Source organism: Helianthus annuus, chromosome 1 (assembly GCF_002127325.2).
Source record: "Helianthus annuus cultivar XRQ/B chromosome 1, HanXRQr2.0-SUNRISE, whole genome shotgun sequence".
Lineage (NCBI taxonomy): Eukaryota > Viridiplantae > Streptophyta > Magnoliopsida > Asterales > Asteraceae > Helianthus > Helianthus annuus.
In genome coordinates, this window is record NC_035433.2 from 48,919,369 (window position 1) to 48,991,457 (window position 72,089).

The window sequence follows — 72,089 nt, forward strand, 5'->3', positions numbered from 1 at the left end:
ACTCAGATTAAGCGTGGTACCAAGAGCTGCTTGAAACGTTTCCCACAACCGCGATGTAAACCGAGCGTCACGGTCGGAGATGATGTCACGAGGCGTCCCATGATTACAAATGATCTCGTCGGTGTAGATTCGGGCTACTCGTTCTACCTTGTAGTCTTCCCGTATTGGCAAAAAGTGGGCTGATTTGGTTAAGCGATCGATGACAACCCATATGCTGTCGTGGCCTGACGACGTGTGTGGAAGCTTTGTTATGAAGTCCATAGCTATACGCTCCCACTTCCACATAGGGATTGGGGGTTGTTCGAGTAAGCCAGAGGGCCTTTGGTGTTCAGCCTTGACCCTTGCACAAGTCAGGCATTTCCCAACGTAGAGAGCAATATCCCTCTTCATGCCCGGCCACCAGTACTTATAGCGAAGATCTTGATACATTTTGTTGGCACCAGGATGAATAGAATATCGGGATTTGTGGGCTTCGTCCATCAAAATGTTTCGCAATTCGGTCCGCTTAGGGATCCAAATTCGGTCCAGAAAATAGAAAATCCCATTCGACTTGTTTACCAATTGAGCTTCATCGTAATAGATTCGTTCCTTCTTTAGAGTGTGTTCATTAAAACAAGCATGTTGGGCTTCGTGGATGAGGGCTTCGAGATCGTATTGGGCTTGGGTATCGCGGATGCTGAGCAAATAACTCCGTCTACTTAGAGCGTCGGCAACGACATTTGCCTTGCCTGGGTGATAACGAATCTCACAGTCGTAATCATTGAGAAGTTCTACCCATCGGCGTTGACGCATGTTAAGTTCCTTCTGGTTAAAGATATGTTGGAGGCTCCTATGATCGGTGAAGATCGTACACTTGGTACCATACACATAGTGTCGCCAAATCTTTAATGCAAAAACAATCGCGCCTAGCTCAAGATCATGGGTTGTATAGTTCTTCTTGTGGATTTTGAGATGACGAGACGTGTAAGCTAAAACCTTGTCCCGTTGCATGAGAACACAACCAAGACCAAGGTTGGAAGCATCACAATAGACAATGAAACCGTCATTTCCGTCAGCCAATGTGAGAACAAGAGCATTGTAGAGCATGTGCTTGAGGGTTTGGAAAGCAGACTCTTGTTCAGTTCCCCAAACAAAAGATCTGTCTTTATGCGTGAGAGCGGTAAGCGGCACAGCGATCTTGGAGAATCCTTCGATAAATCAGCGATAATAACCCGCTAGTCCGAGAAAAGAACGAACTTCGGACGGGTTCTTAGGTGTAATCCAGCTCTTAACTGCTTCAATCTTCGCAGGGTCGACATGAATACCTTGACTATTGACAATATGACCCAGAAACTGAACCTCCCCCAGCCAAAATTCACACTTGTAGAACTTAGCATAGAGTTGATTCCCCTGGAGTAGTTCGAGAACAAAATGTAGATGTTGCGCGTGTTCGGCTCTTGACTTAGAATAGATCAAGACATCGTTGATGAACACGATAACGAAACGGTCGAGATAGGGTTTACACACGCGATTCATCAGATCCATGAAGACCGCGGGTGCATTGATTAAACCAAAAGGCATAACAACGAACTCATAATGGCCGTAGCGAGTGCGAAAAGCGGTTTTGGGTATATCCTCCTCTTGTATGCGTAGCTGGTGATAGCCTGAGCGGAGATCGATTTTTGAAAAAACACGTAGCACCTTGTAGCTGATCAAACAAATCGTCAATGCGAGTTAGGGGATAGCGGTTCTTGATGGTTAGCTTATTAAATTCCCGATAATCAATGCACATCCGGAACGACCCATCCTTCTTTTTAACGAAGTGGACTGGCGCGCCCCAAGGAGAGGTGCTCGGGCAAATGAAGCCTTTCTCAAGTAGTTCCTGGAGTTGGTTTGAGAGTTCACGCATTTCGGATGGTGCAAGTCGGTAGGGAGCTTTGGCAACATGGTTGGCTCTAGGAATGAGGTCGATACGGAAGTCGATATCACGACTAGGCGGAAGTCCAGGAAGATCATCAGGGAACACCTGAGGAAATTCACGGACCACTGGGACGTCTTTCACTTCTGTCTTCCTTTTCTTTTCCTTCTCCGCTACTACAATGTTGGCCAAGAAGGCACTGTATTCCTTGCGGAGATACTTGCTAGCCTGAATGCATGACATGAGTTTGAGACCTTTCGAAGCGGTTTCGCCGTAGACACACAGTAAATCACCATTCGCGAGCAAGAATCGAATCATTTTGTCGAAGCACACAATTTCAGCATGGTTTTCGCGAAGAAATTCCATGCCTATTATGACGTCGAAACTTCCGAGTTGCATCGGAAAAAGGTCGATTGGGAAGATGTGATTGTTGAGCTCAAGAGTACAATCACGAAGAACAGAATTTACGGCGACAGTTTTCCCGGTAGCGACTTCAACATCGATTTTCGAGGAGAGATAAGAGCGCTTACGACTAAGGAGCTTTTCAAATTCGAATGACACAAAGCAATTATCGGCTCCAGTATCAAACAAACATGATGCATAAATACCATTCACAAGGAACGTACCATTGACCACGTTGTTGTCGGTCTGGGCTTGGCGCACGTTGATGTTGAAAGTTCTGGCGCGTGCGGCTTGTTGTTGCTGCTGAGGCTGCTGCTGCTGGTGAGGCTGCTGCTGCTGGGGCTCTTGTTTCACCACCCTGTTCGGGTACATGTTCGCAAAGTGGTTGGGATCACCACATGCGAAGCAGACTCTGGCGTTGATCGCGGGTGTCGGAGCCGCATGCTAGCCTTGCGGGGCAGGGAGCAGAGCTTGATGAGCAGTGGTAGAAGCTGCCGTGTTGCGAGGACCAGTACGGCAGTTAACAGTGAAGTGGCCGTACATGTTGCAGTGAGCACAGAAACAACAGGCAATACCCACCGGATGATGATACGAGCATGTTGGGCAAACCGGGTGGGGTCCTGTGTATGCACGCTTTGCTGGTGGTGCATAAGTAGTTGGAGCTGGACGGTGATGGGGCTGCTGCTGGGCCGGTATGGCATGGAGAGGAGCAACAGTGGTAGTGGCAGTGAAGTTCTTGTTGCTGGAGCTGCTATGGTTGTTCTTCTTCTTTCGGCGTGAGGACTTCGACAGTTGAGCAGCAGCGGTTTCGGCAGTTGGAGCGGCGGTAGCTTGATGCAGGTGCTTCGAGGTCTTATCCCAGAAACCAGCCTTGACCCGTTTGTCGTTGATTTCAGCGGCCAGTAGGTAAGTCTCCTCGTTCGTCTTAGTCTTAGCCGCTTGCACGAAATCTGCGACACAGTCAGGCAGGGCTCGAATATACGTTTTGATTTCCATGTCAGAAGTCTTCACCTGATCAGGGCAGATAATGCTGAGCTACTTGAATCGAACAGTTAAAGCAGCGTTTTCACCATCCTTCTGCTTAATGTGCCAAAATTCATCTTCCAACTTCTGGCGTTCATGAGGAGGACAGAATTCTTCCAGCATGACTTCCTTGAGTTCGTCCCACGACAGGCCATAGGCTGCAACGTTTCCTCTTTTATTTCTCTCGGCCGTCCACCAGTCTAGTGCGCGGGACTAGAAGACGCCGTTAGCGTTGAGAACATGGAGATCGTCGGGGCAACCGCTCTGTCGCAGAGTGACCTCAATGGAATCAAACCATTGGAACAACGCTGTGGGACCTTCCTCGCCAATGAATTCCTTTGGTCCACATGCCTTAAACTGATTGAAACTGAAGGCAGTTTTGGGGGCAGCTTTAAGAGCTTCGGTTCTCGACTCCTCAGATGATTTGCTGGCGTTCTCATAGACATTACTGACAACTTTTGCTACTTGTTTGGCGATGATAGCAGCAAGACGTTTGTCTCTCTTTTCTTGGCGAGAAAGTGATGGGCGACGGGATCCTGATGACGGTCCAGTTGACATTGTCTTCAATAGACATTGTCGTAGGTCTCAGACACGTCATAGTCGAATCTCACCTCACACGTCTAATACTTACTAAAGCTTAGGAACACAGTCGCATAATTGCATAAACACGTAGGCACGAAAATCACAGATTCACAGAGGAACACATAAGCACATAAGTACATAAGCATGTAAGCACGTAGGGCACAAAAGCACAGAACACAGAAGCACGTACGCATTTAGTCATAGAGGCAGTCAGAATACAGAAACCTATCATTCAAAGCCTGCGAACGTTCGATATCGCGATTGCGTCTAGTGTAGCGATTAGTATAGTGTAAGCATATAGTATGGCGAGCATCATAGCTTACAGCTTCCCTCATAGTAGTAACGATTTGTTAACGTTTTGAGATAGGAGAGCAATGCGGGTCGTGTGTGTCAATCGAAATGTGAGCAAAATCGAATAAGTTTCCAATTTTTTTTAAACACATAAGCAGTTAAACGCATATAAAAATCAATGAGTCATCAGAGTCACCAGTTGCGGGCTCAGAATCGAAACACATAAAAATCGAGAGATGTCTGCGGCTACTAGACATTGACTACCCAAAGCGATTCGACTATTCTCAAGGACCTGTCGTACACATTTTGACTTTCAAGATAGGGCCTCTGCCTCGATTCTTAGGCATCCAGCGCACATCCCTCTAGCCATATCGTGAGTTCAGGTCGTTGGAGTCCGTCGAGACTTTGTGAGAGTTTTGGTAAAACCATGGACAAGCCGTCAAGGTTAGGGTTTCACCCCTGGCTTGACAACCTCCCCTTGATTTTAGTAAAACAGAGGAGATTATTCATCAAAATATGGATTTCACTCCTGGTTTGGTATAATTCTCCCCGTTTAAACAAGCGTTCGTTATTGAAAAAGAATTTGATTTGTTTGCTTGTATGAAAGGTAAAACTGTTCTACAAATAATTGAAAGATTCTGTCATCTTAAACTTGAAATGGAGAGAGTTGGTGTGTCAAAAATAATGAAGAGATCATTGATAAGTTGATAGAATCTGTTCCAAGTGAAGACGACTGGTCATACAATGTCATGATTCTCAAAAACAGCAATGATATGAGCAAAGTGAATAGTGAAAATACGGGTTGATCAAGCAATTTAGTTGAGAATTTGCGGCTTTCACACCTAGTCTTGACTTAATTGCTTGTCTTTACTTGAAAATTCGAGTGCAGTGATAGTGTAGCGTAGGCGAGAATAGCGAAGAATAGTAATAAGCTCATACATAGTCCCTAATGGACATGCACGAGTTGGTCTATTGGGTCCTAACTATAGACTAGGTTTCTAAGACATCGACCCGGACTAGGTCGAGTTTGCCTAATTCCCTATAGTTATGTCTCTGATACCAATCTGTCACACCCCAACCGATGGCGGAATCATCGGGGTGCGGCACAGAGCGAAACAGATTGTCCAGAAGTTTCCATAACAATTACCATTACCAATTAATTTAAATTAACATGTCCCATACCATGCCTCAAAAGGTAAACAAATTATTACAGACAAAATCCAGTCAAATAGTTCTATTCCGACAACTCAGATTTTACAAAACTGCCCAATTGTTTATCTGCTTCTAGAGACTCCTGTTTTCAGATCTACAAACAACTATTTGTTGGGCTCTAGAAGCTTATTATAGCCTCGCCTTCCTAGCAGATAAGCATCCTAATTACCTGTCACATACGTTAAAATAAAAGTCAATACACATAGTGTAAAGGTGAGCACACAAGTTTGATAATAGCATATAGAGTTCGAAATAGTTTACCATAACCAGCACGTACACAGAGGAAAACGAAGCATGTTAATTATCGACATGGATCTATCGATACCAATGACTGCGGGTTGACTGCCCAAGGCAGTTCGCAATACATGACCACCACTGTAGTCCATGCAAGTAATTGTCCTTAATAACCCCTGCATGAGCGGGTGCTGAGTCCAAACTATAGTACTCTCGTCGTTAAGGCAGGTAGACAGCATTCCATGTGTAAACATAACAAACAAGCATTATTAAGTCACGTAATACATGCGGTAACGGTTAACGTTGAAAATGTTGCGTAGTTTGTTTGATGTGAATTCGTATAAGTAACGTATGTAACACCCAAAAGTGCTTAAAGCAAAGAGGGATCGAGTATACTCACAGCGGTTGATGGATTGAAGGGAGCGCTTGAGAGTAATGTTATCCTGAATAGTTCGATAGAATAACGATAAGTGTTTCGCAAAAACGAGAGCAAGTGTTGATGGGTCGAATGGCAGTTCGGTCGGATGATAATCCGATCGGATGGCCAATTCGTGCGAATTACAATCCGTTCGGGCGGTCATCCGGTCGGGCGGTAGTCCAGTCGGATGACTATTCGAGTGGATTGTTTCTTCCTATGAGAAGGATGTGTTTGTGTATGATGGTTTGACTTTTGAAGTTTTTGTTGTAGAATTTGAAAACATCGAAGTATCCTTACCTTTCAGGTCGTTCGATCGGCCGGTCATCCGATTGGTTGACACTTTAGTGAGAACAAGTTCATAGCAGTTTGTCACTCGATCGGAGAGCCGTCCGGTTGGGTGGCATCTCTATTGAACATGTTTGAAAAATCGATTAAGTGTTAAAGTCAAGTATCTCATGATCCGAAGAGTAATCCGGTCGGATGGTAGTCCGATCGGACAACAGTTCGTTCGATACTCAAACTCCAAAAAGTGATTAAGTGTGGGACCCATAGTGCAAGCCGTTCGGGTGGCTGTCCGTTCGGACAGCAGTCCGATCGGACGGCACTCCGTCCTGGTCGTTCCATTCGTCTTACACTTGGTTGTTTCTGATGGTTTGTCGTTTTATCGAGTTATATTGATAACGAGTCAAACATCGGGAACTTGTCAATACTTGGTTCTCCGGATCGGACAGGAATCACCCAAACCCGATTAGTGAACTGTTCATGACGGAGTTCTTGTTTAACCTGAAACCGATGAACCTCGTGGATAGGGTCAGATCTGGAGCTAACGTAACCACTGATCGGGTAATAAGTTGGCACAAGTCCCGACTCTATCGGTTTTGAGAGTTTTGAGTGTAAAAGAGTTGAAAGAAGGTAAGAAAATCGTCTTTTAATCCGTTTCTTAGTGAAAATGTTTAGATCTATGGTAGATATTTGTTTATTTATGTGGAAATCAGTTAGATTCGAGTTGTTCTTGAAGGATTGAGGCCAAAACATGAAGTTCATGAAGAACACCATGATGACGTCATCATAGAATACTCGAATCTTGATGATTTCACGGTTAAAAGTTAAAATCCAAAAGATGGAAAGGTGTAGGAGTGCGTGTAGATCAAGAAAGTACAAGATTTAGGACGAGATCTTACCTGGTTTGAGAGAAATCGAAGAAAAGGTGAAGAACACATGCTGCTTGGACAGAGGATTTCCAAAAGTAGAAAGTTTGAAAGTGACATGGGTATTTATAGGATTCCAAAAGAGGAAAGTGTGGGTCGGTCAGGTGACACCACTCCCGGATGTCGGGTTGGTCGGATGGCACACCGACCGGATGGCAGCCCGGTTGGATGGCAATCCGGCCGGATGGCATCTGGTTCGGGTGCGCGGCGCCACGATTTTTGATATTTCGATTCGATTGCGAGCGATGCGAGTGTGATAGAGTTCTCTATTCAAATTACTTTTAATCCCGACTACTATATCAATATACAAGTATCCTTATTTTCGTATTCGGTTTGCGATTTGCGATTCGATTGCGATTCGGTTGATTACCACACATAACATAAATAAACATGCACAAGTAACACATAAGGCACACACACACGTATAATAATCACCAAAATGCATAGTTCGAGTTGCGAGCGCGATGTTAATTAGATTAGATTGATTAGCGTTTAATTAACTTTATCGCATTGTTACTTCCTATCATTCACAGCCGTAAAGCGGTTCGTAGCGATAAACAATTCGATTACTTCGATTTTTAATGATTACTCCACATAATACAACTAACGTAAATCACAAAATAGACTAACTATTGTCAAAGAAGTCAAAACAGGGATTGACCAGGGAGAGATAGATTGCAATTAGAAATCTTTTCTCCCTTTGGCTTCAATCTTAACTTTGACTTTGGCTTTCGAAACACGGGGTGTTACAGCTCCCCGCCTTATGAACGCACAACTCACACAACCATCGCAATCTAAAACAAAAGCCGAATATTCGCAACAAAACTAAAAGCTAACGGCTCGCTCGCCCCCCTCATTATCGCGTCCTCGCGTTATCTACATAACTATATATGTATAAGTATACACTACACATATATATATTTATGCAAACAAATCGCTTATGTGAATACGTGAGAACTTAGAGATCTTGCGTCTCCTATGTGGCTCCTATGTGAATACGCATTACTATACTACCTGCAACAAGTTTTAAAACGCGCTCAAATCGCATCACTAACTCAAAATCATTATGATCGAATCTCACTCCCAAATCTCTCTCTGTCTAGATATCTTCAAACGATTCTACCTCGAGACGAACAACTAGGAGAAGAGCCCAACGAAGCGCCGATAGGAGGATCGCATCACTCGTGGCCAGGGAAGTGGCCAGGGTGATTCCTCAAATCATCACCCAGGTTCAATCCCTCAGCAACTCTCGAACCGCGGAAGACTCTAAGACCGAAGCACCGCAATCTGCTTTCCTCTATAAGCACTTCAGAACCTGTGACCCGATGGTCTTCACAGGTGAAGGAGGTGTGCCTCAGTTACTCCAATGGTTTGATGCCATCGAGGTAACTCTTCGTCAGAGTGGGTGCCCAGAGCATTTTCGTACCACATGCGCTACCGGAGTTTTTCAATCGCGAGCACTCGACTGGTGGACAGCCGAACGTAACAAACGTGGGATCCACGCAGTTTACGCCCTCTCTTGGGATGAGCTGAAGGAGCTCATGAAGAAATAGTACTGCCCTCCCCATGAGGTCTAGAAACTGGAAGACGAATTTTGGGAAATCAAGCAAGTCGAAGGTGACAATGCTGGCCTTACAGCAAGGTTCACTCTGCTTAGCATCATCTGCCCAAGTCAAGTCGACCCTCCAGAAAAAGGCTATCAAGAAATACATTCGCGCCTTGCCTAAGTGTGTGGGCGATTTTGTCGAAGCTGCAAGACCTGCTACCATCGAAGAAACCTACCGCTTAGCCGCAGAAATCAACGACAAACGAGTCATGGAAGGATTCTTCTCCAAGAATTATGTCAAACAGGCTCATCAAGCAATCGTCATCGATTCTTCCGACGATTCTACTGATGATTCTTCCGGTGATTCCTCTGACGATTCTTCCAACGAATCCTCAGACGAATCCTCCGACGACACCGCACCGCCACAAGACGCTCAGCCCAGCCGCAAACGAAAGACCTCGAGCCCAAACTCTTCAATAACTGAGCTGTCGCAACCAGAACCTCTCCAAGCATTTCCAGTTCACTCGAAGAGCGCCTACACCGGAACTCATCCCCTGTATTTCAAATGTACCTATCACCACCAGGCGGAAGCCGATTGTCGCTATTGCGCAAACTGCAACTGTCTTGGTCACCATACCCAACACTGCCGCACAGGGCTACGAACTTGAAGCCCGCTAGTACTCTCCGCACCGCCAACGCAGTCTACACCACCAGCAATAACCGCGATCTCAGCAGGAGTCTACAACAACGACCGCCAATCAGGCATAGCATAATGTTGTACTGAAGTTATATTCCGATGAAAACTTTTGTGTACTTATTCTATTTTGTTCGTAGCAACGTTGACTCTCTCTCTCTCCCTCACTTTTTCACTGGGTCTAAAGATCGCACCACATGATGACACTGACACTATATACTATATCACGATATAATGTGTTTTACCCCCACGATGCGTCCTTGGAATAAGTTACGATAAACGTGCAAGGAGCAGCTTAATCACGGGCGCACACGGGATTATTTTGGTCAGTGCACAAGGATCATAGTAAGTTCCAATGATGCCATAACGCTCAAGGCATGGTTAAGCGTGGTGGATACGCCGCTGGTACTTTCTATATATAAGCGTCTTAACCATGTTGACAAAGCGCGACATCTATTCATGGGGTAGATGCGCGTGGTTGAGGCATGGGGGATACGCCGCTGGTACTTCCTATATATAAGTGCTTCGCATGTTCCAAGGTCTTGTGAAGAAAATGTCGTGCAGAGTTGAACGTTATTAGACCTTTTTATACTATTGTGATTATCTCGACACACTAAAATCAATCGCAAGGCGTAACATCCCATCGCATCTCTAACGCGTCGCCGATAGACTTTACGTAAGTCTACGCGCACGCAATCGCACACTCGCTATCGCATCGCAAACGGTATCTATTGGTGTTTCAACGCTTAACGCTATCGCTTATCACTTTTCCCTGATCGTTTTTTCGCTTATCATGTATCGCTATTTGTGTATCGCCTATCACTCACCACTATTCGTGTATCGCTGTACGTGTATCACTTATCGCTTATCACGTATCGCTGTTAGTGTATCACTGTTCGCTTTTCGCTTACCGTGTACCGCGTATCGCTCTTCGCTTATCATGGATCGCTTTTCACTTTCCGCTCTTTGCATGTCACTCGCTGCCTATAACCTAACGCTCGTCGCTTATCGCTTGGTGTTTATCGCTTATAGTTTATCGTTTCTTGCTTTTCGCTTACCGCCCTCAAACTTCGCACTCAACACTCGCGCTACCTCGACATTCGCGATCGCTGAAACTTGGTCCAACCATTCGTCGTTTGGACCAAGGGATCGAAAATCTATCTGTACCATGTCAACACACATGACACCGCTTCACGGGACGGAGGCAATATGACTAAGCCATGGTGGATACGCCGCTGGTACTTCCTATATATAAGTGTTTTAGTCATATTGTTTGAACTTTCGTGAAAAAGTGCCATGTGGGGCTTGACGCTATCTTACCGTATTATTAAAATTTATTTGTAAAAGCAAAATTTTTATAAACTGATTTAAAATTTAAAACCTTTTCTGGACAAACATACTTTCTTACAATGTTGGTTTAACGATCGACTCTAGTTAACACCACTTCATAAGAAAATTTTCAAAATTCAAGTTTCCGACACCTTTTTACAACCTAACAAAACTCTCTTACGATGCTGGCGTGAACATCAACACAGTTTAACGTTATACCTTGAGGAAATTTTCATAAATCAACCTTTCCTTAAAATCTTTTGCAACAAAACTTTTCGAGAACTTAAAACGCTTTTGGATCAACTTTTCACAAGTTGCCATCCTTTGTTATACGAATCGCTTACGCGCCGCTTTCGCCTAGTCTTCGCAACGCTCCCACTCGTCAATTTTCAATCGACCGCCCGCTTATCATGACGCTTTTATCACTCCCTCACCCGCATCAACCCTCGCGACCCTCCTTGTGGATTAATTTCGGGACGAAATTTCCTAAAGCAGGGCAGACTGTAACAACCCGCACGTTTGTGCGTTGCCACTACTCGTTACTCTCGTTACGCCTAGCACCAGAGATTTAGATCATAATGTAACTATATCGCTTACAACACTATTTTCGCATATAACGCATACTTTCGCTACGCTAAATCGCGCATCACAACGCAACACAGACTCGAACGCGCACTCGGAATCACGAGCAACTCGATTATCGATTCGCAAACTTGGAAATGTGGATACTTATATATGACCTTTTGATGACTAATTATAATAAATATATATATATATGTATGGATATGTGTGAACAAACTATCGCAATGCTCAATGCGCGAAACGAAAAGTCGGAAACCAACTTGCCAAAGCCCTTTGATCGAATGACCATTCGATCTAATGGTCATCCAAACGGATAACCATCCGATCGGATGGCCATCCGATCGAAAGGCCATCCGGCCCATCTTGCACCGCCTTTCTCCCTTTTCACCTATAAATATCTCACTTCTCACATCAACAACATTTGATGTGACAACCTCATTCGACCCGCATGCTCTCAAGCTGTTTTCTCTCGATTTCTCGCAATTCTTGTAAGTTTTCATCTCAAATCCTGTACTTTCTTGATCTACACACACTTTCTCATCGATTTCACTATCAAAACTTAACTTTTCACCATGAAATCTGTGGATTTGGGCTGTTTTAGGATGATGTCATCATGGGTTCTCATGAACACCAAAGTGTGACCTCATTCCACCAAGAATAACTCAGATCTAAGGGATTTCTACAATGTTTTAACACTGATTTCACCTAAATCTTAACATTTTCACCTAGATTCAGCCTTTCTTCAAACTTTCTTAACTTTTTACTCAAAACCAATAGAATCGTAGCTCGTTCAGGCCTTCTACTCATTCCTTAGTCAAACGGCCATCCGACCGGATGAACATCCAATCGAATGACCATTCGACCAAGTGACCAATTATTTTCAAACTATTAAGTTTTCAATCGAATAGCCATCCGATCGAATGACCTAGTCTATACTACAACGAAAACTTCAAAAGCTCAACATTTCAACAGCACACTCGAATGACCATCCGACCGAAGGGTCATCCTCCGGATGACCATCCGTACGGATGAGTCATCCGATCGAAGCACCCTTCGACTCACCATCACACTTAACGCACTATTTCAGCTGTCCAATGCTTACGCTATCGTTCCATGATCAGGGTACTCAGACGCGCTCTCAATCAATCCAACTAAGTTATGTTTACTTGTTGAGCACCTACTGTGAGTATACTCGAACCCTTTTTTATCGCACTTTTGGGTGTAACATACGTCATATCAAATCGCACTTTTCAAAACGAATTGCATGATCAAACTATCAATCACTTGTGAATAACTGTTGTACATATTTATACGTGATGCTTGATACATGTGTGATAGGACTTTTACTCGTGACGTCCCATCTTAACTAGTGTAGTACTATTGAACAAGACGGGGTCTAGTTAGGATGAATATCAATCACAATCACAGCTCAAGTGACTTAGCTGGTAGTATCTGTCTTGTATATATGTTGTCGTATCCCGTTTATGTATGTGGTATTTGGCAGCGCTTTTTATCTACTATGCTACTCTATCAAAACTTGTATACTCGCCAATACTTTTGTATTGACGTTATTTTCACGTATGTTGCAGGTTTAGTCGCAGTCTACATCAAATCAAGCTAGGAAGTCTAGAAACACACCAAAAATCTAGGTTGTCGGATTTGTATTGATTGAGAGAACATGAAATTTGTGACAGCTTATGTGATTGTATTTGTTTATTAGTATGGGATATTGAACGCATTAGATATTGTCGCAATTTAGTTGTTATGGATTCTCTTGAGCAATCTGATTCGCCTAGTGCCGCGCCCCGATGATTCCGCCCTCGATTGGGGTATGACAAACATTTCCTGAATTACACTTAACAATCAAGTTTCAAGTTGATACATTTCGATGACGATGTTAATATTTGAACTTGCAACTGGTTTAAGGGTCCAGTGTTGGAACCGTCTGGTAAGGATCCAAGTCCGAGTGGTTATTAGGGGTGTGGGGAGTGCTACTATCGAAGTGGTGGTGAATAGGGACCATGTCAGGATTAGGATCAAGCTTGTGCGACATTGAAGTGTTGGTGTTCTTTTGGGCGACAAAACCCCCTATTTATGATGCATACTTAGAAACTACGTTTAACTTTGATAATGGGTTTTGTAGTTTGATCGTTTTTTTTGGGTTTTAGTTGTTAACGATCATGCTCAACCCATTATGAAACCATGTGATTAATATGTAAGTTTTGAATGATTTGAAACTAGTAACTTTGGTTTCAATATTTAACTTTTGACTGCATTTAAACTAGTAAGTGAATATAGGTTATGTTAGTGATTCTTGAGTGATATTGTGAATGCAGCTTTTGTTAGTGATTGTTGATTGATATTGTGAATGCAGGTTCTGTTAGTGATTGTTGATTGATATTGTAAATGCAGGTTCTGTTAGTGATTGTTGATAGATATTGTGAATGCAGGTTCTGTTAGTGATTCTAGATTGATATTGTAGCTATGCACAATAGGGATATTGTTGTAATGTAGGTGTTGTAGGTTTTGATTGTACAAGACAACATGCATATTCAGCCATGTTTGTGATAATCAAGGCCTTAACTTGATCAGGGAATTGTAGGATTTAGGATTGATTAGGGATTTGTAGGATTTAGGAGAGTTATGCATATTGTGACTTACTTATAAAACAGGGATGAAAATGTATTTGGTTTGCACAACAGGACTTATACTAAGTGTTGTGATAATCAAGGCCTTAACTTGATTAATGATTTCCATGATTTAGGAGTGTTATGCATATTTTGACTTACTATAATGAATATGCATATTCTGACTTACAAACATGGATGAACATGTACTGACATTAAGGGCTGTTTCTTTTAAATAAACATGTCAAAACATAAGTTTAGATAACCTGTGTTGAATGGAAATTGTATGTTTTTGTTTGAAAACTTGTTTGTTTAGTTTTAGATAACCTGTTTATGTTGGATAAACATGTCAAAACAGATGTTACAAAGATCAAAACAACATTCTAGTTCTAGTAGTGAAATCCATTTGAATTTCAAAAAGTCAAATCCATTTGAAGTTCAAATCTGGTTACATGTGTTGTTACGGGGTATTGTAGTTGTTATTAATACCTTCATGTTGGAGATTAATTTAGCTTTCGGTGCTTAGTTGCACGATTAGGATTTGTTTTGAATATGGAGGGAATTATGTCATTTATACGTTCAGGTACTGTAATTGTTAATAAAGTTATGAGGGTATTTTAGTATTTTCACAGATTTACAAACGGCCAGTCAGTGTGAGGGGCTTGATTGTGAGCAATTAACAACCACAGAGGCTGTTTCAAATGAGGGATGAACCTGCAGTTGGGTTTAAACCACATAGACTGAAACTGTACTTTACTCAATTTCAAACTCGTCTGGTTTAATCTACAAAACTCAAATTGGATTCGTTTCGAGGTTACTCGACTCGTCTAACAAGTACCAATACATTTTTAATTTATCTTAAAACTTTATTGGCAGCGAAATATATATATTTATATTAAAAAGCACATTTTGAGTAATAATAAACACGATAAAACAAAATTACACAATCTCACTCCACCGGAATCATAACTTCATTAGTCCTAAACGGCGGCAACGTCCACGGCGGATTATATCTCGCCAACACAAACTCTCCGGCAACTTTATACCCATCTCTCTCCAAATCCTTCTTCAGTTTGTCCACCTTCTCCTTCACCACCGCCTCATTCGCCACCCCACTAAACCCCACCACCCCACACTTCCTCTCCCCCTCCTCCTTTATCACCACCCTCTCATCCACCGGCTTCGGCGCCTCCTCCGCCTTCGTATACTTCTCCGGCAGTATAAACTGCATCGTCACCCGTTCTCCGCTCTCTTTAGTAACCACCGGCGCCGTCATGTCTATCTTCTCCGCCTTCGTTATCACCGGTGCCGTCATGTCTATCTTTTCTGTCTTGGTGTTACGTGGGTTGCCCATGGCTCCGATGTAGTTTGCTAGTATGGTGAACCCGCCGTCTTTGTTTCCTTTGAGTTCGGATGGATCGTAGGTGACCTCCGCCGCCACTGATGGTGAGTATTGACGGATCTCGTAGTCGTCCGTCGAGTGGAGGACTTCGAATTTAGGTGTTGCCACCGTGATTTTGCCCAAAACCATACCCATGGTTGCTAACAAGTTTGCAAAGGTTGGTGAGTGGTTTATTTGGGGTTTGGAGAGTAAGAAAGTGGGAAAATGTATGAAGAAGCGGTGGGGATTGAGCCATGTTGTGTGGACTTCATAACACCACGTGATTGTCTTTTTATTCGTGTATATAGGTTTTTATGTGAGAGAGCAATTTTCGCAATGACATAGAATTTTAATTTTTAAATAGGGTAAACTAGTTTTTGTGTAACTGTGTTTTATTGATTTTAACCACTTGAGTAAAAAATCAAAATATTTAATATCCTGAGTCTTTATAACCACTTTTCTTAACCATTTGAGTTCAATTTTCTAACACCATCCACAAAGTCTATTAACTACAAGGGTATTTTAATGCATGATTTTAATATTATATACAACTATTTAATGCACAAAATACAAAGAACAAGTCTTTAATGCATGATTTTAAATTAGAGTTAATTGCCATTTTAGTCCTTGTGTTTTGGGCCATTTTGCCAGTTTAGTCCAAAGGTTTCATTTTTAACATCTGGATCCAAAAAGGTTTCATCGTTGCCATTTTGGTCCAACTGACTTAACTCCCTCCATATCTGTTAAAGCTGCCAAGGGCATTTTTGTCATTTCATTTTGGTCCAACTGACTTAACTGTATTCATATCTAACAAAAATGCCCCTGACAGCTTTAACAGATATGGATGGAGTTAAATCAGTTGGACCAAAATGGCAACGATGAAACCTTTTTGGATCCAGATGTTAAAAATGAAACCTTTGGACTAAACTGGCAAAATGGCCCAAACCACAGGGACTAAAATGGCAATTAACTCTTTAAATTATATATAAAATTAAATTATATATATAATAAACACCTAGGGGAAGGTTCATTTGAGAAGAAATAGAAGAAAAACAAGAAATGACATAATGGTAAAACAATAAATAATTTATAACTCCTCCCATTAATTGTGTTATCTCTCATTAATAAAGCAAAAAAACATTTTATCCTACACATTTCAAAATTTATTCTACATATATCTTACACTTATCGAAATTTACCCTACGCATATCTAAATTTATCATACACATTTAAGAATTTATCCTACACATACTATAATTTATCCTACACGGGTTGAGATCCTGTACAAACAGTGCTAATTATAAGAACCGTAAGAACAGATCTGAACCATTGTTAATTTAAATCAAGGGTTGATATTGATTATAAATAAAACTCTTATAATTAAAAATTACTACTAACAAATTAGGGGTAATTTTGTAAAATTGCTAGTCATTTGACCATTTTCTATTAAATACAAATTCCACCAATGTTTTTTAAACTAAAATAACTTTTATATACTTCATTATTTTTTTTAAAAATATATACCATAAAATCAAGTATTTTTTTATCTTTAATATGAGTACCATATTGCTATACCTTTTTGTATTTATAAAAGTGTTTTTTAAAAAAAGTTAACAAAAGGTGTTTTATATTTGTGCTAATAAGGTGCTGATTATGTGTTAATTACAAAATAATACAAACAAACACCAAAAGTAGATATAATCAGCACATCTGGTGTGCTGATAATGGAGAACGATTGAAGATGTTGTGCTAATGTCGTTTATGTTGATAATGGAGAACGATTCGAGGACGATGTGCTGATAATGAAGAACGATTAATGATGTTGTGCTAATTATATAGTGTTGTGCTGATTATATTTTTTGTAATTATTTTTAATTAGTTATAAATAAATATGGTCAAAAAGTCTAAATTACCCCTAAACTAATTTTTTATTGATGGACACTTGTCAATTATGTATTGGTTCTTATGGTTCTTACAAACTTAAGTGTTTGTATTTGATCCCATTCCTATCCTACACATGTCAAAAATTGTCCTTCACCCTAAATTATTTTACCTTGAAAGAGTATATTTAAAATGGGAGTTACAAGTGTAAGTTAGCTAATTAATTACAATTAGAAATTTACATATATGCCCTTATTAATAACATTAAATACACATATTAAATGAACTAAATTGAAGCATTTCTATTGGTTTAAAACTTATTCTTTTTATTCTTACAAAATTTTTCATCTCATTTGAACTTTCCACTAAACACCTATGCCCACAAAGTCCCTACAGCCACAAAGTTGTATCTTATGCGTTAGTCATTTACACATAAAATACAACTATTTAATGCACAAAATACAAAGAACAAGTCTTTAATGCATGATTTTAATATTATATATAAAATTAAATTATATATAATAAAGGCTAATTCTATACACACCCCCCCTCTTCCTGATTATACCCCCCTTGTGAGAGGAAAACTGTCGGTCCCACGCAGGCCCCACCTGTAAGTATGTGAGAGGAGGGGGGTGAAAAAAGTAGATAGGGGGATGTAGAAAGTAGCACCCATAATAAACACCTATGCCCATTACCTGCATACACACTGTCTCTCTCTTCTCACTCTCACTCCTAGATACCACCGTTACCACCACCGCACCGCACCATCACCACCCTCCCCACCATCATCCCCACCGTTGCAACAAGATCAACCGGAGGTCGACCCCTGCACCCGCACCATCATATCCAACCACCGCCGCTACACCACTACCACCACCGACCGGTGCTTCTACGTCGCCTGATCGTTGCGGAAAGGAGTAATTAATCTGTAAGTTGTGTTTTATAGCAAGATCAGTCATGTAATCATGCAACCTGTGGAAGTTAAGGAGCTGATTAAACATGGTCCTAGTGATTGGATGATGCTTCTTCGCCTTCCTTCCCCCTTGCTGTCGATTGTATACATAGAGGACCAGAACAACAAGAGATGTTGCTGTGATTACTGGTATGTAGGCTGTGTTTGAGAGAAAATCCATGGGGGTATCGTTTCGTTTACATCTTCTGCTAATCCACCTGGTTAATTGACAACGGATTTGATTATAATGTGCAGTTATGGATACAAATTGTGGTGAAATTTGTATGATACTGATTGTATGTAAGTGAATTTGTGTGAAATTGAAATTTGGGGGTTCGAGTTAGTTTGATATGATAGAGAGAGAGGAAGATAAGGAAGAGATTAGGTAGGGATAATTTGGTCATTTAACAAATTTTAACAAAATAATTCTAACAGTGTTAGAAAATTGGACTCAAATGGTTAAGAAAAGTGGCTATAGGGACTCAGGGCGTTAAACATTTTGATTTTGGACTCAAGTAGTTAAAACGCCTAAAACACATGGATTCAAAAAGTAATTTACCCTTTCAAATATGAATATCATTCAATTTATTTTGCAAAAGTTGTGGTTTGGGAAAATATAGGTGAAAATAGATGGTTTGAAAAAAAACTAATGAATTTAGGTAGTACACTAGTTACATTTGATAAAATTGTATTTTTTTTAACCTTTTCTAGTTAAGTCCTTTAGTTTATGGAGGAAATAGTAAAGTCCTCTAGTTGATGTGGTGGATTAATTTGAGTGTTCTAGTTTAAGTGAAGGAATAAATAAAGTCCTCTAATTCATGCGGAGGATTAAAAAAGTCCTACGGTTTAAGTGGAGGAATAAATAAAGTCCTCTACTTCATATATAGGATTAAAGAAGTTCGTTACTTAAGGTGGACTTTGAAGTCCTCTTGTTCATGTAGAGGAATTTAAATTCATTTGAATATAGAGATCTTCATGTGATGTAGGATTTTGGTTCTCAAGTTCCAGGTTTCAATTGAATTTATATATTTATTTGTTTTTTCAGTACCTATAAATACATCCCACATTTGCATCTCTCACTTAACAAATCAATGCAACTACCAAACTTATTCGAAGATATGGGTGCTGATTATAATCCAACTCATGTAAACGGATCGTTAAACCTCAAGTGATCGTCTCGTCAACATTCTAACCCTCAACTTGCTTCGTCAAAACGTCCACCTTCAGTAGTCTGCCTACCACCGGCAACAGTTTACCCACCACCTACAACCGTCCATTCACCTCCTGCAGTAAGGCCACGACGATCACCCCGTCTAAATCTTCATCTTCTTAACCTTTCACCTCTACAGGATATGATTGGAATGGTATCACAGATGAGGAAGCGAACTTGATGTTTGACCACGCCATGGCACAACTCCAATTTAATTGTGTGCGGCTAGGGATAGTGAAACAAACTTCCATTCAAACCCTCCACCCACAAACCCCCGTCTAACACAAGCCGTACCCAGCTGGGCTGAAGGGTACGAAACCGACCCAGGTGAGGAATACCTATCACCGGTGCACGATGAACCATTCCCTCCAACTCCGGACTTCGGACGCTTACCTCAAGATTATAGGTCGAACAGTTGTGATAGCGATCGTAGCGTGTCATCTCTAGAGACCGGCCTATTTGATTGGGATGATATGTATTAAGCCTTTTATGTATTTAATTAGGACTAATTATGTAATATTATAATTAGGTTTGTGTAATAGTTTAATTAGGTTTATGTAATTTGTTATATATATATATATATATATATATTATGTATAATTTTATTAGGTTAAATTTTAAAAATTACATAACAATTCCTCTTTTCCAAAAACACACAAAAAAAGGAGTTGAGTTGGAGGTGCTCTAAAAAACATATAAATTATCTTAAAAAGAAGGATTGAACAAACACATAAATATTATACATACTTAAGCCCTAATCAAAACATATTACACAACCCTAATATGTGAAGATCTCTAAATTCAATTGAATTTAAATTCCTACAACCCTAATATGTGAAGATCTCTAAATTCAATTGAATTTAAATTCCTCTACATGAAGTAGATGATTTCAAAGTCCTGTACCTACAGTAACAGACTTCTTTAATCCTCTATATGAACTAGTGGACTTCATTTCTTTAATCCTTCACATGAACTAGAGGACTTCATTTATTCCTCCACTTAAACTAGAGAATTTCTTTAATCCTCCACATAAACTAGAGGACTTCATTTATTCCTTCACTTGAACTAGAGGACTAAATTTAATCCTCCACGTCAACTAGACGACTTTTCCTATTCCTCCACATGAACTAGAGGACTTCATTTTTTTTTTTTTTTCATTTTTATTTATTTATTTATTTATTTATTTTTTTACCGTTCAAAAAAAAAAAAAAAAACTAGAGGACTAAACTAGACAATGCAGAGAAACACAGTTTTGTCATAAAGAACTTTTGAAGTCCTTTAGTTCAACTAGTGGACTGCCTAAATTCACTTAGTTTTTCCTAAACCATCTATTTTCACTCTACGTTTTCCCAAACCACCTACTTTTGCAAATTTTTCGTTGTTATTGTTGGTAACTAGTAAAACTACACATTAATAAAGAAAAGATTTTTTTATTTTTTGTAAAGACACCCATTTATATAAAAGAAACATCTATAAATTATAATAAACTAGAAGGGCACCCTGCCACGATGCGACGGGGGCTTGAAGATGTGTTGTGAAACCGAGTAAATGTAGCGGGGTGTCAAAATATATTAACAGATCCTTTTTTCCGGCAAGTTAGATTAGGGTGATCTATAAAGTATATTTACTAAGCACAATCATTAAGATAGTAAATCCGTTTTGGGTACAGATTATTGCACCATAAACCATCGTTGTCTATTTACCCTTGACCATACCCATCAGTTCCAGAATCAAGGTTTGTATGTGTTTTGTTTCTAAACATGTGTATGTGGTTGTCGGCTCTCATGCAACTTCACAGATTTTAGACATATGTAACTATGTTAAATGTTTTTTTTTCGATGGTAGACCACAACCACCAAAATCATCAACAATAGCCACCACAACCATCACATCCGCCAACATTACAACCGTAAAAAACAAAACCACCACAATCTTCAAACAACACGGCCAACACCATCAACACAACCACTAAATTAAAGTCGGAAAAAAGACGAAAAAAGAAGCTTAGATTCAAACATCCTCATTGCTATAATCAACAAAGCTCGGTTGAGTGCCGCTACGACTGCAACCAGAGTTGCCATGCCAAGTACCGACCATCATCATCACCGGCTAGAACACTATCATATAACAACATTCCACAACACTTGGTCAAACAAAGACTAACAAACCGACAAATGGCAGTGCTGACAAGGCGCCGCCACAAAACATCGTGGCTCCGTCATAGTTCCGCCTACGCTCCGTCACCGGAGATGGTGGCTAGGCTGGATGTGTTATTTTATAGATGCAAATCAGCTTTAAAGACAAACACAAACCCACAAAAGCAAAAAAAAATATATATATAAATAAAACAACCCATATCTAACACACATGCAATAAAAGGTTTCAGAAATCACAGAGCTGCGATGGCTCCACCACCGTAGGTGGTGGCCAACCGCCATGCGAATCAATCCATCACACTCTCTATTTCCGTCTCATAATCTCTATTTACACACACATATGTGTATGTTTATGTCACACCCCAACCGATGGCGGAATCATCGGGGCATGGCACTGAGCGAAACAGATTGTCCAGAAGTTTCCATAACAACTATCATTACTATTCAATTTATATAATACGTCCCATACCGTACCTCAAATAGCAAACAAATTATTACAGATAACATCTAGTCAAATATTCCGTTCCAACAACTCAGATTTAAATATAAATATTGTTTATCTATATCTAGAGACTCGATCTGCAAGATCTACAGACAACTATGCTCTAGACTTTTATTCTAGTATCGCCTTCCTAGCAGATAAGCATCTTAAACACCTGTCACATACGTTAAAATAAAGTCAATACATAAAATGTAAAGGTGAGCATACAAGTTTGATAATAGCATAATAGAGTTCGAAATAGTTTACGCATAACCAGCACGTACACAAAGAGAAACGAAGCATGTTAATTATCGACATGGATCTATCGATACCAATGACTGTGGGTTGACTGCCCGAGGAAGTTCGCAATACATGATTACCACTGTAATCCATGCAAGTAATTGTCCTTAACAACCCCCGTGTGAACGGGTGCTGAGTCCAAACTATAGTACTATCGTCGTTAAGGCAGGTAGACAACATTCCACGTGTAAACATAACAACAAGCATTCATTTAGTCACGTAATACATGCGGTAACGGTTAGCGTTTAAAGTAATTGAGTAGTGTGTTCGATTGTGATTTCGTATAAGTAACGTATGTAACCCCCAAAGGTGCTAAAAGCAAAAAGGGATCGAGTATACTCACAGTGATTGATGGATTGAAGGGAGCACTTGAGAGTAGGGTTAGCCTGAATAGTTCGATAGTATAACGATAAGCAACGCGTAAAACAGAAAACAAGTGTTGGAGGGTCGGGCAGCTGGTTGATCGGACGGCTGACCGTTCGGTTTGACTGTTCGTTCGGACAGCTGTCCGGTCGGTCGGTAGGCCGTTCGGATGGCTGTACGAGTGGATTGTTTCTTCCTTTGAGAAGGATGTGTTTGTGTATGATGGTTTGACTTTTGAAGTTTTCGTTGTAGCATTTGAAAACATTGAAGTATCTTTACCTTTCAGGTCGGTCGATCGGACGGCTGTTCGATCGGCCAGCTTAACCGATCGATTAGGTACTTCAATAGATAAGTCCTTAGCAGGGTGTCACCTGATCGGATGACTATTCGATCGGGTGGCACTCCAAACACGTTGAACATGTTGAAAATCGACTAAGTGTTGAAACATAGTATCTCATGATCCAAAGAGTAATTCAATCGGACAGTAGTCCGATCGAACAGCAGTTCGATCAATACTAGACTTCAATGAATTGTTCAAGTTTGGGACCTTGTGCTAGCCGATTGGCTGGCCCGGTCGATCGGCTGACTGTCTGATCGACTGGCTGTCCGTTCGGACAGCAGTCTGATCGGTCAGCATCCTGAGTCTAGACTTCTTAAGGTAGGGTAGATCTGTTGGTGCACTACATCTGTTGATTCCGTCTAGGTGTCTAGGATCAGGTCTTGCATTGTATTGTATAGCATAGGGCACGTTTTACGAGAAAACAAGTGTTTGTATAGATTTTAGGAACTAGGGTCGCTCATAGGGTGATAGAAGTCTTGGATCGCTTATTTGTCAATGGTGGATCGCTTTTATGGTCAAGTCTGGATCGCTCATATGTACATGTCCATATGAGCGGTTCCAAACCACTATATATAGAGGTCTTTGAGCGATCCTCAGTAGTGAGTCCTTGTATTCCACGCCGAAGTTCTGCCGGTGTGAAGATCGAGCTGTAAATCGTTTCAAATTAATCAAACAATCAGTTAGGAGGAAGAACAAGCTATATCTACTTGCATTTCTTATTATTCCGCATCTGAAACGCAAGATACAACCTCTGAACGACTCGTTCGGGTCAGCAAACGATCCTACAAGTGGTATCAGAGCTTGGGAGGAGGTTTTCTGCAGATTATAGCCAGATTTCATTGTTTCTTCTCGTTTCTACACCTTCTTTTCACATTTCTAGGAGATTTCACGGTTGAATTTCGTTCAAAATCTCACAGACTGTGTAACATCATACTTAGACAAACCCTTGGAAGTTTCAGACCGAAATTCAGCTTAAAAACAGATCAAAACATGTTCGGAATGTGGACCGCTCGAAGTGACGTCATCATGAACCGCTTTTAGATCACGTTTTGGATCGCTCATCCATACACATTTAAGGTTGAACCGCTCCAAATTGATAGTTTGAACCGCTCTAGTGTACAAGTTTACTTCTGGATCGCTCCAAATACTACTTTCTGGACCGCTCATTCAAACAAGCTTAAACCGCTTTTTCGAACAATCTTGGACCGCTCTTTAGAACAAGCTTGAACCGCTCATTCAAACAATCTTGGACCGCTCGACCGAACAGTCTCTGGTTCGCTCGAACAAACATTGTTACTGGACCGCTCCAAAGGATATTGTTGGATCGCTTTTCTGTCATCTACATTGAAAAACGTGTTAAGTCAGTATGAATTCCGAGTTCTACAATGCGTTTGCAACACCGTCATCACCAGCTGCGATTGCTCAAGCCATGAATCTTGAAAATGAGACGGGAACCACCCAGAAACCCCCGAAACTGATGAGTATTGAAGAATACTACGGGTGGAAGGATCGTTTTGAAAACTGGGTTCAGGCAAATTATCTCAGATCGTGGGAATGCATATTGGAAAAATACACATTGCCTCGAACAGAATTGCAAGTTATTAAACAAATATCTGAATTCTCAGAACAAGAACGTGTAATGTACAGAGCAGAGAAAATGATGATCAGTCTGTTACAGCAAGCAATTAAAGAAGACATATTCATTTTGCTACAGCACGACAAAACTGCTAAATCAATTTGGGATGCTCTTAAAGTAAAATTCGAGGGTAGTGAAAGTATGATCAAAAGCAAGAAGGCATTGCTTAAAAAGGAATTTGATTTGTTTAGCAGTTTGCCAGGAGAGGATACTAAAAAGCTGATCGAGAGATACTGTCACTTAGTGCGATCGTTATCGATGTTGGGAGTTGGAAAAGGTCGTGAGGAATGGGTTGATAAATTGGCTGATGCGTTACCTCAGAAAGAGTGGGGAACGTATTTGATGATACTGAAAAACACGGGTGTTTATGACAAACTAACAATTGGTCAGTTTATTGAGAAAATTGAGAGTCGGGATCTTGAGCAGCAAAAGATCGCGAGGATGAATAATCCTAGTGGTCAACAAGATGTTAAAATGTACTATAAAGGTAGTATTCCAGTTTCTGAAGCTGAAAGAAGTCCAAAGATTCAAACCGCTTTCAGTGCTGGAGATTCATCAGACAAAGTTGATCAGGGTTTGAACAAGAGTAGCAGCGGGTTTTCATCGTTTCCAAGTGTGAATCCGAAAGAGACTAACACTAGTTTTCAGTCTTAGAGTACAAAAACCGGAAATGGATATGTGATTCAATGCAACATAGCTCTCAATCTACCAGAGGGTCAAAGCTTTTCTGAAGACACTGCGAAAGATCATATGGCACTTCTGGGTTCAGTTCTGTTATCTTATGAAGGCCTTGTTGCTGGTCGGATCGGAAATCCTATGCTTACCAAAGAGGATTACGACCAGATAGACGCCGAAGAGATGGAACTCATGGATATCAAATGGTGTCTTGCTAGTGTTCTTCGACGAGCTAAGAAGTTCAAAACTATTACCGGGAGAAATGACTTTCTAGATGCTCATGTATCTACTTTAGGTTTTGATAAATCTAAAGTTACTTGTTTTCGATGCAGGGAAAAAGGCCATTTCAAGCGGGAGTGCAAAGGAAGAGAAGCTAGCGGAGCACAGCATCCATTCGGGAAAGATGATTACTACCGCAAAGCTATCTATCAGCAAGTTGGTCAATCCCAAGAACCACAGACAGCTCACGGGAGAAAGATTGAAGACTCCAAAAGAGCATGTGTTGTGGATTTTAGCTGGAATGACTTTATATCATCTGAAGCCACAGCTGCACGCATTATAGATCAAGATGATGAGAAACTACCTAAAGGTTTCAGTTGGGATATGTTTGTGGATAAGAAGGGAGAGTTCAAAGCCTTCATTGCCAAAATTGTCCGAGAACCAAATTTGTTTGCTACTTGGATGAGATCTATCGGAGAGAATGTGAAAAGTGAAGATGGAAAGTCTGTGTCATCTGATGAAAGTTCAGACAGTACTGATAAACTTTCAGAACACTCTGGAGATGTTTCAGATAGCTCAGATGATAGCATACAGAGTTTAGATGAAATTGAGCAAAATGAAAATGTTCCAGAAAAGGAAGTTGTTTTTGACAAAACACCGTCTGATTCTGATATATCAGATGGTGATTCTGATAAATCTGTACACTTTGATAAATCACCTGATAACAGCAGCAGTGATGATGAGAAAGAGAAACACATAAATATTGCAAAATCTCATTTGTCTCCTGAAAATTTTCATTTTTATTTTGCAGAAAGAATGAAGAAACTGAAGGAAAAACAAGCTGCAAAAGAACAACAATCTGAATCTGAAGGTGATGTTCAGAATGTTGAAAGTGTTGATGAGAAGGTTATCAAGGTAGAGAAAGAAGTAGAAAAGGTGATTGAAGTAGAGAAAGTGATTGAAGTTGTAAAAACAGTCGAAGTTGAAAAAATTGTTGAAGTCATCAAGCCATGTGAGAAGTGTTTGGAAGCCTGTAAAGAATGTGCAGCAAAAGATGATATCATAGCTGAGTACGAGAAAAAGAAAGAGCAGTTATTGTTCAATCTCAATTATGTGAAAGAATCGTACGACGTGTTGAACAAAACAGTAACTGGTCTCCAAACAACAAACTCAGAAAGAGAACAGGCGCTGACAATGATGAATGCAACTTTAATGTCGAAGCAAAAAGCTATAAATTTTTACATTGAAGAGAGTGCCAAATGGAAGCAAGAGTTGGAAACTGAAAAGATTGAAAATGAGAGAATTAGGAGGTTATTGTTGAGTTATTCTACCTCTGATTATCTTATTGATCGTGTTTATCCAACTGTTGCAGGTATGGAAGCATTTCAAGACGAGAAGCCGAAAGAAAAGAAAGACTGTGGTAAGAAAACAACTGTTAGTGTCCGCCTCCAATTTGGGATGGGTATTCACCTAGGAAACCAAATGAGGAGCAACTTGCAAAAGCAGTCAATATAAAGCTTAAAACCGACACAACTGATGTCTTACCAGAAAATATTGATGTGACGTTTACCTCATCCGATACTGATCATGAGTCTGAATTAATCAAAAAGGTGGTCGATCAGGTGTTGGATACTGATGAGGAGACAGAGTCGAAATCTGAGTCTGAAAAGCCAAAGTCGTCAGTCAACAGTCAAAATTCGTCGGTTAAACGGTCTTATAGTAAAGAATTTTTGTTATCAAAGGCAGATTTGAATGATGAAACATTCGAAGTTGTGTATACTTTGAATGGTTCTGACAAATTATATTACAACAAAGAGTTTCCGATAATGAGTATCAAAACGGAATTAATCAACAAAACTTTTAAACTAATAGAGGTTAATATTCCTGAATTAAAAGTGTTGAAAAGTTTTGATAAACCTAAAAAATATACTTCTAGAGTTCAACAACGTCTAAACAAGAAAAAAGGTTACAATTCTGGTTCTGGTTTTTCAAAGAAACTTAACCAAAATAGTAGCTACAAAAAGAAAGGTTTAGGTTTTGTTCCACCAGAAAATCATAAAAGTGAGAAAAATTCTAAATCAAACACTGAATTTGTATCAGGTGGAAGCTCGGAAGATGAACAGCAGAAACCATTTTGGAGACAGTCTAACAAAGAGTTTCTTGTTGAGAGGAGAAGGAATGGAACTGGAGTATTTCATCCGAGAAATACTCAAACCTGTTTTAAATGCAATGAAAACAGTCACATTGCATCGGATAGTCCGAAAGATATCAAAGCAAAACAGGGAGCTTCTCAGAAGTTGAAAGAAAAAGTTGTTGAAAAATCTAAAATTTTTGAAAATTCGAAAAATGAGGTTGGGGAATGTTCAAAGAAACATTTTTACCAAAGGAAAGGAAAAGACAACCAAGTGTGGGTTGCAAAAAAGGTAGAAGAAAAAGTCGGCGATGAATCTGGTTCCACAAAGCCAGAAGAGCCACAAGTGGTAAAGAAAATTTCAGTGAATGATGATGTTTTTCCATCACTGAAGTTTGAGGAAATTAAAAAAAAAATTGGTAAAATTGAAATTTCAAATCAATTTTATGATGATGAAAAAGAATTTGATGTCGAGAAAACATTCAACGGAAATGTTAAGAAAATATTTGGGAAAATGTTGAGTGGGAGAGCTAAAGGGGTAAAAGATTTTTACGCAACTAAAAAGGCGACATACAACCCTACAGCTGAAGAGTTGAAAGCCCTCAAGTCTGAGAAGACTTGGAGGGATGTTTGTTTTCCAGAATAGTCAAAGGACTATGCCGGAGATCCCAAGTTTATATCGTGGATCAGGAATCGGCATCTTTCTAGTATTTGAGAAGTTTGTTTGTAAAATTTTGAAATGTTTGGATGTTTGCAGGTTGAAGGACTATGCCGGAGCTTCCAGGTCGGTAAGTGCGAAGCAGGAATCGGCATTCTGATTGGTAAAATGGTGATGTAGACGTAACATTCCTACAAGTGGTAGTTTTTGGGTATCTACAAGTAGTAATCTTGATCTCACAAGTGGTATTTGTGGTTAAATTTTGAGATGTTTGTATACTTTGAAGAGGTTACATTTACAAGTGGTACAGAAGAGTCTAAGATGCAAATGGTAAATCAGGGACATTAATTTGTACTTGATTTACTATTCATGATGAAAGATAGACAAGATGATGAATCACATCCCCGTTTTATCAACACAACTCCGTAAATGTATGTCTTTATCACACAACTCCGTAAGAGCGTTTCTATCAAAAACTAACTCGACGGGTGCATCTCTTATGTGAAAATGTGATATTGCATGGCCCATTGTCGTCGTCCTTCAAGATGAAGATCATGAAATGTAATTCCAATTATAAGAAGTCTTTTCTTTATACAACCCATGTAACATACGGGAACTTAAACTAGTTATCTATATATATAGATTATATATAGAGTTATTGGATTTTATCACCCCAACTATCGACCTTTGGCCGTTGCCACCCCCAACTAACACTTTGACGTCCGGCACCTCCAACTTGACTTAAAGTTTGTGTTGGCACCACTCTATTAACAGATTACTAACTCTGTTAGTTTTTGATCCTACGTGTCACCACCTTACCCAGGTGGGCATGATTACATGGCACATTTTAATTATAATTAATGTTATGTGTATGTATATGTACTATTAATATCTTCCTCTTCTCTCTCTCTTTCTTTCCTTCTCTCCCTTTCTCTGCCACCACAAACTGCCTCTCTCTACCACCACACCACCACAAACCACTCCCTTTCTCTATGAAATCCTAGAACCAAATTCCCTCAAATTCACAAAATCAGAAACCTTTTCTAATAACAAAAACGCAAAATCGAATCTGGATATGTTTCTTAAAACAAAAACAAAAAAATCCCTAAAATTCAAGCCCTAGAATTTTGATGTAAGGCTCCGCTTTTTCATAACCTTCCTAACTTAGAAAGCGTGTCTTGTAAATCTATTCTTGGAAACATATTCCTCTCATAATCGTATTTTGTCGTATCATCGTAAATCCAAGGCTTAAATCGTAGTAAAATCCATCGTTTTATCTCAAATTATACCCTATTAGTCATTCATACTTATGTAATTTTGATTCATTATACTTTGATTCATTCTCCGTAATTCTTGTAAACGTATACCGATACTTGTCTTACATATTCAATTCGTACATGTTTGATACCTATTTACGACATTCATACGCCTAATTATACTTCATCATACTTGTTTTATGTTAATCATACTTGTTTTAACCTTATAATATGCCCATATGTCAAGATTAACCCTTAAAACACCTTAAAACCTTAAACAACAAACTTGAGAGGCCCAAAATGACAACTTTTACAACATAAAAGCCACCAGACCTGAGCTTGGCGGGCCGCAACTCGCCCAGCCAATGGCTTCGCGGACCGCGAGCCTTTCGGATCTGAGACCAGCCTCAACAACATACGGGATTGGTCCATTATTGTGGTTTTGTTGCATTCTAAGTTGTGTTTCTTGCATTTAAAGCTCACCAACCCAACCCGAATCCATCCCCTATAAAACCCAAGCCTCCTCCAAGCATTTTTCACTTTCCAAACACTTCAAACTCACTCTCAAACACTTTCAATCAACTGGAATTCGCAAGATGGATAGATTCGTGTCAAGTCACTAAAAAAAGCATAACTTTCTCATTTCTTAGTCTTTTTCCTTGATTCTTTTTCCTAAATGCTTGGAACAACCTTAGGTATGTTTCCAACAGGTTTTCCATGGAAAATGAAGGCTAGAACATCACCAAATAAGGCTCCAAACTTTCTATTTTGATTAAACTTTGCTAAACTTGCTTGAACTTGAGTTATCTCATACACATTCCTATGTCCTTATGCTCATAATCACTTCTATGGTTAGTTGGGCTTAAAAACAAGGTTGTGACACTTAAAATCAGAGGTTAAAACCTCATAAACTTTCTGTTTTGGTTAGGGTTTAACCCACAAGTAATGAATAAGCTAAAGGCTTGATGTTTGTGTGATTATAGGACTACCTTAGGCTATCCTACTTGAAAATCCACACATTACTTGATGATTTCTTAGATTAGTTGTAGTTAATTTATTCTTTATTGTATGTTCATAACCCTCCTTGATTGTTTATAACAACAAGTGTAGTGGTGAACACCAAAGAGGTACCTAAATGGAAGACTTGTTCTTCCTACCTCATACATGACTTGTATGATACACAAAAGAGGTTCCTAAATGGGGGATTTATCCTTCTACCTTATGCTTGACCTATATGACATAATGTACACTATATAATACTTATATATTATCCAAGTAATCAAACATTTGATGATGAATTAGTGGTCATTTGTCAAAGTATTAGATTACATCATCTAAGACTTAATAACTTGTTATGATTCTAATGGGTATTTTGACCCATGAAAACATTCTAACCCTTGGAGTTTCATTGTGTCAAAACAAGTATTATGTGATAGATGATTATTTTCTTACACTTACTTTCCTTATACTTTTAAATTTCCGAATCTCGACTCTAAACATACCTTGAACTCCAAACCGTATACATTCAACCTCCTAAACTCATTCACTCGTCAGCACTTGGATAATCGGAAAGCATATGCAATTTTGTGAGTATACTTGAACCCTTTTTGTTTATCACTGTAACACCTTGAAAATTTGTGTCCAATAATGTATAAACACGTGTCATAAGCTCTGAACGTGAGAAAGAATACTTTGGAGGGACTAAAGTTGACAAACGGGGAAACTATGTGAAAATAAGGGTCCAAAGTGTCAACAATGGATAAATATATTCAAAAATAGCCCTACGTAATGTTTATACCTTCCAACGAATAAATCATGGATCATACGAAGCTAGACATGAAAGAAAGTGAGGAATTACAAACTACAGGGGCTAAAAGTGTCAACATGTGCAAAGTATACCTCTGAGTGACCTTTTGGTAGACCCGAAGCTTTGTAACGATAAATTATACTCACTAGAATATGTGGTTAAAATTTCGTAAAGTTTCGTTATCGTATGAGAAAGTTATGATCAAATTCGTGTTCGAGGGGTTAAAAGCGTCAACATTGAATTCTATGGCCTTATGAGTGGTTACAAGGTTGGTCAAGGACTTAACCAAGTTAGTAAAAGTCCCAAGACCCTTAAAAATAAGGTTAAGAGGTCAAAAGTGAAAAAACAAAGCTTAAAACCACGTTACAAAGGACCAGGGACCAAAAGTGCAAAAGATGAAACTTGTTTGGCAGGTTTTGCCGGTCCAGGCGGCCCGCATTAGAATCCCATATACCCTCACGCGGGCCGCGTCAGGGTGCCAGCGGACAGAAAAGTTTTGGCAGCTGCCAGTTCAGGTCTGTAACCGACTTCAATGGCTTGTTTTCTAATACCAGAGCCTCTCCAATGGTTTTTCATGCACTAGGGGGCACTTGTCTTCATCTGGTTACACTCATAGACTCTTGTGGCACCATCTTAGGAGATTAAATTCACTATATAAGGATCTCTTGTTGTAACCATTTGAACACCCACTTTCAAAAGTTCACTTCTGGAGCTCTCTGGACTGCAAGCCATCTTCCTAGTGATCTCTAATCTCAATTAGGACTCTTATAAGTGTCCTTAACCCTTCCTAATCCGTTTTAGCCTAGTTAATTAGCTAAAAGTCAAACCGTCGTAATTAAGGTTTGACTTCGTGATTAAATAAAATGTACTCTGTCAAATCACGAATTAAAAGTACCTTTAAGTAGGTAATTATGTGGGTAACAAACCCTTAAAAGGGTATTTCCTGATTCCCACTCTAACTATGCTAATTGTCGAGTCAAAGCTTATTATAAAAAGTCAACAGAAGGGTTATTTGCAAATTAATGCATAATTAGCAATGTAGGTTACATGCAATCCGTTTGATCATTAAAATAACTTGGTAATTAATGTAAGAACATGTTCCGACATGTTCAACTCGACAATTTTCAGTTTAAGCTCGGTTTGGAACCGAAAGTCGCAAAGTTTGACTATTGCTTTGACTATCAGTTCTGACCCGTTAAGCCAAGATTAGGTTTGCCTTAGAACTTCTTTTGGACCTATTTGCATGTTAGTATAACTCTCTGAGATTATACAACTCGGTTCATTAGATATCCTATTCACATGCATGTTTCCGTTAATCGCTTATATGTTGACCATTATGCCCATTTGACCTTAAAATGTGATTTTTGAAAATGTAAAGGGGTAGACACCTTAGCTACTGATTTATAAACTTGCACCCAAAATTTGAAGTCAGTTTGAGGTCTAGATTAAGAGTTATGCTCAATAGCGTAATTAGGAGCTTCTTTACTAATTAAATGGTGTAAATTACGTATAGCCTATCAAAACCCAAATTTTTGTACCAAACTTTTTACCCACTGTTATAAAATAATATTTTGGGATTATTGGTGATTTTTATTTATTTTTAGGCTGAGCATAACTTAGTGTTCTAAGATTAATTCGGTTTATGTCGGTTTTGCCCTTTTTAGCCATAAATTGAGTTTTACAAATCCTTTTGACCTCAAACCAATTTCTACTGATTTGTTATGATAAATAAATTATTTTGAGCCTTCTGGAATATTAAAAATATCAGCTTTTTACAGAAAACCCGGAAATGGCTCCAAATCGCCTTTTTAGTCATTTTTAACGCATAAGTGTGCTCTAAAACCTTATTAAGCTTAAGGGATTGAATCTACTGATGTAATTAGTGAATTTTTATATTTTAAACAGTAGGCAAGTGTTTTGAACTCAGAGTTCCAGAATTGACATTTTAGGCACATGTGAATTTACCAAAATGCCCCTACGGTGCATAGTAAGGTTAAAGATAATAAATTTCACATAGACTTGCTACCCTACTGTTATAACTTAGTAAATTAAGTATATTTACTAATTTAATCAGACCTGTAACTCAGGTTATCATTTTAACCCTTTTACACCTTATAAAATGACCAAAACGCCCTTATGAGGCATAGTTTTGGTTTAAAACCATTTGGGGCATAATGGAAGGTATCATTCTGATATCACAACATATTTTAAGCATATTGACTTCAGAAACTTGTATTTGACTCTTATGGTTACTCGTTACGCACTATACGCGTTCGGATCGGTTTATGTGACTAGTTTGGCCATTTTAGCCGAAACGGGTCAAACCATATCTTTTCGATCTCAAAATCCAGAATGTGATTATATTACCCATATTAAACAAGTATGCAAGCTTGTTGGGTCAAAACCACATTCTAAAACGGTCTTCGCCTTATTGTGCGTTTAAAACTGTAATTTTTCCTTTTTAACTAACCGGTCTAAGCTTAAGACCCGTTAGAATTCTAATAGGTTATTAAAACCTTAATTTCCAGATCTAGGAGCCCAATAAAAGCTACGTGCACTCGCTGTTTTTGATTTATACCTTGCTCAGGTAAATACGTTTAACTTATTTTTCCTATACAGGCTTGGGGTACGGTATATAAAATACCGCTTGGTCGGGGAATTGACCTTAACCAGTTGATGGCTAAGTGTTGTCAAATTAACCCGTTTAAAAATGCTATTTTGTTTGTTTAACGCCTTTGGGGGTTTAATGACCATGTCCCGGATATCCTTGGCATCATTCAAAGAATGGCCACGACCTTAGTACACGGGTGTAGGCGTACACCCGTTGTGCATTTCATTATTGTATAATCGTCGGCCGAGAGAAGTCTTGCGACGGTATTATATTAAGTGGTGTGTCTATTGAACTTTAACCCGGCACGACCCGGGCCACTGAACGCATAACGAACATGTAATTCTTTTACAAGATTATTAAGCAAATAATTATCCCAAGTAATAAAAAGTTTTATGCCACGAGCATTTAAATCAATTTTAAACATTTTCAAAATGAGTCAGTTAAATTGTATTTACCAGTGTAAACTGACGTATTTTTCCAAAAGGCTAAGTGCAGGTACTACGCGTAATAGGCTGGTCACTCCTTAAGCATCCATAGAAGTCTCGCAAGCTTAGGATGCATGAAGTCTGTTGAAATGAAGTTTCCTTTTTGTTTGAATCTGCCTGTGGATCTGTTTCAACATTTTGTGATACTTGAATATTGCAATAATTTATGTTGAAATAAATCTTTCTTTTGCTTCCGCTGTGCATTTAATTATTGTATGTTTGACTATGACGATATCAACTACGTCACGGAACCCCCACCGGGCCCACCGGTGACACGTGGAAATAGGGGTGTGACAGGTTGGTATCAGAGCCAACGCTGAGTGAATTAAACACTAGCCTTCTGTGTTTAATCTCAGTTAAATAAATGCACATTCCTCGAGTTCCGAGTCTAGACAAAGAACATAGGACAAACTCTGTTTTGTTTTATTTTTGGATCTTATTATTATTATATATTGTTGTTGTTATCTAAAACATGTATGCAGGTCAAAATGCCACCAAGATTTCTTCGCGGACGAGGCAAGGGCCCAGTCACGGGTCACGATCACAAAGCCGGACCTTCGCACCGGCAAACACCATCCATTACCATGAGCACGAGCCCACAAGAGCCGTGGAGGCTCTATGTTGAACCCGGGAGGCGGTCAGTCTCCCTCAGCTCTTCACCTTCTTACCAGCATTCCTTTGGGCCCCAATCGGAAAATGAGCCCAACGAGCAACCACCCTCTTTCATACCCTTGCAGAGATCCAACTCTCACCACTCCTTTGGTGACCCAACCCCAGTCTTCCAAAGCCGGTTCAACCCGGCCAACATTTTTCCAGAACCCGTGGGTTTTAACCCACTTGGACCAGAAGACCACTTCTCTGGGGAAAACGACATGGACGAAGATACTGACCCCATGGAGCTTGCTACAGGGACGCCGAACCACCCCATCGAGATCTCAGATGGGTCATCATTCCACGGATCGCCGTACCGCGGTCCGGACAGTTACCAGGAGAGGTTCAAGCAGTGGGACTGGTACTTCACGCCCTCTGAACACTCGTCCCCATATCAGCAACAGCAGCAACAGGATCCTTCTGAGGATCAACGATTTGTGGCAGTCACTCCGCCACCACCACCACCAGTGGAGCAACAACCGCCCCCGGAGCCACCGAGGTGGAGGAGGTCAAACGCACGGATGTCCGTGCGAGGGGGAGTACGCATCAGCACTCCCCAACCATCGAGTGGTAGTCATTATCCGCCACTCCAGGAGGAAGAGGAAGAACCACAAATGGGGGGTCCATCAAACCCCATTCCAGAGGTCAACTTAGTGCCTATGGCACCTCCGTCGGGTTTTGACAACCCAAACCCTGCTTATGCCGGTTCCGCGGCATACAACCCGTTTGAAATACCGGGCCACAACAGCTTTAACTATGCTAACGTGGACCCATATCAGGAGGCGTGGGATTACAACGCTCGACACCCTGAAGGGCCCTATGGTGGTCCTCGGACTACCGGGTACCCTCCATATGTGTACCAGCAGCCACCACCTCCTCAACCATTGTACCAACTGCCGCAGCAACAACTTATCCCGCCAGAGCACCAGCAGGAGGTCCTTGAGAGACTGGACCGTTGTGAACGGGAAATCCAAACTGAGCGCAGACACAACAGAGGTTTCTTCAAAGGACTATCAGATTTGATCAAAGGAAAGTCCAAAAGAAGGGATTATTGAAGATCTTTATTATTTAATTGTAATCAGTCCCTGCGTGGACTTGTTGTTTCTGTATTCAGCTCCTGCGCGAGCTTGTCTTTTTGTATTCTGCCCCTGCGTGGGCATGTCTTTCAGTTGACCCCTTCGTGGGTTAGTTTGTTTGTTGTTTGTTGTATTTCGCCCCTGCGTGGGCATGTTATTTGTAGAAGTCCCGTTTAGGGCAAATATTGTACTGTTAAATCTTTATTTGTGAAATGTTGCATTTAAATTTTCATGATTGTTATTATAAATAAGTATATGAATAAACTTAGAATAAAAAGTAAAATGAAAATGACACTTCCTAAAATAAAGAAGACCTACCATTAACATAAAATGCCACAATCTAAAAAGGGACAAGACCTAGCCACGTGTCATTTTAAGACAAGGCCAAGATGGTATCTCCATAATTTGATTCAGGTCCATAATTAACGTTTCAACTTAGGATTGATCTGCGTTATGTTAAAAGAGAATCTTAGGGGTAAAACCTAGCCACGTGTCGTCGCAGACATGGCCAAGATGGTAAAACCTGTCTAAAAGATTCCAAAACTTTGTTAATATCTGTATGTATGTTACCATATCAGGCAAATTGTGATGCAATATAAATCACATAAGCCATCTTTAAATTGGGTTAATTTAAACTTCCCTGTATTTAAATAACCATCCCTTGGGGATAAAGTGCCTACGGGTAATATATATATATGTATATATATATATATATATTAATGTCCTAGGGACTAAGAGACAGTTGGAGTCTGCAACTCACTGTCTAGAATAGGGTAATGAACTGTGATTCAAACCCTAATACCTTGATCCTGTAAGAATCCGGGTTAGAGATTAACACTATCTTCGTGACTAAGTTATATGATAATTCTTAATTCTAATATTGGATTATAATAAAGATCCTGAATAAATATTTGATTAATAAATTAACCAGCAATGGCTATTTAAAACCATGGTTAATAAAAATATAAAATACTGTATTAGCTTCTAAATAAAACCTTGCCTATTATTGTCTATATGTAGCAATTGAAGCTATATGGCGGGGTCGGACGAAGTAAACAGTCGTCCGGTAGAGAATCACGATAATGCGAAAATACAGTTAACTGGCGCAGAGCTGAAAGCGCTTGTGGATGATGCGGTTACAAAGGCATTAGAAAGACAGTACAGTGAGTACAGTGGGACCCATAGTAGGACCTTGTCTACACCACATAACAGATCCAAGACTCACTCGGAGTCTCACAGCAAGCCACCTTCTGTCCAACCCAAGTCTAAAAAGGAAGAAACTAAGAAGGATGATGATAGACATTCTTCGAATGAGAATGGTGATCATTCCAAGAAGATCGTGTTCGATGATACCCCACGTGCCAAGGGTTGCACGTATAAATACTTCGTGTCTTGTAAACCCCGGGATTTTACTGGGGAGAAGGGGGCAGTGGACTGTATGACTTGGCTTGATGAAATGGAAACAGTGGTAGATATAAGTGGCTGTGCTGAAAGAGATATTGTGAAGTTTGTGTCACAATCTTTCAAGGGTGATGCCCTATCATGGTGGAAGTCGTTGATTCAAGCCACCGGAAAGGTACCTCTATACAACATGTCTTGGGAACAATTTGTTGCCCTGATCAAAGAGAATTACTGCCCTCAGCACGAGGTCGAAAGAATAGAGTCCGATTTTCTGTCTCTAGTAATGAAGAACCTGGACTGTCAGGCTTACCTCACAACCTTCAATACCTTGTCAAGGCTAGTTCCTTATCTTGTAACACCTGAACCAAAGAGGATAGCCCGTTTCATTGGGGGTCTGGCCCCAGAAATTAAAGCAAGTGTCAAGGCCTCTCGGCCCACAACATTTCGATCAGTAGCTGACATATCTCTGTCCCTTACACTAGACGCAGTTAGACAGAGATCCCTGAGGGCTGCAGATGCCGAGAAACGAAAACGCGAAGATGATGGTTCGCGACGCTCAGATAAGAAGCGTAAGGGAAACAACGACCAGAAGAAAGGGTCGGAATCTAAAACGGGTGATCATCAGTCGGGTGATAAACCCCGGTGCAAGGATTGTAAGAAGCACCACTTTGGGAAATGCAGGCAAGAGTCAAGATCGCAGTCCCAACCAAAAGCATGTGGAATCTGTAAGTCCCCGGATCACAAGGCAATAGACTGTAAGAAACTCAAGGATGCCACATGTTTCCATTGTAATGAGAAGGGGCATATTAGACCCAACTGCCCGAAGCTTGCAAAGAAAGCAGAGGAGGGAAAGAAGACTAATGCAAGGGTCTTCCGCATGGATGCAAAGGAAGCTATCCAGGATGATAATGTCATAACAGGTACTTTTCTCATTAATGATGTCTACGCAAGGATATTGTTTGACTCTGGGGCGGATAGATCTTTTGTAGATAATAAGTTCTGTGAATTATTGAAATTACCTGTTAAAACCCTAGGTATGAAATATGAAGTGGAATTAGCTGATGGATCAATAGAAACAGTTTCGACTGTATTAGATGGATGTGTCCTATCCATTAGGAACCACTCTTTTCCTTTGTCCTTGTTACCCTTTAAGCTAGCAGGCTTTGATATAGTAATAGGAATGGATTGGTTATCGCATAACCAAGCCCAGATAGTGTGCAACAAGAAGCAGGTAGTAATCAAGACCCTATCTGGTGAGCCACTCACTATTCTGGGGGATACTCAACATGGATTGCCAGAGCAAGTGGCCATGCTTAAGGCATCCAGATGCATGAGTAAGGGTTGTGTCATTTATATGGGGTAACCATTGACGAGAAGAAGCCCAAGATCGAAGACATACCAGTCATTTCTGATTATCCCGAGGTTTTTCCGGAAGAACTACCTGGTTTGCCACCAGACAGGCAGGTGGAATTTAGGATTGACATCATCCCCGGAGCTGCACCAGTGGCCAGAGCACCATATAGATTAGCACCAACGGAGATGAAGGAATTAAGGACACAGCTAGATGATTTGCTAGCTAAAGGTTTTATTAGACCTAGTTCGTCTCCATGGGGAGCACCAATCCTGTTTGTTAAAAAGAAGGATGGATCAATGCGTCTATGCATTGATTACCGTGAGCTAAACAAGGTTACTATCAAGAACAGATATCCTTTACCTAGAATCGATGATCTATTCGACCAGCTACAGGGAGCGAGTTACTTTTCCAAGATAGATCTCAGGTCAGGCTATCATCAACTGAAGGTCAAGGAGGAGGATGTACATAAGACCGCGTTTAGGACTCGATATGGTCATTATGAGTTCCTAGTGATGCCTTTTGGGCTCACCAACGCACCTGCCGCATTCATGGATCTCATGAATCGTGTATGCAAGCCTTATCTGGATAAATTTGTCATCGTCTTCATCGATGACATCCTCATTTACTCGAAGAACCAAGCGGACCATGAGAAGCATCTTCGGTGCATTCTTAAGTTGCTCCATCAAAAGAAGCTCTATGCCAAGTTTTCAAAGTGTGAATTTTGGCTTCGCGAAGTCCAGTTCCTTGGACATGTTGTGAGCGAACGTGGAATTCAAGTGGATCCCGCAAAGATAGAAGCTATTATGAATTGGCAAGAGCCAAAGACGCCTTCAGAGATTCGTAGCTTCCTAGGTTTGGCTGGATACTATAGGCGTTTTATTGAAAACTTCTCAAGGATTGCTGCACCCTTAACTTCGTTAACACGTAAGAACATTAAGTTTAATTGGGGGCCTAAGCAGCAAGAATCTTTTGATATCTTGAAGAAGAAGTTAAGTAACGCTCTAGTGCTGACTCTACCTGAAGGCATTGAAGAATTTGTAGTGTATTGTGATGCATCACACACCGGAATGGGTTGTGTGTTAATGCAAAAGGGCAAGGTCATTGCCTACGCTTCACGTCAACTAAAGGTGCACGAGAAGAATTACACCACCCATGACTTGGAATTGGGTGCTGTTGTATTTGCACTCAAGCTTTGGAGGCATTACCTATATGGGACTAAATCTGTGATCTACTCTGATCACAAGAGCCTTCAACACCTGTTCAATCAGAAGGATTTGAACATGAGGCAGCGACGATGGATGGAAACCTTGAACGATTATGATTGTGAAATAAGATACCATCCAGGCAAGGCCAATGTAGTCGCAGATGCCTTGAGCAGGAGGAAAGAGTGAAGCCGATAAGGATCAATGCCAAGAGCATTGAAATTAAGAATAGTTTGAATGAAAGGTTGTTAGCTGCACAAAAGGAAGCTGTGTTGGAAGCTAACTATTGTCACGGCCCCCGACCCGGTTTGACCCGTTTCAGGAGCCGCGTGACAGAAACCTGCGGTATTTAATTTAGGCGACAACGGAAGTCTTTGTTTTTTTTAAACAGGATCTTTTAATATTTAAAACTGCCCGTTTATATAATTTAGGCATAAAATCCCATAATTTACAATAAGGTGATTTCACTGGGAAATCTTTATTTCTCAAAACATGTTTCTTTATTTATTTACATTGAGCCACTTTTCTAAGCTTGTAGTGCTTCACGGCACCGTTCTTTGCTCACAACAGATCACCTGAAACATGTTTGAAAAAGATTTTGTCAGCGGGGAAATACTGAGTGAGTTCATTCAGGTTTTATAAAATGACCCTTAGTTATAAATTACAGCATAAGAGCTATTACAATGGTTTATATCTTATATTTCACTGTGTCACAATGGTGACATGTCACAATGGTGACGATGATCAAACCACTATCAGGTCAATGAACCCAAATAGTGATGATTATCCCTAGTAGGTCAATGAACCTAACTGGGAGAAAAGTAGTAATGTGCACAATAGCCCACTAGCCAGTGATTCAAGATATCCACGACTTAGTCCCTGTAATTATAACTTTTGAAAGTAATTTGAGGTAGTGTAAAACAGTTGATAAAAAGAGAATAACTCACATTGCAGATTTAACGAGCAGCGTATAAGCCTACTGAATAGCCCTGATTAACCTAATTTAAATAACAACGCACACACAAACGGGTTTAGTAACTAATACAGCAGTTACGTCAATTCACGAGATTAAACCCTCACAACGATTAACAAGTGCAATACTTAACAATTCAACGGATTCGCAACGAATGACAGAGTATAGTCCGAATTCGAACAGCACTCAAACATTCAAGTCGAAATCACGATGAATAACAAAGTATAAGCTCAATTTGAGCAGCACTCAAGAAATCGTTGGATAGTTATAATCAATCGGACGTTGAATCGTAATAGCGATCGAGTTAATACCCTGATTGCGGCAGCACTTCGTGAATTGTGTGTGTTATTGAACTGATTGTGCTATAACTCTTCGTACACAACGAATTTCTTCGTCGAAACAAGAACATAATGCAAGTCCCGATGTCTGCTATTTATACTAATTTTTGGGCCTTGCTTACGGACCGTATGCCATTTCCCTTACGGTCCGTAAGGGAAGCAGTCTAAATATAGGCTGCCTAGGTTCGGGACTAGGCTTGCTGACTTATAAATTTTGTCCAATTAAAATTTAACAACGAGTTTATGTTGATAATTATCAACTAGGGTTTACCCTCCTTGAGTTTTAGGGGCCCTGATCCTGATTCCGATTGTTCTGGAAATTTTAGGGTTTATGCAGAATTACTTGGGTGTCTTAATTAGGGTTTCCTTATTGGATAATTATCATCCTAAGTATTAATTTTTTGTGAGAGTTGTTACATCCTCCCCACCTTAAGAAAAATCTCGTCCTCGAGATTTACTGAAATAGATGAGGGTATTTTTGCTTCATTTCTGATTCCAGTTCCCAAGTGTATTCTGGTCCTCTCTTGGATTCCCATTTGACCTTCACTAGTACTAGTCGCTTGTTTTTGAGAAACTTGACTTCCCTGTTTTCTACTTGTAGGGGTTTCCTTATAAATTTAAAATTTTCATTTACCTCTATATCTTGAAGAGATATATTACCAGGGATTCGTCTGATAGACATTTCTTGAGTTTGGATACATGAAATACATCATGTACTCCAGCTAACTCTTCTGGTAGTTGTAAACGATAAGCAACTGGTCCTAGATGTTGGATCACGGGAAATGGTCCTACGTACCTTGGACTTAGCTTTCCTTTCTTACCGAATCTAACAACTCCTTTCCAAGGAGATACTTTTAATAACATTTTGTCTCCAACTTGAAACTCCAATGGCTTTTGTCTATTATCTGTATAACTCTTCTGGCGATCCCTAGCCGTCTTCAGCCTTTCCTTCGTGATACTGAATATCACAGTCGTAATCACTTAGGATCTCCTTTTCCTCATGTTTAATTCTTTTTGCCCGATATATTAATTCTTATGACCCGTATAGACAGTAAACTTACTTCTATACAGATAATGTCTCCAAATCTTAAGGGCAAAATTATGGCTTCTAATTCTAAGTCATGAGTAGTATAGCTTTCTTCGTGCTTTTTCAATTTCCTTGATGTATACTCAATTACCTTTTTGCGTTGTATTACCACACATCCAAATCCTAGCTTTGAAGCATCACCATATTTTTTTTTAAAAAATCTTCTGTTCCTTCTGGTAAGGTTAGGATTGGAACATTTGTTAATTTATGTTAAAGGCTTCTTTTTGTTTAGGTCCTTATTCAAACTTAATTGTTTTTGCTTAGTTAATGATATAGCTATCTTGGAAAAATCCTTAATAAACTGCTTATAGTATCTGGCTAAACTTACAAATTCCTAATTTCCATTGCGGATTGCGGAACCTTCTATTTGGTAATTGCTGCTATCTTATCAGGATCTACGTGAATACCTTCATGATTCATCATATGACCTAAAAATTGTACTTCTGGCAGCCAAAATTCATACTTCGAGAATTTGGCATAAAGCTTTTCCTTTCTTAACAAAGTTAAGCGTGCATGCAGGTGCTTACAATGTTCTTCCTGACTTTTGGAATAAATAAGTATATCCTCGATGAAGAGAATTACAAATTTATCCAAATATGGTTTACAGATCCTATTCATCATGTCCATAAATGCTGCTGGAGCATTTGTTAATCCAAAGAGAATGACTGTAAACTCATAATGACCATACCTAGTTCTGTAAGCAGTTTTAGGTATGTCTTCTTCTTGTACTTTCAATTGATATATCTTAGAAAAGTATCTAGCTCCTTGAAGTTGATCGAAAAAATCATCAATCCTAAGTAATGGTATCGATTCTTAATTGTAACCTTATTTCATTCTCTATATAATTAATACACATTTTCATCGATCCATCCTTTTTCTTAGCAAACATACAGATATTCTCCAAGGGAATGAACTAGGTTGTATAAATCCTTTGCTTAGTAATTCATCTAACTGTTTTTCCAATTTGAGCATTCAGGTGGGTGCTAATCGATAAGGTGCCTTGGCTATTGGTATAGTTCCTGGAATTAGATTAATTCTAAATTCTATCTCCCTATCTGGTGGTAATCCTAGTACTTCTTCTGAGAATACATCTAGGTATTCTGAAACTACAGGAATTTCCTTAAGTTCTTCTACTTTTAGTACTAATGATTATTGGAATCATAGATACTATACCTTGCTTTTGTTCATAACTAGCAACTTTTATTACTGATATGAACTTCGTAACCTTACGTGGTTTATTTCCTATAATCACAATACTTCTCCGACGGGTGCCTGAATTTCTATAAAGTTCTTATCACAGAGAATTCGAGCATGGTTGGTTACTAACCAATCCATTCCTAACACAACATCAAATTCGGCTAATTTCATAGGAATTTGGTTTGCAAAGAATTTATGACCTGAGGGTCTTATATTTTCCTTTTGCCGTTTCGACTGTAAAGATCTGCCTAATGTTTGGTTAATGGTAAATTAAGAGTTCGACAGAATGAAGTATTTATAAAACTTTGGTTTGCACCAGAGTTAAATAATACTTTTGTGTAAACGTTGTAAACTAAGAACGTACCGGCTATCACATCTGGAATGAGCTCTGCTTCCTGAGCAGTCAGTTGGAAGGCTCTTACATTCCTTTTTGCTTCTTCTGCCGGTTTGGCTTTATTGTTAGATAATTTGTTCAGTTTTGGACAATCTGGCCTAAGATGTCCAGCTTCTCCACAGTTGTAGCAGACTGAAAATCTCTTCCTCATGCAGTCCTCTTCTTGATGCCCCGGAATTTTGCAAAAATTGCAATATCCTTTGCATCTTCCAAAATGCTTTCTTTTGCAAGAATTGCAAAATGGACTAGTGGAAGATTGCCCATTCCCTCCTTTCTTGAAATTGTTATGGTTACCCGAACGGAATACTTGGGTAATCTTTTGGGCTACTTCCTTCCTTCTATTTTCTTCTCTTGTCCGTACTAGTTCGTCAGTCAGAGTATTGGCTAAATCTACCGCATCATCAATCGTGCGAGGTTTCACAGCCTTGACGATGTTACGGATTTCAGCAATCAATCCCCAAATATAACGAGAAATAAGTACCGGTTCTGGCGAAGCCAGGGTTGGGACTACTCGAGCATACTCGAAAAATGTCGAAGTATACTTTTGGCAATCTATATCTACCATCCGGTGGGTTAAAAACTTATTTGTCATTTGTTCCTTTTCATATTCGGGACAGAATTTTCTTTAGACCAAGTTCTTAAATTCTTCCCAGTTCATAGCATACGCTATCCTTCTTCCTTTTGCTTGTAACACCGTATTCCACCATTCTAGCGCCCCTTTTTTGAAAAGGTTTGACGCGTACATGACCTGATCATCCTGAGCACATTTACTTATGGCAATTACTGCCTCAGTTTTCTCTAACCAACGTAGTGCCGCAGTCGCTCCTTCATTGCCTGCAAACTCAGATGGTTTACAAGCAAGAAATTCTTTGTAAGTGCAACCAGGCGTTGCAGCTTTCATTTTCTTAGGGAGCGGAGCTTGTCGTGGTTCATTATCATGATTAACATGATTATTGCCTCCGTTTACGCTATTACTGAAGTTATCTTCAGAAATACGTTTGCTAGGAACGATTTGTTGTAGTTCTATTTGGATTTTTAACAGCAGCAACGATTGCTGGAATAGCGTTGGCTATCCCTTGAGCAATCATTGTTGGAATAGTGTTGGCTATCCCTTGAGCAACGATATTTTCTATATCTTGCCTAGTCATATATTGATCCCCCGGTTGTTGCTCAGAGTCATTAACTGGTTCATTATTCGTGTTTCCATCTGATAATTATTATATATATAAATATATATTTTATTAGTATCAAACAATTATACCTAAAATTATCATACAAATTTCACAATATACATATAACCAGAACTATCGATTTCTCGATTCCCATTTTTATATTTTATAGTAGATATCAATACATACTTTTACCTTGTAATTATTTTACAGACTGATTTTTTTACCATTACTATTACACAAGCACAGTTCCATAAATCCCCTATCCTTTTGTCAGATGATATTCTAGTAATGGTGTCCCTCTTATCGTATATTCCAGGAGATCTGTCCCCCAATCTTTTGGATCCTATTCCCAATATCTATTAGTTCTTCACCAAGGCGAAGTTCAGCCGTATTCTCGTTACTTATTGGTGGATTTGGTAAAGGTTCTGAATTGAACCGAGGAAAAAGCTTATAGGGATGGTTTTGTAACTGTATTTCATTAATCAACCATTCGTCTATTTGCGAATGGGTTGCAGGGTTTGGAATAGCTGGTTCTAAGTTCATTGGTAGTTGTGTTTCAAGAGAGTGAATAAAAACATTTTCGTTAACAAGCTTAATGGTATTATAGCTTGCCAATATAAAATCTAACTCTTCCTGAGATGGTAACCTTTCAATTTGCCTAGAACTTTCCTCAATTTCTATTTCCTTAGACTTGGGTTTCTCGAGAGGTAAATTGTTGAATTCTATAGGTTCTTCTATGTCTGGTATATATCTATTGAAATCTCTGGAAACCTCTATTCTTACTGGGTAAAGATTTAAATTCTGAAGGGCGTCCGACAAGTTACTCATGCTGTTTAGCAAAATACACACAATTACTAAGTTAAAATTTATAACAAAAATTTTATAGAAAAACTTTTAAATATTATTTCATACTGGGTAACTACCAAAACTACTAAAATTTAAAACACACTTGGTTTTATTTGTAAATTTATTTATTTATTTACTGAATCAAGTTTCTGGCTTATATTTAATAAGGGCGCTAAAACTTGAATCAAAATATTTAAAGATTTGTATTTACTGCTACAGTGGCTAGCATTAAAAGATCTGCCCATACTGTACACAATTAGTCAGATAATAAAACACATAATCACAAAAGAGCAATTAATAAAAATTAAGTATTTTCTAAATACTTAATTGGCTTAAATCAGTGGCTTGAGAAGTGGCTCTGATACCACCTTTTTCTGTCACGGCCCCCGACCCGATTTGACCCGTTTCAGGAGCCGCGTGACAGAAACCTGCGGTATTTAATTTAGGCGACAGCGGAAGTCTTTTTTTTTTTTTAAACAGGATCTTTTAATATTTAAAACTGTCCGTTTATATAATTTAGGCATAAAATCCCATAATTTACAATAAGGTGATTTCACTGGGAAATCTTTATTTCTCAAAACATGTTTCTTTATTTATTTACATTGAGCCACTTTTCTAAGCTTGTAGTGCTTCACGGCACCGTTCTTTGCTCACAACAGATCACCTGAAACATGTTTGAAAAAGATTTTGTCAGCGGGGAAATACTGAGTGAGTTCATTCAGGTTTTATAAAATGACCCTTAGTTATAAATTACAGCATAAGAGCTATTACAATGGTTTATATCTTATATTTCACTGTGTCACAATGGTGACATGTCACAATGGTGACGATGATCAAACCACTATCAGGTCAATGAACCCAAATAGTGATGATTATCCCTAGTAGGTCAATGAACCTAACTGGGAGAAAAGTAGTAATGTGCACAATACCCCACTAGCCAGTGATTCAAGATATCCACGACTTAGTCCCTGTAATTATAACTTTTGAAAATAATTTGAGGTATTGTAAAACAGTTGATAAAAAGAGAATAACTCACATTGCAGGTTTAACGAGCAGAGTATAAGCCTACTGAATAGCCCTGATTAACCTAATTTAAATAACAACGCACACACAAACGGGTTTAGTAACTAATACAGCAGTTACGTCAATTCACGAGATTAAACCCTCACAACGACTAACAAGTGCAATACTTAACAATTCAACGGATTCGCAACGAATGACAGAGTATAGTCCGAATTCGAAAAGCACTCAAACATTCAAGTCGAAATCACGATGAATAACAAAGTATAAGCTCAATTTGAGCAGCACTCAAGAAATCATTGGATAGTTATAATCAATCGGACGTTGAATCGTAATAGCGATCGAGTTAATACCCTGATTGCGGCAGCACTTCGTGAATTGTGTGTGTTATTGAACTGATTGTGCTATAACTCTTCATACACAACGAATTTCTTCGTCGAAACAAGAACAGAATGCAAGTCCCGATGTCTGCTATTTATACTAATTTTTGGGCCTTGCTTACGGACCGTATGCCATTTCCCTTACGGTCCGTAAGGGAAGCAGTCTAAATATAGGCTGCCTAGGTTCGGGACTAGGCTTGCTGACTTATAAATTTTGTCCAGTTAAAATTTAACAATGAGTTTTTGTTGATAATTATCAACTAGGGTTTACCCCCCTTGAGTTTTAGGGGCCCTGATCCTGATTCCGATTGTTCTGGAAATTTTAGGGTTTATGCAGAATTACATGGGTGTCTTAATTAGGGTTTCCTTATTGGATAATTATCATCCTAATTATTAATTTTTTGTGAGAGTTGTTACAACTATCCTGAGGAAAAACTAGGAGTGACTGAAGAACAGTTGTCCTACGATAAGGACGGAATGTTGAGGTTAAATGGACGAATATGGGTTCCTGTATATGGAGGACTTCGAGATGTTATCCTCAAGAAAGCCCACAGTTCCAAGTATTCCGTTCATCCTGGAGCTGATAAGATGTACCAGGATTTAAAGGCATTATTGGTGGATAGGCTTGAAAAAGTCTATAGCTGCTTATGTAGCTAAATGCTTGACGTGTGCTAAAGTCAAAGCTGAACATCAGAAGCCGTCAGGTTTGCTGCAACAGCCTGAAATTCCCACTTGGAAATGGGAAATGGTAACGATGGACTTCATCACCAAACTGCCTAAGACGCCGAAGGGAAATGATACTATATGGGTCATAGTTGATAGACTGACTAAGTCAGCACATTTCCTGCCCATTAAAGAGACCTTCAGTTCTGACATGTTAGCCCAACTATATGTGGATAAGATTGTGTCCTTGCATGGCGTACCAGTATCTATTATCTCAGATCGGGATACTAGATACACATCTCATTTCTGGAAGAGTTTCCAACAGTCTCTGGGCACTCAATTGAATTTCAGTACGGCTTACCATCCTCAGACGGATGGGCAGAGTGAGCGTACTATCCAAACGTTGGAAGACATGCTGCGTGCATGTGTAATTGATCTAGGAGTTAGTTGGGACAGGCATTTACCATTGGTCGAGTTCTCCTACAATAATAGCTACCATACTAGCATTAAGGCTGCGCCTTTTGAGGCACTATATGGTAGAAAGTGCAGAACGCCCATCTGCTGGGCAGAAGTAGGGGATACCCAATTATCAGGTCCTGACTTAGTCTTCGAGACAACGGACAAGATTGTCCAAATTCGCGACCACCTGAAAGCTGCTCGAGACAGGCAGAAGAGCTATGCGGATGAAAGGCGAAAACCTCTCAAGTTTGAGGTTGGCGATAAAGTTTTGCTCAAAGTATCACCTTGGAAAGGGGTGATGCGATTTGGTAAGAAAGGTAAGTTAAGCCCAGGGTATATAGGACCATTCGAGATCATCGAATGTGTAGGATCAGTGGCTTACAAGTTAAACTTACCTGAAGAGCTCGATGGTATTCATAATGTATTTCACGTCTGCAATCTGAAGAAATGTCTAGCTGATGAGTCACTAGTCATACCACACACAGATGTGCATATAACCTGTGTCGATTGAGGATCGACAGGTAAAGAAGCTTCGGAGAAAGCTTGTGCCTATTGTCAAAGTAAAGTGGGATGCCCGCAGAGGTCCCGAATACACGTGGGAGCTAGAATCCACAATGAAAGAGAAATACCCTCATCTGTTTCCTTAAATCTCGAGGACGATATTTCTTTTAAGGGGGTGAGGATGTAACACCTAGAAAATTTGTGTCCAATAATGTATAAACACGTGTCATAAGCTCTGAACGTGAGAAAGAATACTTTGGAGGGACTAAAGTTGACAAACGGGAAAACTATGTGAAAATAAGGGTCCAAAGTGTCAACAATGGATAAATATATTCAAAAATAGCCCTACATAATGTTTATACCTTCCAACGAATAAATCATGGATCATACGAAGCTAGACATGAAAGAAAGTGAGGAATTACAAACTACAGGGGCTAAAAGTGTCAACATGTGCAAAGTATACCTCTGAGTGATCTTTTGGCAGACCCGAAGCTCTGTAATGATAAATTATACTCACTAGAATATGTGGTTAAAATTTCATAAAGTTTCGTTATCGTATGAGAAAGTTATGATCAAATTCGTGTTCGAGGGGTTAAAAGCGTCAACATTGAATTCTATGGCCTTATGAGTGGTTACAAGGTTGGTCAAGGACTTAACCAAGTTAGTAAAAGTCCCAAGACCTTTAAAAATAAGGTTAAGAGGTCAAAAGTGCAAAAACAAAGCTTAAAACCACGTTACAAAGGACCAGGGACCAAAAGTGCAAAAGATGAAACTTGTTTGGCAGGTTTTGCCGGTCCAGGCGGCCCGCATTAGAATCCCATATACCCTCATGCGGGCCGCGTCAGGGTGCCAGCGACAGAAAGTTTTGGCAGCTGCCAGTTCAGGTCTGTAACCGACTTCAATGGCTTGTTTTCTAATACCAGAGCCTCTCCAATGGTTTTTCATGCACTAGGGGGCACTTGTCTTCATCTGGTTACACTCATAGACTCTTGTGGCACCATCTTAGGAGATTAAATTCACTATATAAGGATCTCATGTTGTAACCATTTGAACACCCACTTTCAAAAGTTCACTTCTGGAGCTCTCTGGACTGCAAGCCATCTTCCTAGTGATCTCTAATCTCAATTAGGACTCTTGTAAGTGTCCTTAACCCTTCCTAATCCGTTTTAGCCTAGTTAATTAGCTAAAAGTCAAACCGTCGTAATTAAGCTTTGACTTCGTGATTAATAAAATGTACTCTGTCAAATCACGAATTAAAAGTACCTCTAAGTAGGTAATTATGTGGGTAACAAACCCTTAAAAGGGTATTTCCAGATTCCCACTCTAACTATGCTAATTGTCGAGTCAAAGTTTATTATAAAAAGTCAACAGAAGGGTTATATGCAAATTAATGCATAATTAGCAATGTAGGTTACATGCAATCCGTTTGATCATTAAAATAACTTGGTAATTAATGTAAGAACATGTTCCGACATGTTCAACTCGACAATTTTCAGTTTAAGCTCGGTTTGGAACCAAAAGTCGCAAAGTTTAACTATTGCTTTGACTATCAGTTCTGAACCGTTAAGCCAAGATTAGGTTTGCCTTAGAACTTCTTTTGGACCTATTTGCATGTTAGTATAACTCTCTGAGATTATACAACTCGGTTCATTAGATATCCTATTCACATGTATGTTTCCGTTAATCGCTTATATGTTGACCATTATGCCCATTTGACCTTAAAATGTGATTTTTGAAAATGTAAAGGGGTAGACACCTTAGCTACTGATTTATAAACTTGCACCCAAAATTTGAAGTCAGTTTGAGGTCTAGATTAAGAGTTATGCTCAATAGCGTAATTAGGAGCTTCTTTACTAATTAAATGGCGTAAATTACGTATAGCCTATCAAAACCCAAATTTTTATACCAAACTTTTTACCCACTGTTATAAAATAATATTTTGGGATTATTGGTGATTTTTAATTATTTTTAGGCTGAGCATAACTTAGTGTTCTAAGATTAATTCGGTTTATGTCGGTTTTGCCCTTTTTAGCCATAAATTGAGTTTTACAAATCCTTTTGACCTCAAACCAATTTCTACTGATTTGTTATGATAAATAAATTATTTTGAGCCTTCTGGAATATTAAAAATATCAGCTTTTTACAGAAAACCCGGAAATGGCTCCAAATCGCCTTTTTAGGCATTTTTAACGCATAAGTGTGCTCTAAAACCTTATTAAGCTTAAGGGATTGAACCTACTGATGTAATTAGTGAATTTTTATATTTTAAACAGTAGGCAAGTGTTTTGAACTCAGAGTTCCAGAATTGACCTTTTAGGCACATGTGAATTTACCAAAATGCCCCTACGGTGCATAGTAAGGTTAAAGATAATAAATTTCACATAGACTTGCTACCCTACTGTTATAACTTAGTAAATTAAGTATATTTACTAATTTAATCAGACCTGTAACTCAGGTTATCATTTTAACCCTTTTACACCTTATAAAATGACCAAAACGCCCTTATGAGGCATAGTTTTGGTTTAAAACTATTTGGGGCATAATGGAAGGTATCATTCTGATATCACAACATATTTTAAGCATATTGACTTCAGAAACTTGTATTTGACTCTTATGGTTACTCGTTACGCACTATACGCGTTCGGATCGGCTTATGTGACTAGTTTGGCCATTTTAGCCGAAACGGGTCAAACCATATCTTTTCGATCTCAAAATCCCGAATGTGATTATATTACCCATATTAAACAAGTATGCAAGCTTGTTGGGTCAAAACCACATTCTAAAATGGTCTTCGCCTTATTGTGCGTTTAAAACTGTAATTTTTCCTTTTTAACTAACCGGTCTAAGCTTAAGACCCGTTAGAATTCTAATAGGTTATTAAAACCTTAATTTCCAGATCTAGGAGCCCAGTAAAAGCTACGTGCACTCGCTGTTTTTGATTTATACCTTGCTCAGGTAAATATGTTTAACTTATTTTCCCTATACGGGCTTGGGGTACGGTATATAAAATACCGCTTGGTCGGGGAATTGACCTTAACCAATTGATGGCTAAGTGTTGTCAAATTAACCCGTTTAAAAATGCTATTTTGTTTGTTTAACGCCTTTGGGGGTTTAATGACCATGTCCCGGATATCCTTGGCATCATTCAAAGAATGGCCACGACCTTAGTACACGGGTGTAGGCGTACACCCGTTGTGCATTTCATTATTGTATAATCGTCGGCCGAGAGAAGTCTTGCGACGGTATTATATTAAGTGGTGTGTCTATTGAACTTTACTCGGCACGACCCGGGCCACTGAATGCATAACGAACATGTAATTCTTTTACAAGATTATTAAGCAAATAATTATCCCAAGTTATAAAAAGTTTTATGCCATGAGCATTTAAATCAATTTTAAACATTTTCAAAATGAGTCAGTTAAATTGTATTTACCAGTGTAAACTGACGTATTTTCCAAAAAGGCTAAGTGCAGGTACTACGCGTAATAGGCTGGTCACTCCTTAAGCATCCATAGAAGTCTCGCAAGCTTAGGATGCATGAAGTCTGTTGAAATGAAGTTTCCTTTTTGTTTGAATCTGCCTGTGGATCTAATTCGACATTTTGTGATACTTGAATATTGCAATAATTTATGTTGAAATAAATCTTTCTTTTGCTTCCGCTGTGCATTTAATTATTGTATGTTTGACTATGACGATATCAACTACATCACGGAACCCCCACCGGGCCCACCGGTGACACGTGGAAATTAGGGGTGTGACAATCACCTTTGGGGTGTAACATGTTAAACTATAAATTTACACTTAAACTTTATTCATAAATGCACAAACATTCCTTATACATGCATGCCTACTTGATTACTTGATACTTTAAACTTGGGGTTATACGTTTTGTGTTAGACTTATCATTAACTTCGTACGGGCCTATCCTTGACATATATAGCGCTATAGGATTAACGCACCACCCGTAAACTTGAGGTTATGTCATGAGCTTATTACGTTTCATCATTGGGTTGATTTGTCGAACACATGCCGATTTTATTGTTTATCTTGTATCAAGAGCTTTCCACTTGGAATTGTTTGAAACTTATCTTTTATGCTATGTATGATAACTTGTATACTCGCCTTTGCTTTTGCATTGAACTTTATTTTAAACATGTTACAGGTTGAGGATGACGATGCTTTGAAATTGAAGTAGTGTTGATGCTTAGATACACATTTAGACGTCTTAGGTCAAATACGTTGTATAAATTTCATACTTGTTGTTGTATTGTTTTCTTGTATTTAACATGTGGTATTTCAACTTTCATATATTGTAACATTTTATTATGAATGAAATCAATTTATCTTTAATTCTATTGTCACAATTCGCGTTATGTGTGATGAGCAATCTTTGTTCGTCTCACTCCGATGTTTCCGCCATTGGTTGGGGTGTGACATTTGAAAATTTGAGCTCTAACAGCAGAAGCTCCGGCGATTTTTATCACCAAACAAGAACAGTCCGGATTTGTTATCACCGAATGGGACAAACCGATGATGGTGGTGCTAGTGGCGGCGGTGGCTGAAGCTCCCTACCGTCTGTGGGTTTGGTGGTCTTTGCAGTCGCTTGGGAATGTTGTTCCGACTGTGTAGGTTCAGTGTAGGGAGTTGTTCATGCGATTGACGTCAAATAGAATTGTTACGTTCCGAATCAGCTCGTACACTAAATAGAGCTTCAAAACATAAAAAAAAACGAGTAGTTTTAGATCTAGAACGTGTACAGATCCTCCAACAATGGATCTGCTTAACGACGATGGAGAAATTGTTGAAATATCATCTGGCGGAGCTGAACATACTGACGGTTACAACACCTAACCATTTTGTTGGCCGGAAATGTTCGAATCCGGCATCGCCGGTGATGAAGATGAAGAACCGATGAAGATGAAGATGATTTGATTTTATATATTGATAAGGGTTGTTTGATTTGGGGATGATTTATTGTCTTCTGTACATATACATACACATATTGTTATATATATAATTGGTCACCTCATCATGACACCTCATAAAAAACAAGCCATGTCATCAAAAGTTGGCCATGTCAGCAAAAAAAACTAACCAGGTTAGTGCAAAGTTAACAATGTGGTGCCACAACACACTAAGTGTTAAGTTAGGGGTTTCGGATGTCAAAGTGTTAGTTGAGGGTGGGAGCGGCCAATAGTCAATAGTTAAGTGTGATAAAATCCAATAACCTTATATATAGATGTGAAAACACTCAATATAATAAAATTAAGCTCATTTAATAAACTAAAATAGACAACAAATTTTTAAAAAGATAAAATTATACATATATTAAAAAACAAAGCCAATGAATAGTAACTACTCCATTATATTATTGTATATATACAGTTTTATTTCATCATTTCACACATTTGGGCATTTGTTAAAGTGGTTGGTATAACCTGTTTTAACACAAAAAACAACGGCAGTTCGATCCCTCTTTTTCCTCTTCCCTTTTTGGAGGCCACGATGCCCTGATAACACCAAGACACAGCTCTCCACCCCAGTTTCATCTTTAGAAACCCTAACGGCTTTCAGAGAGAGCGAGAGACGACAGGTGGTACGGCACCACCACCGGAAACACCGCCATCATCTCCAATCGCACCACCACATCTAACTATGTGCCATTACATCTTCTTCTTCGCTACCTCTACGAACCCGCCGACGTAGATGATCGGAGTTGGTCGGCTTTACGGCGTGCTCTTTCTCTATTTCTACTTTTCATGTTCAGGTTTGTTCTTTGATTTTCAACTTTAGTTATCTGAATTTGATTTTATTGTTGGGTTTATGTATGATTTTGAGTGTTCTTTTGGTTATATTAGGGTTCCGGCGAACTGATTCAAGGTGTGTGTATGTAATCTGAGTAGATCAGTCTTACCTACGGCAACTGAGAGACACTAGGTGAGCCATTTATCACTTTATATGCTCCCGATCAGAATTCCGGCAAGCCCCTTTGGGCTTGCATGTTTCGTTTCTATTTAGATCTACAAGCAAGAACTAATTTTTATTGGATTGGAGTTTAATACGATGGTTCTTCTGAATTCCTGCAACCTTTGGATCTCGAATGGTTTTGTGAGATGATGTTGAGCAGCAAATGACGATGGTGATAGTTCAAATGGTATATCAGGGGCTGCTATAGATAGTTTTAGATCATGGCCAACCTCATTCAACACGAACAGATCATAACTCTGAGCACATGAACGGTATTAAGACATTCCCGACAACTTGATTACTTGATCATATTTTTTATGTTAATTTTAAATCAAACTGCATTTGTTGTTTCACCTTCCAGGCAAGGGGTGAGCGCAGTGGCGGATCTTGCCCGTTGAACCTGCCAGGGCCGAAAGACACGGACACTAAAATTAGCACTACGGCCGAAAAACTTGCCAGGGCCGAACATAGTATATATACAAAATTTCGATTGAAATGCGGAAAATTAGCACTACGGCCGAAAAACTTGTCAGGGGCTCCACTAAGATCCGCCCCTGGGTGAGCGATCGAATCTAATAACATCCTTACGGGTGGGGTTTCAACTAGGAGGCATTTGGAGATTGAAGATATAATAGCATATTGGCATAATATGATTTAGGTATAATCAGTTTTGGAATTTATCTTTTTTAGTTTTTTTAATTTCTATAAGTTCCTTTTTAGTTTCTCATTTGTTTGCAAGCATGCAGTATTTGGATTTTGGAGAGAGAGAGATGAGGAGAGAGAGCTTAAAAAGGGTCGCTGGCCAGATCAATAAGAGTGTAAGGAGGTGCTTTTACCTCCATTGTCACTGCAATCGCTAAAGCTCGCCAGATCCAAAACACCCTCATCGAACACTAGGGTTCAAAATTGCCTTAAATCGAAGGCCCATCGGGATTACGAATGACGAAATCAGAAACGCTCTTCGAACGATGATAAGTGGAAATCGATGATGATGGGTTGTAAGGATGTCGGCAATCTGGTAAGCATCTAGATTTAAATTACGGTTTCTTATGATTATAATTTTTGTGTTTGTGTTTACGATGAGGGTTCTGTATTGATGATGAAGCTTATTGACCGGAGGTGGTTTTCCAGCAGATGGGGTAATTCTAAGAAGAAATAGAGAGAGAGAGAGGGGTCGCGCTAGCGGTTACCGGAGGGTGGAGGCAATCTTTTGCGTAGATCGGTTTATCCAAGGAGAGTATGGAAGACTCAGTACCATCATCGATGGATAGTTTTTCAACCTGTTCTCTTTACAGAGCCATTTAAACCAGCGTTTGTTCCCGATAGCAACACCAACACTACTGTCCGCCACCACCAACCTGTGCCATCGATCACCATTGTTGTCGTCTCCGGTAGCCGTTGTAAACAACCCAACCCCATGACCCCTCGCCACTACTGCCTACCATCTCCGTCACCTCCTTCGCAAGCGGGACAAGAAGAGGCAGCCATGTGGACGCGCTCACAAGCGTATCCAGTATAACCGCCATTCATCACTGCCGGTATTAATTCTCTCAATTTTCTCCATTTACTTTGCTTCTTTAAACATTTTTTAGTTCATCTGTTTTGAAGTGAATGTAACAGATGCACTGTCTTTTGAAGAATTTTAATCAAGTACAACTTAGTTGTTTTGAAAATTAATCAGGTGATGGAATCAGTTTAGTGATTTTGCATGTTTTATTGGTTATGCAACATATATGATGATTATTGTACTTAATCTTTGAATAGAATTTAGATTTTAGATAATAGCTTCAGCCATCTTTGCTTCAAAAGACTTGCTTAAACTATTTAATTATGTTAAAGGATCATATTTACACTTTTACATAGGTGTTAGCAATTCTTTTAGGTCTGAGATCATTCTATAAAACAAACACTCATTGTTAATTCCAGATTTTAACACAGACATTTGAATTTGATTATACAGGTAAAGTTCACGGATCATTGGTGCGTGCGGGCAAGGTGAGAGGCCAAACCCAAAGGTCGCCAAGCAGGACAAGAAGAAGCAGCCTTGCGGACACGCTCACAAGCGTATCCAGTACAACTATCGTTTGTCACGGCCAATGTTAATTCTCTCATTCCTTAATTTATTTGTTTTCAAGATAACACAATTAGAATGAGTTACCTGCCTAGCAACCGGCACTAAACCAATAGTAATAACTACCCAGCAACCGGGATGGAGTGGAATCTAAATTTAATTTTAAAAGTTTTTGGTTCTCCCATAATTTGTTAGAATTAGAATCGAAATTTCGTTTGTTTGGTTGAGAAATGATATTGAAATGTATTCACTTAATGGTGAGCTTGGTTTGCGACTTTGTCCCGCCGGCGCAACGCGCGGCGGGCAAAAATCTAGTCATATTAATAGGAAAAAGAACAGGAAAGTTAAAACATATACTGATATACACCGCTTTTTTAATATATGCGGCAGTAAAGTTTAGTAATTTTCCGACAATAAGCTAATACCAAACGTATTTATAATATCAAACTAATTAGTTATGAATAAAATTTCAAAAGTGTAATACTGAAAGCTAGTATACAACGTGAATCTCATATTATTAATGCATACATCAAAGTTGCATATGGAGAGCAAAAGGTTTCAGGTAATAAACAAAAGTAAAAGGGAAAATTGTTAATTATCTTGGTTAAATATTGCTTTTGTGATTTTTATGAGAAAATCCGGAAAAACGAGAGCGAAGGGCCAGACCCGAGGCTGAAATTATAAAATTAAACACTTTAACTACTTTGCTGGTCAACCATTTACTATGTAGCCTAGTGGTATCTTGGTGGTGGGATAAGGCTTATGACCATTAGGTCATGGGTTCGATTCCCACAAAAGGGGTTTTCTCAGATTTATTGGATTTCCTCCTGAATTGGTGTATAGGCATTATTGCCTATTGGAGATGGATATGATCGGGTGGTTGGTGTATAGGCATTATTGCCTATTGGAGATGGATATGATCGGGTGGTTCTGCTGGTGGCACGATGATACTCCAGTGGTCCGTCAGTGATCCAAATTTGCTGTTAAAAAAAAAAAAAGAAAAAAAAAAAAAAAAACTATGTCTCTTTGAAAACAAATTCTATAAACGAACATGTGCAACGAAAAATAGAGAGATTCATCTCAGTCAACCAATCAAATGTAAAAACTGTACACCCTCATTGAAATTGTACGTATATATATAACTAGTTGATGCACAGCCTGCGTTGCGGGGCGATGGCCGAATTATTCTCAATCAATTAAAAAAACACTATTATAGTTTTGTGAGGAAAAAAACTAAAACGATGACAAGACCGTAGTTCTGAGCTCAGGCCAAAATTGTAGTTTGTGAGAATTAATGAGCGAGTGTTAGGCAGCTCCTTGGCATGGAAAAAAATTTAATCCAGTAAAAAAATAAAAAAAAAAACACTTTTATAGTTTTGCTAAAAAAACTAAAACAACAGTAATCTTGTAATTTGAACTGAGGGCAAAGTTGTATTTGTTGACTTGGGTAAAATCGTAATTTGCCAAAAGTTAAAGTGATGGCAATACTATAAATTTGAACCAGAGATAAAATCGTAATATAACTTTGCACTAAGGACAAAACCGAAATTTTAATATGGGGACAAAACTATATTTTTAATCTGAACTGGGTCAAAATCAAAATTTTGAACTGAAGACAAAATCGTAATTTTGAATTGCGGGACAAAAGCATACTTTTATTTTGAACCGGGCAAAAACATAATTTTAAACTGAAGGCGAAATCATAATTTTTGAAACAGGGCGAAAATGCAGAATCGTCATTTTTAGTTTGAGGCAAAATCAAAAATTTATTTTGAACTGAGGCCAAAATTATAATTGTAATCTGGGGATAAAATCATAATTTTGAACCGAAGACAAAATCATAATTTTAAGGGAGGGATAAAAACATAATTTTTTTTTGAAGTGTGGGCGAAAACATAATTTTATTTTAAATTAAAGATGAAACCGTAATTTTAGAATAAATAGAAAATAATAAAACGGGCGATCTAATAGGAAAGTGCCACACAGCTGTGTGGCACTATTCCTCTAACTTATTTTTGTATTTGCCCCGCCCGCGTTGCGGGGCAATAAACCGAATATTTCTCTCTCATAACATGTATGTCTGTATAGAGGGCAAAATCGTAATTATATTTTGAGCTAAAGGCGAAATCATAATTTTAAACTAAAAGCAAAATCATAATTTTGAGCTGGGGGGGGATCATAATTTTATTTTGAACTGTGGGCAAAACCATAATTTTGAGCTGAGGGCAGAATCGTAAATTTAAGGTAGAGGGAAAACCAAAATTTGATTTTGAACGGGGGCAAAACCGTAATTTTAAACAAAGGGCAAAACCGTAAATTTAAACTGAGAACAAAATTAAAAATGAGTTTTTGAACCGAGGGCAAAAGCGTAATTTTGAGCTAGGGGCGAAATTATAATTTTATCTTGAAATGAGGGTAAAAACGTATTTTTTAAACGAAGGGCGAAAGCGTAATTTTAAACTGGAAATAAAATAAAATTAAAAAAAGTTGGTCCAATGGGGAGGGCAAAATCGTAATTATATTTTGAGCTAAAGGCGAAATCATAATTTTAAACTAAGAGCAAAATCATAATTTTGAGCTGGGGGGTGGGGGGGAATCATAATTTAATTTTGAACTGTGGGCAAAACCGTAATTTTGAGCTGAGGGCAGAATCGTAATTTTAAGGTAGAGAGAAAACCAAAATTTAATTTGAATGGGGGGCAAAACCGTAATTTTAAACGAAGGGCAAAACCGTAAATTTAAACTGAGAACAAAATTAAAAATGAGTTTTTGAACTGATGGCAAAAGCGTAATTTTGAGCTAGGGGCGAAATTATAATTTTATCTTGAAATGAGGGTAAAAACGTATTTTTAAACGAAGGGCGAAAGCGTAATTTTAAAATGGAAATAAAATAAAATTAAAAAAAGGTTGGTCCAATGGGGTAGTGCCAGGCAGCTGCCTGGCACTATTCCCCCATCTTAGAATTGTATATGTGGATAATATAATATAATATAATATAATATAATAATATAATATAATATAATATAATATAATATAATATAATATAATATAATATAATATAATATAATATAATATAATATAATATAATATAATATAATATAATATAATATAATATAATATAATATAATATAATATAATATAATATAATATAATATAATATAATATAATATAATATAATATAATATAATATAATATAATATAATATAATATAATATAATGTTGGACACAACCTATTGAATTGTCATGGATTTATAAGAATTAACATGTACAATTAAGTAATAGTAACAACTTTATAATACTTTTATATTTGTAAATTAACTAGTATTTACACCCGCCCGCGCGTTGCGGCAGGGAGTACGGATAATCAACATCAAACTACAAACTCATATAACTGTAATATCCAAAAATATACACCTATTACATCGGATAACCAAAAGTATACACATATACTCATTGCATTCTTGATGGTGGTTGGGCATTAAGCGAAACATTGATGACCCAAGCAGTGGGAGCGATGCACCATGTTAGTACTGCACATATAATCAAATAATCACAAATAGTATCTTACTACAAGGGAATAGTGAAAATCTTTTGTAAGTAAACATGGCAAGATGCAACGAACCATCTTTGCAAGAATCCTTGCCATGCATGTCTAGCTCAGAGATGGCTTCATCACATGCCTGCAATAGAGCACAACCATATACTTATCACTTCTATATATGTTAAATTTAAGAATTACCATGGATGGTGAACATGGCTTCATGATAGTTGTGATCAAGGATCCATATACTTGGATCTTCCATTTAGAAGAATGAATATTAGATGAATAAATATTAAAATACGTTTTTAACTAAAAAATGGGACTCATGGGTCAAACTGGTGAAACAGGTCGAATTCACCCAAAGCGTGTCTGTGTTTTATGTATACAACCTAGTATATCTCTATATACAAAAATTAGATAAACGAAGATTATTCCATCGCTTCATTCAATTCATGCTTGGTTCTTTCCACGAAACAAACTCTATCATATCATCCAGTTTGGTGAAAAATTAAACTGAAGCTGCGATCCATGAGCCAACTTAACAAAATCAACAGTATTCAACCAAATTTTGGACCTATAGAATAAAAAATCATCATCATACTGTGTTTTAGCAAACATATCTAGGAATCAAAAACATGGAAACAAAGGAACATGTAGACAAATCACATTAAAGTCAATAATAATCAGTTGACCTGTTTTCTCTAAATTTGATTAATTTGATCCATTACCATGATTTTACCCTTTTGTTAGCTATCACAACCTTCTAATCCATAATGAATTAAGTAAAACTAAAATCTTCTTAACTTTATATCTAGTGTGGGAATCTTCCTCTATAAGATTTTTCAAAAGAGCCTCTTTGACTTCAAAAGTCATATTTTTGTAGCTAACAAATTACAGAGTTGCTCTAAACCCAGATTAAACCTCTGAATATGTAATGCTTAAGAGTTTCTGAAGATAGTGACTAATTTAAGGCTTGGTATTTCCATGCTAATATTACCAAAATAACAAACCTAACTTATACAAATCATAAAATCTAGAGCAAAATTGAGTCCTAAATTACTTTTCCATAAGTGTATCGGAAAGTAATTTCAAAACAGAATATAATCAACATCAACGAAGATATGTTTGGTAAACTGCAAGGAGAAAACGTAATATGTACCTGGTGAAAACGACGGAGACTGAAGTGAAAATAAACCGGAGGAATGATAGGGATGACTGCACGACAACAATCCTACGACACCAAAGTCCAAAACTGACGATTGTCGCCGCCCCTACCCACTAACAGCCCGTCTTCTACCATGTCTACCCGCCCAAGCAACCGATTCCACTCATCTTCTCCGCCGCGAAACGACACCACCATCATCGGTCGCTGTGAAATCCCCAAACGCACCACTGTTACCTACGCCGGGATCCACAAGCAGCATCACCGGTTGACGGCCAGCACCCACTCCCATCGTTATCTCTCTCTCTCCGATTGAAACTCCGACGCACACAAGCAAGACCACCGGCGTCCTAAAGATAAAGTGGCCGGCCGGAGGCCATGCTGGCACTCGCTCCCGTCGGCGTCGTGTCTCTCTCTAGTAGTTTCACTCTCTCTGTCTCTGAAGTCTGAAAGCAGGGGACAAAATGGGTGAGTGGCAAAGTTATTTAAACGGTAAAATTACGAAAGTACCCTGGGAACTGTTCCTAACCCCATTCGCTATGAATAATCAAACGATCTCAATTCTTAAGGTATTATTTTTCTTGTAGTATTTGACCGTGGTAAATCATTTAAAGTTTTTAAGGAGTACATACATTACTTTTTTTTTTTTTTTACATCAATACAGCCCTAAGATTTAGATTTATAAAGACTGTAAACAAAATAATTCTTTTTTTTTCTTTTCTGAAAAGGCCTCCTTTTTAAAGGTCGTTTAGGGCCAACAAAAAACTTGGACCGGCCCTGATTAAAGCATAAAAGCTAACTGGTATTGGAGCGTCTTCAATTAACCAAAATCAGGAACACTGACACATTGTTATCTTTTAGTTAAATCTTGTTTCAATAAATTAACATTAATATAAATGCCTTTGCTACCTGAATGGCTGAATCAAACCTATACAGTAATCAAGAGAAACACTTTCTACAAACCCTAACTTTATTAGCAAAATGAAAATTCATAACCTAAATGAATACACATAAACCAAAAATCAAAATCCTTTGACTTTTTTAGTCAAACCACATGAGCCAAATCCTAAATCCTAATATGTGATAAAAACTTACCAAGAATTCTAACTTTTTACTTAAACATCGTGAATATCATCCCCTAAGCAATCAAACTTATACAAAATCAAAGCAATTTATAATCTTTACCGATGTTGATATATTAAATTACAGATGTTACCATGAGGGAGAGAAACAATCGTTGAAACCTTAATTTTATAGCTTGACGGCAGTGACGATGATGTTGGTGTAGGGCGCCTGTGTTGGTGGAAGATGACGGGTATTCGAGCGATGCGGATTGTGGTGAGGAATTGCCCGACTGTTCGAGAAGGGCATTGTGGTGACGATGGTGGTTACCAGCTAAAAAACCTTAGTTGGCAGTGTTGATTGGCGATGGACGATGGTTGTGTCGCAGATTTCAATTTGAGGGAGGGTTAGGTTGAGTGACGTAGGTTACATGGGCTACCGGCAGATGTATGTCATCAAAACCTGTAAACGGGTTTTGTAGCTAAGAGCTACGCAAATTGTTATATAAGTATAATTTATAATAATAACTTTACATAATTATACTAGGTTAGAACCTCGTGTATTACACGGGTTGAATAAATGTAATTTTATATATTAAATAATAAAAACTTATATCTTTATGAACCTTGCATATTGTACGTGTTAAATAAATGTAATTTTATATATCAAATAATAAAAAAATTATATCTTTAAAAACCATGTGTATTACACAGATTAAATAAATGTAATTTTGTATACTAAATATTAAAAATGTCGTATCTTTAAAAAAACCCGTGTATAATCGGGTTGAATAAATCTACCAAATAATAAAAAAATTACATCCTTAAAACCCCGTATATTACACGTGTTGAGTAGATATAAAAAAGATTTATATCTTTAAAAACCTTGTGTATTACACAGATTAAATAAATGTATTTTTGTATATTAAATACTAAAAACGTAGTATTTTTAAAAAACCCGTGTATAGTCGGGTTGAAAAATCTACCAAATAATAAAAAAAAATTATATTCTTAAAAACCTCGCTTTTTACTCGAGTTGAATAAACATAATTTTTTTCATACCAAATAATAAAAAAAAGTTATGTTTTTAAATAATTAGGATAACATTTAATATTAATTTATTATTTATATATTTAATATAAGATAAGTAGATGAGAGAGATATTTGTTTTAAAAATATATTAAATTAACAATTTAGATTTGAGGATAATATTTTATTAAAGTATGATAAGATTTAATATTAATTTATTATTTATTTATTTATTTAGATAAATATAAATTTGATAATACCTTAAATGAATGACACGTGTCTAAAAGTTGGTTTTCTTTTATTATAGCAGTTAGATTAGATTTGATTAGATTTGTGAAGATTTGAAATTTTAAATTAGTTTTTCTTAGGGTCGATTTCAAAGTTTCTAGTGGGTCCGTGTGTTAAAGTTTTTTGGGATTAGTAGAGATTATATTACATAAATACTAAAAACAAGTTAATGGGATGTGAGCAACCCCACCAAGACCACCTAGGTCTGCCCCTACATATATTTATGCATGCTTTCATAGGTGTGCTCATGTAGCGCAATAAGAAATTGACATGTGTGTACGATGCTCATGTAGTAAAAAATGGTTTTGGAATATGTTCGCATTTGGAGACCCATGGTGTATATTTGTGGCATAGTTTGTATGTTTTTCTACTTTGAGCAAGCTTGGAGTATTATCTAACATAAAAAATATTAGTGGTTTTTCAGATAAGATCTGAAATGTGATGTAGTGCAAAAGTATTTATATTTTGGATTACGTTTATATGATTTGTTTGTATAAATCTATTCTATTAATTGTCTGTGGCGCTAAACAAGTGCTTTAACCCAAAACCAAGGGCGGACCTAAAGTCAACCCAAGGTGGGCGGGCGCATCCCCAGGGAAAAAAAATTTAGTGCTAAATTCCGTCGAAAATCCTGTCCGCACCCCTTGAAATTTTTCGTCTGCACCCCTTAGAATTTTTTGACCGCAACCTTGAAATTTTTCGTCCGCACCCCTTAGGTAAAAAGTGTTATCAATTTATATTTTAAACCCAAATACCCATACCTTTACCCCACTTATAATTCCTAACTAGCTATCCCACTAAGTCTTAGCCCATTAACCAAACCCAACAATATTTCAAACTATAATAAAATAATTAAAGCCCAAAACCTTTAGAAATTCTCTCCTGCTCTCTCTCTCTCTCTTGCGTCCCTGCACTGCCAACGAACAACATCACCCAGCGACAACAGTCCAGCAGCCGGCAACCACCGTAATCAGCCACAATACCACCGTCGTTTGACACCAAATCTAACCGGAATCCGAACACGGGTAAGTTTCTTTGTTATTTTGATGATTTTGGTTGATATTATAGGAGAAAAAAGGGTAATAAAGTTGTTAAATAGGTTTGAAATTTTATGTGTTTTGACGCTGTTTATGGTTGTTTAGATGATTTTTAGGGTGATTATGTTGTTTATATATTTTTAGGTTGATTATATTGTTTATATATTTTAAGGGTGATTACAACTTACGTTACGATTTCTAGGGCTTGAATAGTTGAAAGTTAAAATTGAAACATTATGTTATGGAGCGATGAACTTATGTTATATAAAGAAAGAATTGCTTAAGAAATTAGTTTAGATGATATTTTGGATAGATTTCAAAAAATGAAAACCCGTAGGGCGTCGACGTTTTAATTATGTTTGTAACAAGGTTTGACATGTTTTTAATGATTATATAAATTTAGTTTGATGTTCGTTTATTTTACATGACCCGACCCGACCCGATACGAACCGATTTTTTACTTATATACCTAGGGGCCTAAAATTTTTAAAATTGTTCCGCACCCCTATGGAAAAATTCCTGGGTCCGCCATTGCCCAAAACAATTCATTAACGCATCCCTTCCGACCTGTTTTGGGGGTTTGGGTTTATGTTCGGTTGAGTATGTATCTACGTATGCTTTCGTTGCCTCGAAGGCGCAATCTTGGAGTTTGTAGGACCACATTCTTCGGGACTATGGTATTGTCGGGTTAAATTATGATTATGTGTATGCGTTGGATTGCATGCATATGTCCCTTCTGGATTTCGATCTTGGCGGTTTCTCTAATAAGGACACCCCCTAAAGCCCAGAATGCTTTGGCGAATGACCTATTTAGTAGAATTGTCCAGAGTTTGGGAGAGAAGTTTAGTCCATCCCCTTGTCAGAAAGCCGTTTTCGATTGTCTCCGGGCTCCTCATGCTCAGGATTTCCTGACAGTCATCCCCATTGAAGGACTAGGCCAACACATGTCTGCAGTGGAATACCGGTCAATTCTTAAGTACCGGCTAATGATCCCTCTGTTTCCGGTTGATGAGCCCTGCCTAGTTTGTCACAAGGCTTGGTTAGATACTTTTGGTGAGCATGCGGTCTATTGTAAGGAGTTACCTGGTTTTCAATTACAGACACGATTTGGTAAAGGATATTCTGTTTGATGTTCTAAAGCAGGCAGGGATTTCGGCAAAAAAAGGAGGCTCCAGTGAACTGATGTAGTGAGTGATTCGATAAACGAAGATCAAACACGTTGATTCTGTGAATGCCCGTGTTGTTCTTCCCCAACCCCAAAATTCAACCCAAAGGGCTCGGAATTTGAAGTGAAAAACTGTTTTTCTCAAAATTCAATTCTGATCTTTCATTTCACTAGGGCAATACATAAATAGAAACGGAAATTCAAAACGGGCCTAAAAAAGACAACGGGCCAAACACAAGCCCAAAAACAAAAAGCCCAAAATACTTGAAAAAACATAAAAATGGAAAAAACTAATAGAAATAAGCGTTTTTTCGGCACGGACGATGACCCAAACCGCCGTAGGCAGTTTGCAGCAAGTTAGAGCTCGTTCTCCCGTTCGTTTTGACTGGTCACACGTCCCAAACGGACCTCCGTAGCCCAAGTTAGAGCCATTTCAGTGAAGCCCCTTTTGTGACGCGATCTTGGGCCTCCAAGTACCGGATGGCCCGCTCCTCTACGCTTGGGCCCGCATCATGAACTTTCTGACGGATCAGCTCGATGGGAGGTCTACTCTTCGGCCAGCGGATATTCTTATGTTTGGGTAGGCCAGAGGAAAACACGTTTGTGTGGACCTTACAGGAGTGTCCCCTCTTGTTAGGCTCAGGGATAATGGGTTTGTTGCTGGCCAGGCTGCGTTGAAGGCGGAATCAAGTAAGATCGCTAAACACGAGAATGCTTGTTTAGAGAATCAACATGTGTTTATCCCATTCTCTTTTGATACATTTGGTTCCCTAGCCCCAGATTCCGTGGAATTCCTAAACAGGGTCCAACAGGTTGTGAATCATAATATCTCAACGTTTAAGGGTCGTTTCGTCTTTAGCAGGATTGGTTTTACAATTCAAAAAGGGATTGCGGCTCAGCTTGTTGCCCGTTTACCTGCAACTTGTTTTTAATTTATCACTTTGGCATTGTAATGAAGTACTATAATTAACGCATAATAATGCTTGTAATGATGAGTTAATTGACTTTTTATTAAACATAAACCATTAACACCTAACATGTCGTGATGTAACCTAATACAACTTATTAACATCTAACGAGGCCACTAAGCCCTATACAATGACGTAATATGCTTAGACCATGCGTAGTGGAAGACACCCCATTCTTGGGCGTTTTGCGTCATGTGGCAGTCCAGTCAGCAATGAGGCATTATGGGGCGTTTTTGTAAAATGGGAGTAGTGGGAATGTGGGCATTATGTTAAAAGGGGTGTAATAGAATTTAAATAAAAAAACCTTCAAAAATTGTTATTTGTTAACCAAAAAGAGATGCACGGTGATTGGCCAAAGAATTTGAACTTCGGCGTGGAAAAAACGGAAGCCTTTTTTAATTTTTGGTGAAAAACGCCCAGGGGCGTTTGGGGGCATTGTTGAGGCAGAAAACGCCTAAATTCTTGTCAACTACGGGTTGTCTTAGGGGGGAGTAGCACCTAAAGGTTGTACCTTTACCTCAACCAATCAAATGTGCCCATGTCAAATTTCTTAAAAAGTACCCTTAAGGCCGGAGAGTATGGGGGCGCCACCCTTTCCTACTCAGCATCAATGGTGCCTGGGTGGTGGCGCCACCCCACATCATGGGGTTTAAGGAGGGGGGCTGTAGGTAGCTCGCCACCATGGAAAGGAGGAGGAAGAAGTGTTCAGGTGGGGCCCACATGCATTTCAACCAATACAATCTTTTTTTTTTATTTTGTTTAATAGGGGGTTTTATCCCACACCCTGCAAGTTAAGAGAAGCTGTTATAAAGCCCCTTGGCTGACGTGGATCCTATGCGTCGCTAACGTGTCTTGATAAAGCCCCTAGGGGCTCCATCCCATACCCTCCAGCCTAACACATGAAACATTGGCGACGCCTTACTTAGCCATTAACCTTTTTTTTAATTTTAATAAATTCAACAATTAAATTTAATTAAAATGGAAATTTCATTAAATAACAATTTAAATTAAATAAATTAATAAAATTAAAAAAAGACAATTAAAATATAAATAGAAAAACAATAAAAATATAAAACAAACTACTCATCGGTTTCCTCCTCGAGGTATGGTAGATCTTGAGCTACAAGATAGGCTACAAGATCATTTCTAAGTCGAAAATGCTTATCTCGATCCATTAACCCGCGTAGAATAGTATCGTAAAAAATGGGTACGATGACTGGATCAAGGATGTGCACCAGTAAGAACGCATGCTTGCCGTCCTTTAAGATCATATTGTGTAGTATGATGCACCTATATGCCACACTAATAATATTGTCCACAGTCATAGCACGCATGGGTCGTCAAAGTATGCACCTTTTTCCTTTTAGCGCACCAAAAGCATGCTTCACATCTTTTCTTGCCGCTTCTTGCAATTTCTTGAACTTCTTTTCATTCGGATCGGCAGGATATGGAAACGTTTTCATAAACGCTGACCAAGTAGGGTAGATCATGTCGGTTAGATAGTATCCACATTTGTATGTATGTCTATTCACTTGAAATGGACAATTAGGTGCGGTTCCATTCCATTCAATGAGATATATTAGAGATTGTTGGAGCACATTGATGTCGTTAAGTGAACCGGGCAGACTTCAATACGCATGCCAAAACCATAAATCTTGTGATGTGACCGTTTCCACCATGACCGTTAGGAATTCTTGATCACCTCTCATATATTGGCCTCGTAACCCAGTGGCACACCTCCTCCAAACAAGATGCGTACAATCGATGCTACCTAACATCCCAGGAATGTGGTGTTTTTCTCCATGATTTTAGTACAAGTTCACTATGTCGGTGCTTGTTTGCCTAAGCAAGAACTCATCACCGTACAATTGGCTGACAACGTCACAAAAATATTGTAGGCATTACCGCGAAGTCCTTTAGGACATTTGTAAGTATTCTTCGTTCTCATTGGGAGTATTACCGCTCGCGAGTCGTTTAATGGCGGATGTAACTTTTTGTATTGCTGTAAAACTCTTTTTCAACCTCCCATCATATCCCTCTTAAAAACAACTCATTAGAATCACATGTGTGTACGATGCTCATGTAGTAGAAAATGATTTTAGTATATGCTCATGTTTGGAAACCCATGGTCTACATTTATGAGATAGTTTGTATGTTTTTCTACATTCAGAAAGTTTGGTGTAACGATACAGAGAAAATTAATATGACCCATTGTAAGCTTATAACCAAATTAGGTGATAGACATAACATGATATATTAGCTCGTCATGCATGGTACAATACCTATTGAGTTTGTACTTAACATAATCTAACTGATTATCTAACCAAATGGTAAGGGAGATATCTGCTGCACAAGTCGATTGTGGGGACAAGATTAAAGTCTAGTTAAGTATCTCATGTTAAGATACCCAGTTCCCATCTAACATAACATTAGATGTAGAATTCAATGTGGAAAGCTTACATCTAGAGATTGGAATACATAAGATACATCATCCCATTCTATGTGTTTACACCTGCAGGTGAGGAGAGGTTGAAGTTTAACAGTTCTTTTCAATAATAACATGGTAGGTGCAAGACAAAAAAGAATTACTTACATGAGTATGAAGTTTAGCTGCTTCAAGAAGTTAGAACTTAGCTTTTATATACTTTCTAAAGAATATGGACACAAGAATACAATAACGTCAACTTTGAACATAAGAATATATTGAACTTGTGTGCATATTATCTTCTTGTATTCAGAAATTTTTCATTTATGCATGAGTTTGTGTTTTCTATTATGACAAATTTTACTACTTCAAGGATGACACTTAAATGGGTAGGAATTTTGATGATGTTAGTGTCCTTAAGGCCATTTCAGTTAGTTTGATTTACTAAGAAATAAGTATAAACATTGTTACAGGTTAGGAGGTGTGGAGTACACATTTATACAAGACTATTCTCATGTCTAGCATTTCTAACTCGGTAGTTCAGGGGGGCGAAGCCCCCTAGTGTCAAGGAGGTTCCATGTGGGCATCGCCCCTGGCAGGGTCCAAGGGTCATAGTCCTTGGTAAAGATCGAGGTTCCCGGTTAAAGTGAATAAATTGCATTATCCTTTTTCTTTATACACTCAAAATTGGTTTGGATTTGCATTGATTGGTAAAAATTGCATGGAAAATGGTGATTAGTAGAAATTGGTCGTCGGTTAGCGTTTGATTGTCAGTTGCAACTCAAATACTAGTTGCAACTTGGAATTGTGGGGTTTCCCAGTGTTATAACTGGCCAGCTATAGACAGTCTTAACCACCAACGATAAGACTCTTTCACGAAGAGTTTCAATGTTTCGTTGTGTCTGTTTCCCACCTATATAGGGACATGAATTTTAGTATATTTTCATAACTTTAAAGCTTGTTCTTGGCTTCTTTTGACTTATCCAACTAGAGATTGGGAGTATCACCAAATTACTTTAATCTGAAAGTGATTAGCAAACAATTCGAAAGGATTATGTCTGGAATTCAAGTCTACAAAAATGGTGGAATTAAAATACCACACACTTAGACTATTTGTTGGCATACATGAAGATTGGAGATCTTGTTTCATGAAACATTTTGAAACCTGCTTAAGAGCATACATGAAGATTGGAGATCTTGTTTCAATAAGTCAAATGAACTAATTAACCATTACTAGCTTGAAGGTAGATCTACCTGCAAAATTAGAATATAATAATATATGATCATGAAAACTTCTTAGCCATGATCAACATGCAAAAGATGTAATACAAGAAAGCAAATATCATGTATCTTGATTCTAAAGAATTACAAAAAGGAGTAGCTTATATAAGTGTATATATTGACCAAATATAGAGCATCTTTAGCAAACTTACGTGTGCTGAACCTGTTTTGAAGTTTTTCCATCCCTAGTCTCTTATAACACGGTTTCTGGTGGTGGTTTCAGAATCTATCCCTAGTCGAAGCTCGAGGTCCACTTCTGTTGTTGATGATGATAAAGAAGAAAATTTATTCGATCTGATGCTCGAATCACTTGTAGACGATGGCTCGATAGACAAAGATAGTTGCAATGTTGGTTTCTTGAAGTTAACATCATGATCTTTCTTTCCAGGATGTTGGTGACTATCTGCTTCAGTGGGAATCCATGGTACACCGTCATCCTTATCATCATCCGATGACTGTGCATCGATTGAAATCAAGTCCATAGTCTTTGTGGTTTCTGCTGTGATTAGGGTTTCTTCGATTGATTCTTGTAGCCTAGCCCTATCTCTTCTATGAACATTCATGTGGCCACCTAGTGCCTGCGCATTCGAAAAACCCTTGTTGCAGAAAGTACATGTATAAGACCTACTTTCTTGCCCAAAATTGCCATGGTTGCTGCTTGCTAAATCTTGGGAAGGTCTTCTACTTTCATGGTTTTTTATTTCCATACCAAATTGCTAGAGAGAGAGAGAGGTTGAAATTGTTGAAGTTGAAGTTGGGGACTTATATGTCATGATCTATATATGTTCTTTTA

At 38.6% G+C, this 72,089-nt stretch overlaps 2 protein-coding genes and 2 long non-coding RNA genes across 4 annotated transcripts; 2 read left to right on the forward strand and 2 right to left on the reverse strand.

The window, feature by feature from the left end:
* Nucleotides 1-14,873: 14,873 nt before the first annotated feature.
* On the reverse strand, nt 14,874-15,657 carry LOC110940201. Its single transcript, XM_022181753.2, has one exon. It carries the CDS (start codon nt 15,580-15,582, stop codon nt 14,995-14,997), a length of 588 nt encoding a protein of 195 aa, XP_022037445.1. The 5' UTR covers nt 15,583-15,657; the 3' UTR covers nt 14,874-14,994.
* Nucleotides 15,658-54,806: 39,149 nt separating this feature from the next.
* On the forward strand, nt 54,807-55,688 carry LOC110938650. Its single transcript, XR_004866070.1, has 3 exons — nt 54,807-55,068; nt 55,160-55,540; nt 55,630-55,688. It is a non-coding gene; the product is annotated as an uncharacterized LOC110938650 (long non-coding RNA).
* Nucleotides 55,689-55,788: 100 nt separating this feature from the next.
* LOC118481754 lies at nt 55,789-57,606 on the forward strand. The gene is made up of 3 exons (XR_004866072.1): nt 55,789-55,926; nt 56,015-56,806; nt 57,229-57,606. It is a non-coding gene; the product is annotated as an uncharacterized LOC118481754 (long non-coding RNA).
* Nucleotides 57,607-71,030: 13,424 nt separating this feature from the next.
* Nucleotides 71,031-72,003, reverse strand: LOC110938651 (transcriptional regulator TAC1). The gene is made up of 2 exons (XM_022180834.2): nt 71,449-72,003; nt 71,031-71,269 (listed from the first exon to the last, which is right to left on the reverse strand). Exon 1 carries the CDS (start codon nt 72,001-72,003, stop codon nt 71,482-71,484), a length of 522 nt encoding a protein of 173 aa, XP_022036526.1. The 3' UTR covers nt 71,031-71,269; nt 71,449-71,481.
* Nucleotides 72,004-72,089: the final 86 nt, after the last annotated feature.

Excerpts from the sequence above, each read along its gene's own strand:
- LOC110940201 (XM_022181753.2), bottom strand. The coding sequence starts at position 15,582 with ATGGGTATGGTTTTGGGCAAAATCACGGTGGCAACACCTAAATTCGAA.
- LOC110938651 (XM_022180834.2), bottom strand. The coding sequence starts at position 72,003 with ATGGAAATAAAAAACCATGAAAGTAGAAGACCTTCCCAAGATTTAGCA.